General features: G+C 40.8%; 1 protein-coding gene and 1 long non-coding RNA gene across 2 annotated transcripts; one reads left to right on the forward strand and one right to left on the reverse strand.

Moving 5' to 3' along the window:
- Positions 1-40,875: 40,875 nt before the first annotated feature.
- On the reverse strand, positions 40,876-48,400 carry LOC112570914. Its single transcript, XR_003100718.1, has 10 exons — positions 46,953-48,400; positions 44,346-44,544; positions 44,114-44,235; positions 43,934-43,996; positions 43,471-43,769; positions 42,563-42,601; positions 42,219-42,441; positions 41,600-41,759; positions 41,293-41,427; positions 40,876-40,962 (listed from the first exon to the last, which is right to left on the reverse strand). It is a non-coding gene; the product is annotated as an uncharacterized LOC112570914 (long non-coding RNA).
- Positions 48,401-49,276: 876 nt separating this feature from the next.
- LOC112570325 (endoplasmic reticulum membrane-associated RNA degradation protein-like) lies at positions 49,277-59,698 on the forward strand. Its single transcript, XM_025248710.1, is given in 19 exon segments — positions 49,277-49,938; positions 51,310-51,458; positions 51,763-51,870; positions 52,231-52,320; positions 53,105-53,202; positions 53,587-53,730; positions 54,062-54,119; positions 54,306-54,602; positions 55,205-55,228; positions 55,458-55,610; positions 55,867-55,872; positions 55,874-56,023; positions 56,672-56,752; positions 57,066-57,136; positions 57,267-57,407; positions 57,744-57,813; positions 58,290-58,480; positions 58,603-58,716; positions 59,028-59,698. Coding segments are annotated over 19 exon segments (2,247 nt in total). The 5' UTR covers positions 49,277-49,790; the 3' UTR covers positions 59,182-59,698.
- The last annotated feature ends 3,944 nt before the right edge of the window (positions 59,699-63,642 follow it).

Genomic DNA, 63,642 nt, shown 5'->3' on the forward strand with positions numbered 1-63,642 from the left:
TCTGCTCAGGCTCTGCTATGATGATGCTCAGGCTATGCTGAGGCTGTGCTATGGTAATGCTCAGGTTATTCTCAGGGTATGCTCATGCTGTGCTCAGGCTATGCTCAGGCTGTGCTATGATGATGCTCAGGCTGTGCCCGGGCTATATTTCTATGTGATGCTCAGGCTATCCTCAGGCTGTGCTATGATATGGGCTATGCTCAGGCTGGCTGTGCTATGGGTGCTGCTGTCTATGGTGAGTCTATGCTCAGGCTGTGCTATGGTTATGCTCAAGCTATGCTCAGGCTGTGCTATGGTGATGCTCAGGCTGTGCTATGGTGATGCTCAGTCTATGCTCAGTCTGTGCTATGGTAATGCTCAGGCTATACTCACGCTGCGCTATGGTGATGCTCAGGCTATGCTCAGGCTGTGCTATGGTTATGCTCAGGCTATGCTGAGGCTGTGCTATGGTGATGCTCAGGCTACGCTCAGGCTTGTGCAAGGTGATGCTCAGGCTATGCCAGGCTGTGCTATTGGTGATGCTGAGGCTATGCCAAGGCTGTGCTCAGGCTATGCTATGATGATGATCAGGCTATGCTCAGGCTGTGCTATGGTGATGCTCAGACTATGCTCAGGCTGTGCTCAGGCTGTGCTTAGGTGATGCTCAGGGTATGTCAAGGCTGTGCTATGGTGATGCTCAGGCTATGCTCAGGCTGTGCCATGGTGATGCTCAGGCTATGCTGAGGCTGTGCTATGGTGATGCTAGGGTTATGCTCAGTCTGTGCTATGGTGATGCTCAGGCTGTGCTATGGTGATGCTCAGGCTATGCTCAGGCTATACTCAGGCTATGCTCAGGGTATGCTCAGGCTATTCTCAGGCTGTGCTATGATGATGCTCAGGCTATGCTCAGGCTATGCTTAGGCTTTGCTCAGGCTGTGCTTAGGCTATGCTCAGGCTGTGCTATGGTGATGCTCAGGCTATGCTTAGGCTGTGCTATGGTAATGCTCAGGCTATGCTCAGGCTATGCTATGATAATGCTCAGGCTATACTCAGTATGTGCTATGGTGATGCTCAGGCTATGCTCAGCCTGTGCTATGGTGATGCTCAGGCTATGCTCAGGCTATGCTTAGGCTATGCTCAGGCTTTGCAATAGTGATGCTCAGGCTATGCTCAGACTGTGCTATGCTGATGCTCAGGCTATGCTCAGGCTGTGCTATGTCGATGCTCAGGCTATGCTCAGGTTATGCTAAGGTGATGCTCAGACTATGCCAAGGCTGTGCTCAGGCTATGCTATAGCTATGCTATGATGATCCTCAGGCTGTGATCAGGCTGTGCTCAGGCTGTTTTATGGTAATGCTCAGGCTATGCTCAGGCTATGCTAAGGTGATGCTCAGGCTATGCTCAGGCTATGCTAAGGTGATGCTCAGGCTATGCTTTGGAGATGCTCAGGCTATGCTCAGGCTATGCTAAGGTGATGCTCAGGCTATGCCAAGGCTGTGCTCAGGCTATGCTATGGCTATGCTATGATGATCCTCAGGCTGTGCTCCAAGCTTGCTCAGACTGTTTTATGGTGATGCTGCAGGCTATGCTAGCCTGTGCAATAGTGATGCTCAGGCTGGAATAAGTTGTGAGCAGGCTTGCTCACGCTATGCTATTATTGAGCTCAGGCTAGGCTCAGGCTATGATGATGCCAGCTTTTGCTCTGTCTGTGCTATGGTGATGCTCCGGCTATGCCCAGGCTGTGCTCAGGCTGTGCTATGATGATGCATTCTAACTATGCTCAGGCTGTGCTATGGTGATGCTCAGGCTATGCTCAGGCTGTGCTATGGTGATGCTTAGGCTATGCTGAGGCTGTGTTATGGTGATGCTGAGGCTGTGATATGGTGATGCTTAGGCTATGCTCAGGGTATGCTCAGGCTATGCTCAGGGTATGCTCAGGCTATACTCAGGCTATGCTCAGGGTATGCTCAGGCTATGCTCAGGCTATACTCAGGCTATGCTCAGGGTATGCTCAGGCTATTCTCAGGCTGTGCTGTGATGATGTTCAGGCTGTGCTCAGTCTGTGCTATGGTGATGCTCAGGCTATGCTCAGATTGTGCTATGGTGAAGCTCAGGCTATGCTCAGGCTGTGCTATGGTGATGCTCAGGCTGTGCTATGTTGATGATCAGGCTTTGCTCTGTCTGTGCTATGGTGATGCTCAGGCTATGCTCAGGCTTTGCTAAGGTGATGCTCAGGCTATGCCAAGGCTGTTCTCAGGCTATGCTATGGCTATGCTATGATGATCCTCAGGCTGTGCTCAGGCTGTGCTCAGGCTGTGCTCAGGCTGTTTAATGATGATGCTCCGGCTATGCTCAGGCTTGCTATTGGTGATGCTCAGGCTATGCTCAGGCTGTACTATGGTGATGCTTAGGCTATGCTGAGGCTGCTTTATGGTGATGCTGAGGCTATGCTGAGCTGTGCTATGGTATGCTAGCTGCAATGGTTATGCTCAGGCTGTTATGGTGATGCTCAGGCTGTGCTATGATGATGCTCAGGCTATGCTGAGGCTGTGCTATGGTGATGCTCAGGCTATGCTCAGGCTGTGCTATGGTGATGCTTAGGCTATGCTGAGGCTGTGTTATGGTGATGCTGAGGCTATGCTGAGGCTGTGCTATGGTGATGCTAGGGTTATGCTCAGGCTGTGCTATGGTGATGCTCAGGCTGTGCTATGGTGATGCTCAGGCTATGCTCAGGCTGTGCAATAGTGATGCTCAGGCTGGGCAATAGTGATGCACAGGCTATGCTCACGCTATGCTATATTGAGGCTCAGGCTAGGCTCAGGCTATGATGATGCTCAGGCTTTGCTCTGTCTGTGCTATGGTGATGCTCAGGCTTTGCTATGTCTGTGCTATGGTGATGCTCAGGCTATACTCAGGCTATGCTCAGGCTATGCTCAGGCTGTGCTATGATGATGCTCATTCTATGCTCAGGCTGTGCTATGGTTATGCTCAGGCTATGCCCAGGCTGTGCTCAGGCTGTGCTATGATGATGCTCATTCTATGCTCAGGCTGTGCTATGGTGATGCTCAGGCTATGCTCAGGCTGTGCTCAGGCTGTGCTTATGTGATGATCAGGGTTTATCAAGGCTGTGCTATGATGATGCTCAGGCTATGCTCAGGCTGTGCTATGGTGATGCTTAGGCTATGCTGAGGCTGTGTTATGGTGATGCTGAGGCTGTGCTATGGTGATGCTAAGGTTATGCTCAGGCTGTGCTATGGTGATGCTCAGGCTGTGCTATGGTGATGCTCAGGCTATGCTCAGGGTATGCTCAGGCTATGCTCAGGGTATGCTCAGGCTATACTCAGGCTATGCTCAGGGTATGCTCAGGCTATGCTCAGGCTATACTCAGGCTATGCTCAGGGTATGCTCAGTCTATTCTCAGGCTGTGCTATGATGATGATCAGCGTATGCTCAGGCTATGCTTAGGCATTGCTCAGGCTGTGCTTAGGCTATGCTCAGGCTGTGCTATGATAATGCTCAGGCTGTGCTCAGTCTGTGCTATGGTGATGCTCAGGCTATGCTTAGGCTATGCTCAGTCAGTGCTATGGTGATGCTCAGGCTATGCTCAGGCTGTGCTATGGTGAAGCTCAGGCTATGCTGAGGCTGTGCTATGGTGATGCTCAGGCTATGCTCAGGCTATGCTAAGGTGATGCTCAGGCTATGCCAAGGCTGTGCTCAGGCTTTGCTATGGCTATGCTATGATGATCCTCAGGCTGTGCTCAGGCTGTGCTCAGGCTGTTTTATGGTGATGCTCAGGCTATGCTCAGGCTGTGCTATGGTGATGCGCAGGCTATGCTCAGGCTATGCTTAGGCTTTGCTCAGGCTGTGCAATAGTGATGCTCAGGCTATGCTCAGGCTATGCTATATTGAGGCTCAGGCTAGTCTCAGGCTGTGCTATGATGATGCTCAGGCTATGCTCTGGTTTTGCTATGGTGATGCGCAGGCTATACTCAGGCTATGCTCCGGCTGTGCTCAGGCTATTCTCTGGCTTTGCTATGGTGATGCTCAGGCTATAGTCAGGCTGTGCTATGGTTATGCTCAGGCTATGCTCAGGCTGTGCTATGGTGATCCTAAGGCTATGCTCAGGATGTGCTCTGGTTGTGCTCAGGCTATGCTCAGGCCGTGCTATGGTGATTCTCCGGCTATGCTCAGGCTGTGCCATTGTAATCCTCAGGCTATGCTCAGGCTATGCTGAGGCTGTGCTATGGTGATGCTCAGGCTATGCTAAGGCTATGCTAATGTGATGCGCAGGCTATGCCAATGCTGTTCTCAGGCTATGCTATGGCTATGCTATGATGATGCTCAGGCTCTGCTCATGCTGTGCTATGGTGATGCGCAGGCTATGCTCAGGCTATGCTTAGGCTTTGCTCAGGCTGTGCAATAGTAATGCTCAGGCTATGCTATATTGAGGCTCAGGCTAAGCTAAGGCTGTGCTCAGGCTATGCTCAGGATGTGCTATGGTGATGCTCCGGCTATGCTCAGGCTGTGCTATGATGATGCTCAGGTTATGCTGAGGCTGTGCTATGGTGATGCTCAGGCTATGCTCAGTCTGTGCTATGGTAATGTTCAGGCTTTACTCACGCTGCGCTATGGTTATGCTCAGGCTGTGCTATGGTGATCCTAAGGCTGTGCTATGGTGATGCTCAGGCTGTGCTATGGTGATGCTCAGGCTATGCTCAGGCTGTGCTATGGTGATGCTTAGGCTATGCTCAGGTTGCGCTATAGTGATGCTAAGGCTATGCTCAGGGAATGCTCACGCTTTGCTTAGGCTGTGCTATGATGATGCTCAGGCTGTGCTCAGTCTGTCCTATGGTGATGCTGAGGCTATGCTCAGGCTGTGCTATGGCAATGCTCAGGCTATGCTTAGGCTATGCTCAGGCTGTGCTATGATAATGCTCAGGCTATGCTCAGTCTGTGCTATGGTGATGCTCAGGATGTGCTATGGTGATGCTCAGGCTATGCTCAGTCTGTGATGCTAAGGCTTTGCTTTGTCTGTGCTATGGTGATGCTCAGGCTGTGCTCAGGCTATGCTTAGGCTATGATCAGGCTATGCTCAGGCTATGGTTAGGCTATGCTCAGGCTTTGCAATAGTGATGTTCAGGCTACGCTCAGACTTTGCTATGGTAATGCTCAGGCTATGCTCAGGCTGTGCTATGGTGATGCTCAGGCTATGCTAAGGTGACGCTGAGGCTATGCTCAGGCTGTGCTATGGTGATGCGCATGCTATGATCAGGCTATGCTTAGGCTTTGCTCAAGCTTTGCAATAGTGATGCTCAGGCTATGCTCAGGCTATGCTATATTGATGCTCAGGCTAGGCTCAGGCTGTGCTATGATGATGCTCAGGCTATGCTCAGGCTGTGCTAAGGTGATGCTAAGGCTATGCCAAGGCTGTGCTATTGTGATGCTCAGGCTATGCCAAGGCTGTGCTCAGGCAATGCTATGATGATGATCAGGCTATGCTCAGGCTGTGCTATGGTGATGCTCCGGCTATGCCCAGGCTGTGCTCAGGCTGTGCTATGATGATGCTCAGGCTATGCTCAGGCTGTGCTATGGTGATGCTTAGGCTATGCTCAGGCTATGCTCATGCTGTGCCCAGGCTATGCTCAGGCTGTGCTATGGTGATGCTCAGGCTATGCTCAGGCTGTGCTTAGGTGATGCTCAGGCTATGCCAAGGCTGTGCTATGGTGATGCTCAGGCTATGCTCAGGCTGTGCTATGGTGATGCTCAGGCTATGCTCAGGCTGTGCTATGTTGATGCCCAGGCTGTGCTCAGGCTGTGCTATGGTGATGCTTAGGCTATGCTGAGGCTGTGCTATGGTGATGCTAAGGCTATGCTCAGGCTGTGCTCAGGCTATTCTCAGGCTGTGCTATGATGATGTTCAGGCTGTGCTATGATGAAGCTCAGTCTATGCTCAGGCTATGCACAGGCTTTGCTCAGGCTGTGCTATGCTGATGCTCAGGCTATGCTCAGGCTGTGCTCAAACTGTGCTATGGTGATGCACATGCTATGCTAAGGCTGTGCTCAGACTATGCTCCAGCTATGCTATGATAATGCTTAGACAATGCTTAGTCTTTGCTATGGTTATGCTCAGGCTATGCTTAGGCTATTCACATTCTATGCTCAGGATGTGCTACGATGATGCTGAGGCTGTGCTCAGGCTGTGCTATTATGATGCTCTGGCTATGCTTAGGCTATGCTCAGGCTGTGCTATGGTGCTGCTTAGGCTATGCTCAGGCTATGCTCAGGCTGTCATATTGTGATGCTCAGGCTTTGCTCCAGCTGTGCTATGGTGATACTCAGGCTATGCTCAGGCTGTCATATTGTAATGCTCAGGCTATGCTCAGGCTGTCATATTGTGATGCTCAGGCTTTGCTCCAGCTGTGCTATGGTGATGCTCAGGCTATGCTCAGGCTGTCATATTGTGATGCTCAGGCTTTGCTCCAGCTGTGCTATGGTGATACTCAGGCTATGCTCAGGCTGTCATATTGTAATGCTCAGGCTATGCTCAGGCTGTCATATTGTGATGCTCAGGCTTTGCTCCAGCTGTGCTATGGTGAGCTCAGGCTATGCTCAGGCAATGCTCAGGCTCTGCACAGGCTGTGCTATGGTGCTGCTTAGGCTATGCTCAGGCTATGCTCAGGCTGTCTATTGTGATGCTCAGGCTATGCTCAGGCTGTCATATTGTGATGCTCAGGATTTGCTCCAGCTGTGCTATGGTGATACTCAGGCTATGCTCAGGCTGTCATATTGTAATGCTCAGGCTATGCTCAGGCTGTGCTATCGTGATGCTCATGCTATGCTCAGGCTGTGCTATTGTGATGCGCAGGCTATGCTTAGGCTTTGCTCAGGCTTTGCAATAGTGATGCTCAGGCTATGCTCAGGCTATGCTATATTGATGCTCAGGCTAGGCTCAGGCTGTGCTATGATGATGCTCAGGCTATGCTCAGGCTGTGCTAAGATGATGCTCAGGCTATTCCAAGGCTGTGCTATTGTGATGCTCAGGCTATGCCAAGGGTGTGCTCCGGCTATGCTCAATCTATGCTATGATGGTCCTCATGCTATGCTCATGCTGTGCTCAGGCTGTTTTATGGTGATGCTCATGCTATGCTCAGGCTGTGCTCAGGCTCTGCTCAGGCTATGCTCAGACTGTGCTATTGTGATGCTCAGGCTATGCTCAGGCTGTGCTTTTGTGATGCTCAGGCTATGCTCAGGGTATGCTCAGGCTATGCTCAGGGTATGCTCAGGCTATACTCAGGCTATGCTCAGGGTATGCTCAAGCTATGCTATGGCTATGCTCAGGCTATACTCAGGCTATGCTCAGGGTATGCTCAGGCTATTCTCAGGCTGTGCTATGATGATGTTCAGGCTGTGCTATGATGATGCTCAGGCTATACTCAGGCTATGCTTAGGCTTTGCTCAGGCTGTGCTTAGGCTATGCTCAGGCTGTGCTATGATAATGCTCAGGCTGTGCTCAGTCTGTGCTATGGTGATGCTCAGCATATGCTGAGGCTGTGCTATGGTAATGCTCAGGCTATGCTATGGTTATGATCAGGCTTTGCTATGGTTATGCTCAGGCTGTGCTATAGTGATGTTCAGGCTATGCTCAGCCTCTGCTATGGTGAAGCTCAGGCTATGCTCAGGCTGTGCTATGGTGATGCTCAGACTATGCTATGGTTATGATCAGGCTTTGCTATGGTTATGCTCAGGCTATGCTCAGGCTGTGCTATGGTTATGATCAGGCTTTGCTCTGTCTGTGCTATGGTGATGCTCAGGCTATGATAAGGCTGTGCTCAGGCTATGCTATGGCTATGCTATGATGATCCTCAGGCTGTGCTCAGGCTGTGCTCAGGCTGTTTTATGGTGATGCTCAGGCTATGCTCAGGCTGTGCTATGGTGATGCGCAGGCTATGCTCAGGCTATGCTTAGGCTTTGCTCAGGCTGTGCAATAGTGATGCTCAGGCTATGCTCAGGCTATGCTATATTGAGGCTCAGGCTAGGCTCAGGCTGTGCTATGATGATGCTCAGGCTATGCTCTGGCTGTGCTATGGTGATGCTCAGGCTATACTCAGGCTATGCTCCGGCTGTGCTTAGGCTATTCTCTGGCTGTGCTATGGTGATGCTCAGGCTATAGTCAGGCTGTGCTATGGTTATGCTCAGGCTATGCTCAGGCTGTGCTATGGTGATCCTCAGGCTATGCTCAGGATGTGCTCTGGTTGTGCTCAGGCTATGCTCAGGCTGTGCTATGGTGATGCTTCGGCTATGCTCAGGCTGTGCCATTGTAATCCTCAGGCTATGCTCAGGCTATGCTCAGGCTGTGCTATGATGATGCTCAGGCTATGCTGAGGCTGTGCTATGGTGATGCTCAGGCTATGCCAAGGCTGTGCTCAGGCTATGCTATGGCTATGCTATGATGATCCTCAGGCTGTGCTCAGGCTGTGCTCAGGCTTTTTTATGGTGATTGCTCAGGCTATGCTCAGGCTGTGCTATGGTGTATGCGCAGGCTATGCTTCAGGCTTATGCTTAGGCTTTGCTCAGGCTGTGCAATAGTGATGCTCAGGCTATGCTCAGGCTATGCTATATTGAGGCTTAGGCTAGGCTCAGGCTGTGCTATGATGATGCTCAGGCTATGCTCTGGCTTTGCTATGGTGATGCTCAGGCTTTGCTCTGTCTGTGCTATGGTGATGCTCAGGCTATACTCAGGCTATGCTCCGGCTGTGCTCAGGCTATTCTCTGGTTGTGCTATGGTGATGCTCAGGCTATAGTCAGGCTGTGATATGGTTATGCTCAGGCTATGCTAAGTCTGTGCTATGGTATTGGTCAGGCTTTACTCACGCTACGCTATGGTTATGCTCAGGCTGTGCTATGGTGATGCTCAGGCTGTGCTATGGTGATGCTCAGGCTATGCTCAGGTTGCGCTATAGTGATGCTCAGGCTGTGCTATGTTGTTGATTTCAGTTTTCTTTCTCTTTCTTTCGAGGATCTTCTTCTGTTTTTCTGGTGTGATCCATTCTTTCTGTTTTGGTTTCCTTCTTCCAAGGACTTCATCGCATGCTGTATTGAAAGACTCTCTGATGTTGTTCCACTGGGTCTCGATATTTGGGGGTGTCTCTTCGTCAAGTAGTTCTTGGAGTGCTTGAAATCTGTTGTGGACTGCTGTCTTGTATTCTTCTTTCACCTTGGGGTCTTTCAGGTAGTTCACGTTGTATCTTGCTTTTCTTCTTTCGTGGTCTGTCCAGTTCTTCTTCAGCTTTAGTTTAAGCTTTGCTGTCACAAGGTGGTGGTCGGACGCCACATCTGCTCCTCTCTTGACCCTGACATCCATCAACGATCTTTCTGAAACTTTTTTGCGATGCAATATGTGGTCTATTTGGTTCTCTGTCACATGGTCTGGTGAAACCATGTTGCTCGGTGGATCTTCTTGTGTGGGAACACGCTTCCACCAATCACGTAGTTTGTTCATGGCACAGATGTCAGCAAACAGCTCCCCGTTGTCGTTCATGTCTCCTAGACCGTGCTTCCCCATCACTTTTCGTATCCTGTATTGTCTGCTCCAATCTTAGCATTGAAGTCTCCCATGAGGATATTGATGTCTCTGTCACTCAGTCTGTTCAGGATGCTCTGCAATTCGTCGTAGAAGTGCTCCTTGGCGTCTTTCACTGCTGTCGTTGGGCATAGCACAAGATCACATTCATTTTCTTTAGTCTCTTCTTCTTTGTAGAGAAGGACGCTGTGATGAATCGGGACCTCTTGCCTCCAGCCAATCAGCGCCTTCTGTGCTTCCTTCTCCAGCATGAACGCTACGCCCTCTGTGTGTGGTGCGCCGTCTTCCTCATGCCCCGAGAAGAGGATCAGCTCGCCTGTTGCCAATCGCTGTTGTCCTGACTGCGTCCACTAGTTTCACAAAGTCCGAGGAGTGACAGTTTGTAGTCTCGCATTTCTGCTGCTATCTGGGCTGCTTTCCTGCCTCGAACATAGTTCGCACGTTCCACGTGCCCATGGAAAGTGTTTTCCTGGTCGATAGAAGGGTGGTCGGTGTTGTAGCTTCCGAAGATCGCTTTTCGCCGCAACACGTCATACTCCTCTAGGTGAAGGCCTTCCTCTTCCAGGACTGTTGGCCATTTGTTTTGCTGTTGTCGATGTTTTTGTAGCAAGGGTTTGTTTTACGGGGTGGGGGTGCTAGCCCCACGCCCAACCCTCCTCCTTTTTCAGCCGGGCTTGGGACCGTCCTTGGCGGAGGCAAGAGGTGCTTTCATAAAGCTTGGAAGGGTCTGGAACTCCGGGAGCATAGGCTACACGACAAAGATCCGTCTCTTCAACTCCAACGTCAAGTCAGTCCTACTATACGGAGCAGAAACGTGGAGGACGACCAAGGGCACAACGAAGAAGATCCAAACGTTTGTGAACCAGTGCCTGCGCAGAATCCTCAGAATTCACTGGCCAGAGAAAATAAGCAACACCGACCTGTGGCAGAGAACGAAACAGCAGCCCATAGAGGAAGAAATTCTGCGGAGAAGATGGGGTTGGCTAGGACACACCCTAAGGAAACCAGCATCCAACGTCACAAGACAGTCGATGACGTGGAACCCCCAGGGAAAGCGAAAGCGAGGAAGGCCGAGAAACACCTGGAGACGGGACCTCGCCGCCGACACCAAGCTCACCGGATTTGGATGGGGGCAGCTGGTGATGGTAGCCCAGGACAGGAGGCGTTGGAGGGCTGTCGTCGATGGCCTATGCTCCAGGAGGGGCGAAGGGCTTTAGTAGTAGTAGTACAAATATTTAAGAAGTACAGCAACATTACTATTTGATATCCCAACATGAAAGTAACCGAAATTAATTATGTTCACATATCTACATAAACTAAATGGATAAAAAAAATGTAGAATTCAACTGGGGCAAATGTAAATCTGAGGCTGGGTTGCATGTGAGGTCCTAAGTAGGACTTAACATCAAGACCAAACATTTTGGCTTAATTTCCAAAAAACCTCTGTTTACTATGTGCGTGTGATAGCGTGAGAACATGAGTCTCGTCACCAGGTCTAAAGTGGCAAGTTCACTGTTCACAATAAAAAAGCGAGGCCTGACTTGCAGTAAGAACGTTAATTTTAAGATATTTTCCAGAAGTTACATCCAATCAGCCCTATTTGTGGGTTTTTTCTGTTTTTGGGTTTTGTTTGTGTTTTGTTGTTTTTTTGTTGTCCAGGGTGTGCGACTAGAGATTTGTGGAATTCAGAGGTTCTGAAATCCTTGTGAGCTTGCGTGAACGCTTATTGGCTGTGCTTGTAAAAGTTCTTACATTAATTGTTAATTGACGGTCAATTCTAAAAGTTTAAAAAAAGTATTAAACAGTGCAAACAAAATTTATCTTTATTCATCTCCGAGCAATACTGCTTCATTGGCTGAATGACCGTTTTTATATATCGTTGTTGTTAAGGGCTTGGCACTAAAAATGGCTGAAATTTATGGGTACTGTTCTCAGTAATAATAAAGCTTTTAGCAGTCAAATAATCTTGGACATGAACATTTTGGAGTGAGTGGACTGCTAAATCCGTTCGAATGTTCATGTCCATTGTTACTTGTGTAAGATCGCAATATAGCTGCATGTCCGTAAGATCTTTGTTTTTTTCGTCTAATAAAATTTTATTTTAACAGCAAAAATATTTTTCTGAACACTGTAAACATTTTACAGGAGATCAGCATGAAACATTGATAAAAATTTATTTGGTAATATTTTCATTTCTGTCTTTTCCACAGTTTTAAGATTGCAGCTGATTATAGTGACAGTTGCTTCAGTTTTTTAAGTTGACGTGGTTAAAAAAATCATCGTTGAAGTAAAAAGATGTGTAGTGAAAATGCATGAGTCTAGCGATGTAGATGAAAACCAACTTAGTTCCACGGTGCTAGACAGCAAAGAACTTTGAATTTCATCTGAACAACTCACTAATCGTTTTACGTATGTGTTCATGTATGTGGGTATGTTTATATAATATAAGTATATATATATTAATACTTATTTATGTGAGTATGCATGGATATTAAGTTCATGCGTTTTTCATAAAATTTGTAGAGCGTTCCATTCAACGATCCATTATCGGATGTTGCAAAAAGATGCGAGGCCTGCTTCAAGGGTAATTTCTCCCCAGAGGGTCCAGCATTAACCAGGTAAATGGTTGCCTAGTTACTCTGAGCGGTGACAGCTTGATAGGTAAATGTTCAGATATCTCCTTTATTTTCACACGAATATCTTGTGTATTGTATCATAAGATAAGGAATATGACCGTCACAGGAGATAAAGGAGAAACAGAAACCTAGATGTACTTAGATGCATCAGGAAAAATAAATATCCGTGTGTCAACACCAAAGGAGTACAAAGTTGTCATGCACTGCTGCTTCTATTATTTTAAAAATACAAACGAGATAAGCAATTTGGTCAAAGGGAAGTAAACGTCAAGAGAACGTGAACTGCTGGTCACATGTTCTTGTCTCCCTTTAAATTCGCAAAATCGCATTATTCAGCTATAAACTGTCTCGCAACTAAGAGGACAGCGCAAGAAAACTCAACTAGTGATAAGACACGTGACAGCTTTCATCTGGGGACAAGTTATTTTTTATTTTTTACAAAACACCACATTTTTATCTAAATTAACCAACATACTTTACACTGTGCTTATGTTTCATGCTCATCACGATCGAAGGCTCTGATACGCAAAAAAATGTGGCCTAATACATTCTCCTTATAATACTATTAAACGAAAGAAAGAAAATAAATTATTAAAGAGAAAAGCACATAAGTAATTTTTACAAAGCACTAAAGTATTGTTTCTATGTTTATTCCATTCTCGAAGTTTTGGTATTGGTTAATGATTCATATTCTTAACTTTTCTCTCTTTCTTTTTCTCAGTGCCTCTCTCGCGTGCTGTTCATACGAACGGTATTGTTTTCTGCACAACAATAACACAGGAAACCATGAAAATTCCTGAAAAAAAATACATTGTGAATGCCCCACATCGTCAAGACAACGACCTAACAACACTGCTTCTAAAGTGTGTTATCTGTTTTCATCCCTCACTACCTTGCAGATGAAGTTCTCAACAAACAGCTTGTCTCTGGCCGATGAATAGGAACCACCTTGATATTAATGGATGCTCAAGTACCCTGCACAGCCCAGCTTCTTTGTCAGAAGTGAAGAAGAGTGACTGGTGTTCAAGCCACCAGACATTACAATAGGCTGGCACAAGAGAAGAAGCTTGTCCTTTGAGGGAAATATGCCAGACATGGTCTGCTGCTCACGATAACGAAGCTCAGTCTGCAAGAAATATCCACATGTCATTTTTCCCTTCTTCGTGATCTTATCAGCAGTTTGTGACCTTTCTTGAAATGAATATGCATCCACTGTTCTGGGTTGTTCTGCTAATTTCTTATGTCTCTGAAATTTCGACATTGACCCAGCGGCCAAGTGAAAGAGAAGACGCGATGGGGACATACTTTCTCATGAACAGATATCAGTGTGAACGACTTTGTTGGTACCGGAAACTGTGTAAGACCTACTCCTACACCTACAACAGGACACTGGCCACTGATTGTAACTGTGTTCTACACGCTGAAAATGTTACCATAACAACAAGAGATGTTTCCACAGGGTGGATTGAAAGGGAAGCTTTATGGGATGTCACAGTGTGTACTGTTGTTATACTTTAGTCTTATTTTGTATTACTTTTTTAAAAAAGCAGAATTGCCATAATATGCTAGCATCCGTATGCAAACATCTCAAAGAAATTTCACTTTTTGAAGAACAATCTTTGTAATACATTTTGAATAACTTCTTACTTATGCAAAGATTCTTTCAGTAATGGTTTCTGTCAGTATTCTATTATACAGCTGCTTATTTTGGTTTATCAAAGATTTTTATTAAAAAAAACAACAACTGTACAATGACAACATTTGTCTTAACAGCTCCAAGATAACAGCTGTGGCACCCGCCCTTGTAGTGATACCCAGGTGTGTGTGCCCACGTTTGACTCGCCCTTCTACAAGTGCCTGCCCTTTGCTGCAGGTAAATTTACAAAACTTGTTACATTTGTATTTCGAATAATTTAACTAATGTATTCTTGGACAAGTCATGTCTACTTTTATAATGTTACTCCTACATTTATGAACATTTCTGGACAACTTTGTTCTCCAAGCTTCAGTAGATGTGACAATCAAATAAAACAGTGAGCATTCGCTGGCAAGGCGTCGTCAGGTGTCGACAGTCGGTCTGGTGCCAGGTGAAAAGTTGCCAAGGTGGATGGTTTACGGCGAACCGTTGATTTAATATAAACAATAGTGTTAGCATTTAGGCAGTTTGGGACTTACCCTCCACCTTCACGTTTAGTGATGTGCATACGGTCACTGGCCGCTAAATAGCTTATTTTTGTAAGCTTCTTACAATAAATTACAATAAAGGTTTTTAATTGGCGAATTCTTAAGACAGGTTATATGATACTGCGGCTGGAAAGTTTGGGTTTTTAGCCTAATATCTTCCAGCTACCACATAATTTCTGATATTATTTGGTACCAGAATGCCAAGCGCCCTCTCGGGATGACGGCGTCTACAGTGATGTGACACTACTACAGGGTCAAAGGACAAACTTCACGTGCAACTCGTCTCTGGTATGGGCTCCACGTCACGCCGACAAGACGGTCACGTGTCAAGTCACCGGCAAGTACAGCGAGCTGAAAGGGACGTGTAAAAACGCCACCTACTACTATCCGGTAAAGACAATATTCTTTTTTTGTCAACCTTCTACACGCTACATCATAAAAAGAAATAGTCGTAGCTAAACCAGACTGTAGTGTGTTGATCTGTAAACAAAATAAAGTAACAAGCATGGAGGTAAGCAGGTCGGAATTGTTTGATTCTTGTGTACATAACGATAAGGATTTTCTAACCGCGATTTCTCACGTTTTCAGAAACCAGCTTCAGGTGTTATAAATGGGATGATCAAACTTTACAGAGAAGGATGGGATTTCTACCCTAGTATTTGTGATGACATTTTACTGAGTATTGATGACAACTTAATAACGCATTCATCGTTCTACTGAATACGACTGCATTAATGTGTGTGTCTGTGTGGTGTGTGTGTCTGTGTGGTGTGTGTGTTTGTGTGTGTGTGTGTGATGTTTTGTTGTTTGTTATAAAGAGTGTTCCATTCAACAAGCCGCTGCCAGATGTGGTCATGGCAGAATGGGAGGCCTGCATCAAGGGCAATTTTAGTGGTAGAGAAAGGTTAGTATGCTCCAGCAGTGCACTTCAGAAACATAAACATAAACATAATCATACTTGGTTTATAAGATTCTCTTAGAATGCCCGCCAAGAGAAAATTACAATAGTCAGTTCTTCAGTTGGAGTTTTAGTTGCATCAGTAGTCACATAAGGACGAATTGTACTAACCTGACGACGTTCAAGGTGAGCAGTTCTGCAGACATGAATAATATGATGATGATGAAAAGTAAAACTCTGATCGAGAATCACACTTAAACATCGGATCGAAATTGGTAAAGGAAAAGTTAAGATGCTTATGGACAAAGACCGAAGGGAGATGGGTGACTCAGAAAACTACCTCAATTCTAACCAGTCAATGCATGATTGATTTTTACCAAACTTGAATTAAGAATTTACAACTTTCGAAAAATACACTCGTTGACTGGCCATTGCCTCGTCAGATTTTAGTCGTCAGTAGATAAAACTAAGATAAATGCATGATTTTCACCAAAATTTTAATTACAACATATTGTTGCAACAGATAGTGCCATAACTTACCAACAATTCTCTTTCACTCTATATAATGTCAGCTTTAATAGCTTTAGTATTTAAAGAATTGTTGTATAAGATCTTTAAAGTACTGATTAAGATAATACTGGTTCACCTCCCTGAAAGCAGGGCAGGTTTTCTAAAAAGGTTTACACAATGTTATATCATAATCAGGGAATCAAGCTCACCTGGGCTAGCATAATCCTAATGGTTTTCTACAAATATGGTTTTGACTTTGTATGGGAGTCGCAGGGTGTAGGAAATGCTGATGTTTTTTGAAAGAATTTAAACAAATATTGATAGATTGTTACCAGCAGGAATGGAGTGAGAGGATAACTAGTAATCACCCCTTTTGCCCTTATCGGTTTTTTAAAAGCAGTGTCTCCTGGTTTCCCTATTTGCAGAATCTATATCACATAGGGCGGAGAACTCCCCTAGGCAGATAAAGACTAAGTAAGTGTTTGTCACCTTTAGTGCCAAAAATTAAGTATATAACAGACCCAAGCATTAGTCACACTTGTCTTTCCTGTAAAAATTTGGAAAAAAATGAACTACAATTTTATTGTTTTTTCCACAAAATACTAGATTACGGGAATAATTTATCCCTCCCAAAGTTTGGCGCTACCCATCCCTTTCCCATTCTTTAATATTCATGTCAGATAACCACCACAGCACCACAAGTTGTCGAGCAAGCCATATATACAGTGCAATTAATCTGAGTTGCTCCTTCAGCTAATTGTAGAATTATATTTTATAGCAAAATTAATGTTTAACTAATCCCAATTCATTGTCAGACATCCTACTAAGCATGTAGTAAAGACATTACTATATATATATATTTGACCATATACTTGTATGAGTACTGATGTGCTTTACACTAGATACAGCCAGAGGTATTGTAAATTCATGCTTCACCAAAGGTATATATTTACAAGAGCTTAAATAAATAAGAATATCAACTAATTACAATTTATTATATTTTATATTGTATTTATTATATTTAATTGGAACTAAGATGCCAACTGTGCTAATTAACAAATCTACGTAAATATGGTTTTTTTTTTCCTATGATCACCCACTTCAGTTATGGACCTTGGCCTACACTGAATAAATAAAGTCAATAAAGTCAAGTTCCATAAAAAAACATGTACCATCTTCTTAGGAAAGGTACAAAAAAATCACACAAAGACTATTTTCATCAGAAAGGTTTAAAAGACCTCAAAATAATCTCAAAACCCATTTCAGATATTCCTTCTAACAGATTCAAGCTTTATCTTTGCAGTGAGATACACACATACTTGAATACAGTCAGTGATAGCCATGATAGATTTACCGAACTAAAGAAAACATTCAAAGGAATTGATGTATAGAGGTAAAATAATATCAGAACGCAGATGGTCGCAAAGATTATTGCATCTTTTATTTTCTGTTAAGTCCTCCGTGTGAGAAGCACGTCGAGCTGCTACAACCGAGAATTTCGTTTCGTTTCACCAAATGTTACTCTCTCCTAATTACACTGAGTCTGTCTTTACAGAATGACCTTCAACTTTCACGACAGACAGGATTCGTGTGATTCCGGTGGCTTTGGGAATGTTTACCTTTTACTTGATTTCCGTTACGACTATACAGTAAAACAACAAGTATTATGCTACACCGCTCTGAATAAGTGTTACTGGTCCAGTTGTGGTGCAATAGGAAATCTTCCTCTACGCCCCAACGACTACTTTGAAATTACTCTGAGAATCTTGTTCAACAACACAATGCAGGTAAGTATTCACTATCTCTCTATGAATGAGTGGGTGGCTGAGTGTTCAGATTGATTGTGTCGGTTGTTTGGTTGGTGTACGTTACTGTGAAGCATGTTTACTGATGATATAGTTGTGTATTAGTTTAATATCATTACCACTGGCTACAAATAAAAACAGCTATGCAGAACAAATATGGGCAACTTTGTAAACAATTCGAGAGATAAAGCGAGAGAGAGAGATAGAGAGAACGAAAGATGAGTCGGAGAGAAGAAGGAAGGGAGAGGAGGTGGAAGAGTGATTGACATGTTCAGTTCACTAAAAACTTCGTGTCGTGTAGTATTTTCACTGTTTCCTTACTCTGCCACAGCGCATAAATAAAATTCACTCACATAAAACTAAAAATGGAAAGTGTGTAATAAAATCATAGCCTAAGCAGCAAATGTCAGAAATCACCTTTGTGGCGAGGTTAAATAAAACTATCTTCTAACAGTTTTCCAGTGTTTCTAAAAAGTGGTCAAAACATTTTCCTGTAAACGTTACTATAACATTTGACATATTCGTTGGTAAACATAAAACTAATGTTTTTGAATGCAACTGTTATGTTGTGTGTGTGTGTGTGAATGTAAGAAGAAGTGAACAAGAACATCGCACGACATGAATGCACACTGTACACTTGGTCAACACTCGTTACGCCTCGAGCTTTCTCAACGTCAGTGAACTTTAGCTTTGTGTAGGAGATCCATGAAACATTTTATGTCAAACGCCTGGAATCTTGGCTCTTTTTCTGTGAGCTATATCTACGTGTCTCAACCGTACAGCGATAATTATACATCAGGATCCAAAATTATTACTTTCCTAAGCACGTTAAAAATGTCACATTTTCAGGCTCAAGTTTTGAGGTGTTTTGTATTACACATAGGTGGACTTTGCTTTTTTTCAAATCAATATATTAAATAGTTTGATCCACCATGATTACTGTAAAAATACCGAGTTCTGAGCTACCAAAAAAAAAAAAATTATTTAAGGCCTTCAATCTGCTTTTACGCTTTTGCACAAACACAAGACTTAAAACTGCAGAACATGTATTTAACATGAAAACAAATCTTAAAGGGAAAATGAAATCGTCAGAAAAGAGTAAGAGACTGTGTCGAAGACAAGTAGGTCACTGCTCAGCAATTTCATCGGTCACCTTATGTATGCGTCTGGTGTTTCGCAGATTATCTACACAAACCTCACAACCCAACAATTCGACCTGGTGTCAAACAACATCATCTTGACAAACGCCACGTACTTGGAGATTAACCATGATGTCAGTCTTTCCTACGTGAACCTCGGCAGAGGATGTGACAAACAAAGCAGCCAATGGGAAGCTGGTACATTGAAACAACTGTGAAAGCTATCTCCGAATTTTCTGTATCGGTAGTTGTTAGAGATTGACACACGGTGTACTTAATATACTTTCTTTCTGTGTGTTCCGTTTGTAATACGATTTCTCTTCAAAACACGTTTCTTGAGTTGTGTTTACTCACTGTTTTTCAATATCACAACTACTTTTTCTAGACTTCTGCATTTGCCATTTAAAAAAATGTTTTCACGGTCCACGTATCCAAAGGTCAAGAGTCATCACTAGTAACAGACGTGATCGTACAATTAATGTCATCGAACATCTGCTAAAAGCTTATGATGTCTGTGTATGTTTCACATATTACTCTCAGAAGATTATATTGTTTATGTTAAATATTATGTAGTCTAATAAAGATTTGTTCTCGTGTTATTTCCGTCTTAGTACTTGGATAGTTGTGCTTGATGAAAATGGATATGCGTACGTGTGTGCGTGGACACAATAGCGCGCGCACTTACTGTCATGGACACCGGCTCTCTCTCTCTCTCTCGAGCAACACACACACACGACGTCCGTACTTGTTCTTTCACACACAAAACAACGATTGTCTGAGGCTGTCCACATGATGTTAATAGGTTGCTGAATGGCTCAGGATTTCACAAACTTCAAGACACATATACATAAATAATAATCCGCCTCAACACAATATTCTATCGGCGAAAGTTATCGGTGCATACAATGTTTACAATCCGAAGCCTTCTCTGATCAATTACACTTAAATAATGATGGTGCGTGTACGCCAAGACTCACTCTTAGCCTTTTGCGAAGTGATCCGCTGTTATTCTCGGCCAGTCGTAACAAAGAATGTGAATAAACCGGAAGCTATGTCGTTTAATGCCTCGTTTTAGTAGTTAATCTGAAATGTGAATAAACCGGAAGCTTATTGGTATGGAGCCTCGTTCTAGCAGTTAAGTGAAAAAAAAAATGGTCTGCCAGCTGTCCAGGGGATATAAGTTTGTGGATGATTGAAATAAGAGACTGATGCTGAGGAGGCGAAGGCGGCACTATCACGGTCTCCCCACGTAGGGCACAGTTGACAGCCGGGTACTTCTGACACTACGTGGGCCTACTATCTAGACATTGGTGTGTGGACGTTGGGCAGGGAGGACGGTGGAAAGGGTGGGACCAACGTTAGGTCGCATCCAGTGAGTCAGTGACCCTCGACCCCAGCGATGTAGAGGAGCAGAAAAACGTTTGCTCTTTCCTTACAGATGATTGTTACATTGCTACATGTGTGACGTAGTCAGGCCGCTCACTAACACTTTAAAGAATAACATAACTGTCCCCTGACCAAAAAGATTCGCTGTTCAAGTAGATGTTGCCCTGACATTCCTCAAGAAAAATCAAACTTGGGGTCCAGTGTTTTCACCAAAAAAACAAAAAAAAACAACCTTGGAACTATTGGTTGCCAAGAGAAATCCACTCTGTACAGAGCCACAGTATCAAAATCATAACAGTAAGGGGCAGACAACCAAACCAACCTCCTCCTCCAGATCGAATGTGAGGCTGAAAGATCGGTAACTCGTCACGTACAGGTACGATACGATTACTTCTCCTTTCGCTGTGGCTGTTACAAAAAGAAATGCGAGGGCCAGGATTGATGAAAAATGGTTGTTTGAATAATAAACAGAAAATTTCTATGTATTTTTCAGATGTTAAATCATTATTAACGATTTCTTTAAATAGTTACACTGAAACTGGACACTAGACACGAAAAATGAATTGTTTACCAACATTGTTCAAACGAAGCTACCCTAGAGACCCTTTCATCAGTATCTAGCAGGTTTTAAACACAATAGCAAAGAAGCGATTTATCTGAAAGGGGAATTAATCACCAAGGACATTCAGAGACACTGATCTCCCTCCAGTCCGCCTGCTGAATTTTACTTCACAAGCGAGTCTGTCAAGTATTCTCAGTAAGGTCATGATCAAATCACAAAATGTATAGGATGCTAGGTATACACATTCTGGTCAGATAAAGTGAAACAATGCATCAGTGGCAGCACATTGTTTTTCTACACAAATCATAGAACACTCATGTCCTTAGAGTTTGTGGAGTTGAGTTGCTCTCTGATTTATCCCCGTGTTACCCCCATGTCCTTCACCAGCACGCGCACTGGATCTTTTCATCCCTCGCCATGTTGGATAAGAATAAAACATTTTCGGATCGAAGTCGCTCGCGATTGGCCGGTGATCATTTGAACTGTGAGTCTCGGTTACTTTAATAAAATTCACCTGCACAGTTGAGAGTCAGCGTCGAAGAAGACAGGTCGGATAGCCTCACCCGCTAAGCGAATCGACATTTGTTTTGTTTACCTTGATATTTCTGCGATCTTACACTGTGACTTCTCTGTCAACAAAAACTTGTCTTACGACCAGCTACATAAAATGAAGATGTCTTGGATATTCCTTGCTGCTCTTGTTTCTCACCTTGCTGTGAGGTGTACGTCAGTACAGTCGCCCAGTCAAAGAGAAGATGCCATGGGAAAGTATTTTGTAATGAGCAGGTATCAGTGTCAGCTACTTTGCTGGTACCGGAAGCTGTGCAAGACCTACTCTTACATGTACGACAGCGTGCAAGCCCTTGATGGTAATTGTGTTCTGCACGCTGCCAATATCACCACAACTACAACCAACATGGTGCCGACAGGCTGGATTGAACGAGAAGCGACATCCAACCCCACAGTATGTACTACCTCTAGAATTATTTTAAATTTAATTAAATATAGGTCGCAGTTTTGTACATGATTCATTCCCATTAAAATATCTAGTAATCTTTCAATCGTTTGGATACTTGATGTGATATATTCTTGAAGCAAACCAAATCTCACGTAACTTTCTATCATTTGTATATCTGTATGAGTAAATTAAAGTTTACGAAAAAAGTTGTAATTAAATGGCAGAATATTTCTTACCAACAGACCCAAAGTACTACTTGTCGTAGCCGCCCTTGCGAAGACACGGAGATGTGTTTTCCCACCTACACGTCACCTTTTTACACCTGCCATCCCGTTGTTGCAGGTAAATATGACTGTGTTCAGTTGTCTGAACCTTTTCCTGTGAAACTGGTAGGAATATACAATTTTAGGTTCTTATAAAGCTGTCTTCAGATGAAGACTGTAATTCTTTGTAGTATTCACTCCCATGAGTTAGTTCACCCGAGTGTTTCATACAAAGGTGAATAACTGTTTGTTGACTTGTCTTGGACACAGTGTTCAGTAGTTGGAGGCCTTCCCGCTGTTGCCCTGTACACCCCTCCTCAGTGCTACGTCATTGTTCCTGGGTCAAGTTTTCTATTGGTTTCTTTGAACAAATTCTCGTCCATCTACAACTTGACTATTAAAATAGTTTCATTCTAGAATGCCAAGCCCCTTTACAAACGGACGGTGTCTACAGCAATGTGACACTACTCCAGGGTCAAAGGACAAACTTCACGTGCAACTCGTCTCTACTGTGGGCTCCACGTCACTCCGACAAGACGGTCACGTGTCAAGTCACCGGCAAGTACAAGCGACTGAAAGGAACGTGCAAAAACGCCACCTACTACTCTCCAGTAAAGATTTTTTTCTACCTTCTACACGCTACATCAGTGATGCCCAACCTTTCTCGGCCTGCGGGCCATCTCCATTTCCGACACGCGTTTCACGGGCCGCTTCACCGCAAAAATCAAGAATGAAATCCATCGAAAGATTGAGAGACGCCCCTACGTAGAGATAAATACTTCTTCTTCCCTTTTTTTCGTTTTTTTTTTTTTAAATATTATTTTCGGTTTTTTTATTCTTAACATGCTGATTTCCTGCACTGTGGGCAGAAGCTTCGCGGGCCGGACGGCACCGCGTCGCGCCCGGATATGGCCCGCGGGCCGTAGGTTGGGCATCCCTGCGCTACATCATAAAAAGAATAGTCGTAGCTAAAGCAAACACTAGCGTGTTGCTGATATGGAAGCAAAAATAAACAAACAAAGTATCGAGGTAAGCAAGTCGGACTTGTTTGATTCTCGTGGAAATAACGATAAGTATTTTCTAACCGCGATCTTTCACGCTTTCCGAAACCAACTGAAGGTGTTATTAATTAAAACAGATGATCAGAATTCACACAGAAACATGGGATTTCTACCATAATATTGTTGCTGACATTACTGAGTATTGATGAGAACTTAAAACTTCATTGACTGTTCTACTGAATACGACTGCACTAATCTGTGTGTGTGTGCGTGTGTGTCGTTTTGTTGTTTGTTATATAGAGTGTTCCATTCAACAAGCCGCTGCCAGATGTGGTCATGGGAGGATGGGAGGCCTGCTTCAAAGGCATTTTTATTGGCAGTGAAAGGTTAGTATCCACAATTTACAGAGATTTATTCTGTCATAAAAGGTCAACGTAGCATTTATTATTATGTTTACAATATGCAGGAGATAGATAAACGATGAATGAGTAGAAAATTTGACAGGACTATGTAACATCATTACATTATGACAGGGCTTCTGCTGAGGCTAAACTCTTTGGGGTCCCAAGGATCCCTTCGTCAGATTTTTAAGGGGTCCCTGTTCTTCGCCCAAATTTGAATGTGACCCCATTGACGAAAATTGAAGGGGTCCTCCGAACTTTTAATGCGTACTGTACGCAATTTTTTGCATAAGCAGAAGCCCTGTCATTATGGTTTCTTGCAAATGACAATGACGAAAGACAAACCATATTAATAAACACAAACTATTTGTTATTTATGTAAATATTATATAAATAATATACTCCAGCGGTGCACGTAGTAACATAAACATACACGTGCATAACATGGTTTATAAGATTCTCTTAGAATGCCCGCTAAAAGAGAATTACAATAGTGAGTCCTCGAGTTGGAGTTTCAGTTGCATCAGTAGTCACATGATGACGAATTGTACTAACCGGAAGACGTTCAATGTGAGAAATTCTGCAGACATGAATAATATAACGATGACGATGATGACGATGATGACGATAATGACGACGCGACGACGACGACGACGACGACGACGATGACGATGAATAATTTAAAATTTACAATTTCCGAAAAATACACTCGTTGACTGAACATTGCCTCGTCAGATTTTAGTCGTCAGTAATTACAACTGTGATAAAATCATGCTTTTCACCAAAATATATTTTTTAAAACTTACAACATATTGTTGCAACAGACTAATGATAGTGCTTTAAATGAACAACAATTCTCTGTCCCTCTATATAATGTCAGCTTTAATAGCATTAGTCACAATTGTCCTTTCTGTAAAAATGTTGAAAAAACTGAATTGCACTTTTATTGTGTTGTCCACAACTTACTAGATTACGGGAATAATTATCCCTCCAAAGTTTGGCGCTACCCATCCATTTCCCATTCTTTAATATTCATGTGACATAACCACCACAGTATTACAAGTTGTCGAGCAAGCTATATATATATACAGTGCAATTAATCTGAGAAACTCCATCAGCTAATTGTAGAATTATATTTCACAGGAAGATTAATGTTTAACTAATCTTAATTCATTGTCAGACATCTTACTAAGCACGCAGTAAGGACATTACTATATACTTATATGTGTCTATCTAACCATATACTTGTATGAGTACTGATGTGTTTTACACTAGATACAACCAGAGGCATTATATGTTTATGCTTCACCAAAGGTATATATTTGCAAGATCTTAAATAAATAAGGATATCAGCTAGATTACAATTTATTATATTTTATATTGCATTTATTATGTTTAATTGGAACTAAGATGCCAACTGTGCTAGTCTATGTAAATATGTTTTGTTCTATGTTCACCCTCTTCAGTTATGGACCATGTCTTACACTGAATAAATAAAGTCAATAAAGTCAAGTTTCATAAAAAATATGTACCATTCTTCTTAGGAAAGATATAAAATAATCAAAACTCTTTTTATAAGAAATGTTTAAAAGACCTCAAAATAATCTCAAAACCCATTTCAGATATTCCTTCTAACAGATTAAAGCTTTATCTTTGCAGCGAGATACAAACATACTTTGAATACAGGTAGTGTTGGCCATGATACATTTACCGAACTAAAGAACATATTAAAAGGAATACTGTGTAAAGGTAAAACTAATATCAGAACGCAGATGGTCGCAAAAATTATTGCATCTTTTATTTTCTTTTAAGTTCTCCGCGTGAGACGGATGTCAAGCTGCTACAACCGAGATTTCGTTTAGTTTCACAAAATCTTACTCTCTCCTAATTACACTGTGTCTTCTCTTTACAGAATGAGCTTCAACTTTCACGCCAGGCAGGATGCTTCGTGTGATTCCAGTCCTGCTGGTGGGGGAAACATTTATCTTCAACTTGATTTCCGTTACGACTTTTATTATGTAAAACAAAAAGTATGTTACTACACCGCTCTGAATACGTGTTTCTGGTCCTCTGGTGGTGAAATAGGAAATCTTACTCTACACCCCGTAACGACTACTTTGAAATGACTCTGAGAATCTTGTTCAACAACACAATGCAGGTAAGTATTCACCTCAGTATGTTGAGTGAGTGTGTGTTCAGATGGATTGTGTCAGTTGTTTGGTTGTGAAGCATGTGAAGCATGTTTACTGATGATTTAGTTGTGTATCAGTTTAATGACATTACCACTGGCTACAAATGAAAAACAACTCTGCAGGACAACTTTGTAGACAATTCGAGAGATAAACGAGAGAGAAAGAGATAGAGAGAGCAAAAGGTAAGAAGAAAAAAGCGAAAGGAGGTGAAAGAGTGAGTGACGTGTCCCCTTCACTTGTAACTTCGTGTCGTGTTGTATTTTACACTGCTACAGAGAAGAAATAAAACTCACTCACATAAAACTAAAAATTGAAAGTTGGTAATGAAATTATAGCCTAAGCAGCAAATGTCACAAATCCACCTTTGTGGCGAGTTTAAATAAAACTATCTTCTAACAACTTTCCAGTGTTTCTAAAACATCAGTACATTTTCCTGTAAACTTTACTATAATATGTGATAGTTTATTTGTTGGTAAACATAGAACTAATGAGCTTGAATGCAACTGTTATGTTGTGTGTGTGAATATAAGAAGTAGGGGAACAAAAATGCACACTGTACACTTGGTCAAGACTCGATATGTCTCGAGCTTTTCTCAACGTCAGTGAACTTTAGCTTTCTGTAGGAGATCCATGAAACATTTTATGTCAAACGCCTGGATGGATCCGTCGCTCTTTTTCTGTGAACTATATCTACGTTTCTCAACCGTACAGTGATAATCATACATCAGGATCCAAAATTATTACTTTCCTAAGCCTAGTAAAAATGTCACATTTTCAGGCTCAAGTTTATGAGGTGTTTTGCCTTATTTATGTGTCTGGTGTTTCACAGATTATCTACAAAAATCACACAACCCAACAACTCGACCTGGTGTCAAACAACATCAACTTGACAAACGCCACGTACTTAGAGATTCTACGTGATGTCAGTCTTTCCTACGTCAACCTCGGCAGAGGATGTGACTAGCTCTACATAGACAGCAACCAATGGGAAGCTGGTGTATGGAAACAACTGTGAAAGCTGTCTACAAATTCTCTGTATTGGTAGTTGTTAGAGATTGATACAAGGTGTACTAGATTATACTTTCTTCTTGTGTGTTTCTTTTGTAATACGATTTCTCTTCAAAACACGTTTCTGGAGTTGTGTTTACTCACTGTTTTTCAATATCACCACTTCTTTATCAAGACTTTTGTAGTTGCAGTTTAAAAAAATGTTTTTCACGGTCCACGTATCCAAGAGTCATTCAGTCGTCTGTAACAGACTATCGTACAAATAATGTCATCGAACATCTGCTAAAAGCTCATGATGACTGTGTATGTTTCACATATTACACTCAGTAGATTACATTCTCTTTATTAAAATTCTAAAGTCTAATAAAGATTTGTTCTCGTGTTATTTCCGTATTAGTACTTGGACTATTGTGCTTAATGAAAATGAATATGGGTGCGTTTGTGTGTGTGACCATACACAACAGCGCCCCACACACACACAAACAGGTATTTACATGCCCGCTCACGCTAGCGCATTATAAGGGGCATTATACTAGGATTTAAAAAGTAAACTTTAATAATAAAGCATAGAAATTTGCATGAATAATTTCAAATGGTTAGATTTATGTAGATAGAAAGAGGAGCTAATCCTGTGAATGTTTGCTGTTCGCATGACATCTGTCTAACACTCATATACAGCTTGTCGTCTGTCTATGTCTCTGTCTCTCTCTAATTTTTACCCACACCCAGCAATAAGCAGAAACACACGGACAGTATTCAGTTCTGCTGGTAGCAACTGTAGCTAAATGAAACAGATGTGGCTTGGTCTGTGATCAACATAATAAGTAAGAAATGTGTAGACTTATTAGACACGTGTGTGTGTGTCCGTGTGCGTTTATTACTGTTTCTATCGTTTTAAAGCCGAAAATGAAAGTCGTCAGCACTGCAAAAGAAAACCAAAGGAAAGTAGTGAGTAGGTTGATGGTTTTATACATATATATATAGAGAGAGATGTTTTTGTAATAAAATGTCCATGGCGCGTAGAACAGTGCAGAGGAAGGTCTTATTATTATTAAAGTTCCCGTGCGTCTCGCGCTGTCTGAGTGAATGATACTCTAGTCAACCTAAAAAGTACACGGGCTCTAAAACAATGTGCGCATTATTTATTTTCTTAAAATTTCCCTTGCGTTCCGTGTATTTCGCGCGATTTTCACCCTGGTGTTAGGAGGTCAAAGATATATAAATAATGTATAAAACGCAGTGCGCAGCTTAGTCCTGGTGAGATAGCCAGATAGCTAGATGAGCTCCTGTCATGGTGCGACAACACAAGACACTCTGATTAGAGAAAGGACGAACAACTGAAGTGTGAGAGCCATCAGAGCGTGTCCAAGACGACCAACGGGCTGACCAGACGTTCCGGTGCCGCGCTGTGAGGAGCGTGTGAGGGATGCCGGGCTGTGACTGTAGACACAACAACACACCAACCACAGGCTTGGTGACAAGCGACAGAGGGAGGGGAAGGGGAGGGGAATCGGTGTTTTACACAGAGCCAGCAGCTAAGGATATCATGGGAAGGCAGTAAGTCTTGTAAGCAGATGCCACATGTACAGAAAGAACAGAAGGCCCGAGACAAGAATCGAACCCAGGACAGCCAAGTTTTAGACAAGTGAAACAGACAAAGTCATTTAAATACAATTTTTTCACGGATGTGTCAGTGTCAACGACTTTTCTGGTACCACGTAACTCTCAGAACCTGCTCTTACAGCTTAGAACAGTCAGTTCCGGTTGTCTTTTTTCTGTATTTTTTTAACGAATGTCTTAGGTGTAAACAATCAAAGCAATACACTAGGAGACTCACGTTTGAAGATACACTGTAACAGTATGCTATTTCCAGGCGTGCAGGATGCGGGAGAGATTGAATGAAATAGTGGACTGTTGCTGAGGAGGCGAAGGCGGCACACTTGACAGCCGGGTCTTTCTGACACTACGTGGGCCTACCATCTAGACATTGGTGTGTGGAGGCTGGGCAGGGAGGACGGTGGAGAAAAGAGTGGGACCAACGTTAGATCGCATCCAGGGAGTGAGTGACCTCCGACCTCAGCGATGTAGAGAAGCAGAAAATCGTTTGCTCTTTTCTTACAGACGATTGTTACATTGCTACATGTGTGACGTAGTCAGGCCGCTCACTAACACTTTAAAGCCCACCCGGCAGCTTTCTTAACCGTGTGTTTGTTGTAGTCGTGTGTAACAATGTCACACGCTTGAAAAAGCTTTTCATGATGCTGATGATCTAGCTTCACATCCCTTACATACTGTCCGGGCACTGTAAGGCTCTTGTTTGATCCTTGTTTTGGCTTTTCCATTCTCTTCAAATTGGATTGATATCTCGCAGTACCTTCAGTCAAGGCTGTGGCTGTTACTGGATCCATCGCTAACACTGCGCACCAACACACACCTTTATTTCTAATAGTGTTATTGTTAACAATTGTGTTATTGTCTAAACAAAACTATTGTTTTTCGGCTGTCCTGGATGACCTATTTTAATTTTCTGGATGAAGAACTGTTCAGTGTACCTCAGCTTCCATTGTCTTCCTTTCATCATGGCTGGTCAGCGCAGAGTGTCATCTATCTTGGCCGCAATGCTTCGCGTTACAAGTACACAAATTCAATTAAATTTAAGAGGACAACATGAAATACCCTTTAAACGTTATACGTGACTTGAGAGTGATGTCCCTTTGCTTATACTGTATAAGGAAGGGAAATACACTTTGCAACTTTTCCACTTCGCCGGTTGATCTTCGTCACTTGGTGTCTACCATTGATACATGTATCTGTTATGTTAATTGAGTAGTTCCTGGAATAATATGTGTCTGTGCCACTTTCCTTTTTGCCGGGTTTTGCGAACTCTGGGGAACGAGCACGTCGAGATGGTCAGAGGTTTCAATGGCCGCTGCGTCGGCTGATCACACTCTCGATACCTCTACCAAATCACGTCGACATTTATCGCGTGCACTCACACTAAATTGCTAATTGCACTTTAAATTGATTCAAGCCCCTCAGCACGCATAAGCCCAATAAGCAACTCAGGGCAATTTCGTGTATTAAAGAAAGTTATTAATTATCGAGAGTATTCAAACATTTACAGAAAAGTAATACAATTTCAAAATATAAAAATATGGTCGTTCTCTAGGTGTCCCGTATTTATCTATCCCTAGTCCAGATATCGTGAGCCACTAAATATCTAATATTAACACTAATTACTACACACCGCACTCTCACTTGTCTAGCCACTTATCTCGTCACACCAAAAGCCTCTTGTCACGTGGAGGGCCCTCCTCTGTTCGACGTCCTACAATCCCTTTGGGTCACTCTGTCGATCGCAGCGGCTTTCTTTCTCCAGCGCAGAGGCTCTGCACTGTCCTGTGTCAACCACGTGGCTTTCTCGTGGCGTCCTTTCTTTCTTTCCGCAGAGGCTATGGTCCTGCCGTGGGTTACCATGGATTCTCTCGTCCCTCTAGGTCGAAGCTTTGTCCCAACTGCAGCACCTAACAACGACCGACGCTTATTCACCAGCTTCAGCCTCTACTGGTTTTGATCAAACAGCTGTTGGTAATGAAGCAATATACACTCTGCTGTAGAGCGGTCAGACGCACTTCTTGAGTTAATTGTGCTGAAGCCGTGACAATTCCCAGACAGAGTTTACAGCGGAGAACCTGGACAGCTTTGAGTAGACCTCGGTACAGTTGTCGACGAGCGTAACACTACATCTTCCTCGTGCTACATCAGCAAGTAAATTAAATAGTTATAAACTGTTTACTTAAAATAATAAAAGCAAAAATGTAAATTTTTGTTAGGACGAAGTTTGTGTTTCCTTCCCTTTTGATGCCAGTTTCTTGTAATCTTTTTCTTTGACCACGTATGTATTGACGACAATGTAATGGGTGGTCTGGTGGCCAACTATTAGCTCCTGTCGCTGATACATTGAGGACTGGCTGTTCTTGGTTCAGCTTTAGACTACACCAAGACCTTTATTTTTCTACATACGGCACCGGCTCACAAAGCTAGCTAATGTGATATAGCTTTAGCTGCTGGCTTTTTCTGTATATCTAGTAAGAATTATGGAATCTGGCAGATAAGTTTAAATTGTTGCGTTGTCCATCACAATGCATGCAATTTACAGCTAAAAATGCATAAACATACGACTTGTAAATGCGTCTTCCATGTCCACACCACATACATAACATGTTTGCTTTGTACCTACGGCTGCTGTTCCCCGGCGCGAGGTTAGATTGCGTCGCGTGCACCTGGACACCAAGACCCGCTTGCTTTGCCACAAACGAAACTTCATTGGCTAATGATCAGTCCAATCAGGTGTTTTCCTGATTTTAAAAAAAAAACTCAGCCTCGTTCATCACAGAACAGGTTCCAGACGAGCTAACTGTAAATTTTACAAGCAGTCGAGCAGCATCACCGTTTTGAAATGAAGACTTTCTGACAATTTTTATTGCGACTCTCGTTTGTCTTGTCGCTGAAATGTCATCGCTGCAGCCAGGTCAGAGAGAGAACGTGATGGGGAAGTATTCCTTCATAAACAGATATCAGTGTGAACGACTTTGTTGGTACCGGAAACTGTGTAAGACCTACACTTACATCTACAACAGGACCCTGGCCACTGATGGTAACTGTGTTCTACACGCTGAAAATGTTACCATAACAACAAAGAGATGTTTCCACAGGGTGGATTGAAAGGGCAGCTTTTTGGGATGTCACAGTGTGTACTGTTGTTATGCTTTAGTCTTATGTTGTATTACTTTTTAAGAATCTGCATTGTCATAATATGCTAGCATCCAGTGGTGGACTGACCAGTCGAGCATTTGGGCAGTGCCCGGTTGGCCTATTTGTTTCTATAGAACTATAGAATAAATAATGTCCGGGCTACTATATAATAAATAATATAATAAAAAATGCTCTGTAAATAATGCCCGGGCCGCTTTAAAGCTCCAGTCCACCCCTGCTAGCATCCGTATGCAAACATCTCAAAGAAATTTGACTATTTGAAGAACAATTTATGAAATACTATCCGAATAACTTCTTGCTGCAGTAAAAAAGAATTTTCTGATATACTTGTCTATTTCGGAGAAATGATGTCCGTATTCTTATGAAAAGATTCTTTCAGTAATGGTTTATATCAGCATTCTATTAGACAGCTGCTTATTTTGGTTTATCAATGATTTGTAAAAAAGACTGTACGATGACATTTGTCTTAACAGCTCCAAGATAACGGGTGTGGCACCCGCCCATGTAGTGATACCCAGGTGTGTGTGCCCACGTTTGACTCGCCCTTCTACAAGTGCCTGGCCTTTGCTGCAGGTAAATTTACAAAACTTGTTACATTTGTATTTCGAACAATTTAACTAATGTATTCTTGGACAAAAGAGCGGCCCGGTGGCGCAACGGTTAGCGCTGTTAGCGCCTGTCACCAGTACAGTGAAGGTTGGCTGCCCTGAGTCAATTCTCTGCACGTGGCATCTGTTTACAGGGCTGGCCGCCCTCCGCCAAGGACGGTCCAAGCCCGGCTGAAAAAGGAGGAGGTTTGGGCGTGGGGCCAGCACCCCGTAAAACAAATCCTTGCTACATCGACAACAGTTAAGACTGTAGTCGATGGCCTAGCCTAAAAAAAAAAAAATTCTTGGACAAGTGATGTATACTTTTAAAATGTTACTCCTACATTTATAAACATTTCTGTTCAATTTTGTTGTCAAATCTTTGGTAGATGTGACAATCAAATAAAACAGTGAGCATTCATTGGCAAGGGTCGTCAGGTGTCGACAGCCGGTCTGGTGCCAGGTGCTCAGTGGCAAGCTGGATTGTTTATTGCCAAGCATTGAATTAATCTAAACATTAATGCTAGCATTTAGACATTTTGGGACTAACCCTTCACCTTCACGTTTAGTAATGTGCACACAGTCACTGGCCGCTAAATATTTCTTAAACTTCTTACAATAAATTACAGTTACAATAAATGTTTTTAATTGGCAACTTTATTGACATATTATATGATACTGCGGCTTGAACGTTTGGGTGTTCTGAAACTATTTAATACCAGAATGCCAAGCGCCCTCACGAGATGACGGTGTCTACAGTGATGTGACACTAGTCCAGGGTCAAAGGACAAAACTTCACGTGCAACTCGTCTCTGGTATGGGCTCCACGTCACGCAGACAAGACGGTCACGTGTCAAGTCACCGGCACGTACAGCGGACTGAAGGGGACGTGTAAAAACGCCACCTACTACTCACCGGTGAAGATAACATAAATATATATTTTTTAATTTCGTCGACATCCTACACGTACATCATAAGAATAGTATTCACTGGAGAAGAGATTTCACCAAAACAAAATAATGGTATTTCGCTGACCTGGAAGCAAAATAAACGATTATGGCATGCAAGTGAAAAGGTCGTTGATTCTTTTGGAAATAACGATAAGGAATTTCTCAACTTCATCTCTCACTCTTTCCGAAAACATCTGCAGGTGTTATTTACAGGGATGATCAAGATCCACGGAGAAGCATGTCATTTCTACCATTATAATCACACACTCAGTGTGTGTGTGTGCTTTATAGTTCACGATAGCTGTACAGTAGAGATATTAAACAAACTATTACAAGAGGAAGGGTAAGAAGCAAGAGTGGAAGTCGTGAATCGCTGCCCATGGACCGACACACTTGCGAAGGTAGGACATCATCGTGAAGCCGGGCGCCTGTAGCCCGAGTTGAGGATGCTTCACCAAGGGACTCCCTGTACAGCTACACTGACATGCTCACTTCATGCATGTCTCATCAATGTCTGGCTGTCCATAATAAATATCTGACTAGTTATGATGACCGGGAATATCTGACCATCCATGAGGACCTGGAAACAGCTTCTAAAAAGGTCACGCAGAGAGTACTCTCAGACAAATTGACATAAAGTCAACCATAAAACCAAGCTTCAGTAGTATTCTATTTTAAAGTCACAAAAACTTTTAAAATTAATATTTGAAATTGGTTGGATTATCACTTAATGCCTTTTGTTGCCGTAAGTCTATGTCAGCAAAATGATTGAAATATTTTTTTCATCCTACGCTAGCTTCCAAGTGCAAGTTATTTTGATTAAAGCTCTTTACAATTCATGATAAAAGTCCAAACATTTGTCTTTTAAGAGATACAAAAATTGAGTGTACCTACATTACCTGTATATTAGTATTTTGACGAACAGAATTTAAACTATTATGATTTAGGAGACCTAAGTAAGCTTCTTGCAGTAACAGTAAGTTGTGGCTAACGGGACGCTGATTTATTGATTAAGAAAATATGTCACCATGGTTTCGAGGCACAGGCTCACAAAACCCTGTATATAAACAAACAATACTTAGGCTGTTTTTCCCATGTTCGAGGTAACACTGTTTGTCTATTATAAGAGTGTTCCATTCAACAAGCCGCTGCCAGATGTGGTTGCTGATGGATGGGAGGCCTGCATCAAGGGCAATTTTACTCGCACCGGTTCTTATCTGGAGAGGTTAGTATCCACCATATTTAGCAATGATTTAAATGTTTACAGTATGCAGTGGTTAAGGCAAATAGGGCAAAAGAGAAATACTGGCCATATGGCCAAAATCTTTTTTTAGTAACATTTGTGAATATGATGACAATAGCTTTCCTCCAGTGTACGTGTCTTCTATTGCACCTAGAAACATAAATATGTTCTCACAAAACATGATGCACTCGTAAGACAAACTATTTGTTCGTGATGTGCAAACCTATGAACATCATAGTTCTCTCCTGGGTCAGCAAGAGGTTAAGACCTTATTTCCTGTCATTGCAAAGATAGTTCACCCGCTGATTGTCCACCGCTCATTAGCTTTTGCTCAAGCTTTCGCACCGGATACACAATTTAGCAATGCCAATTCTTAAAACTGCAGTCAGTGCAAGCGTTTTGTTTTTAATTTATAACCCCTTGCTCTAACAGATTTATGATAGTGCCCTTAATAATCAACATAAAATTACCTTTCTTTTTACGTTTCAGTTAAAAGGTTGACCGTTCCTTCCAGCATACAAGGATAGACTAAAAAAAGACATGACATAGTTACACAGATGCACTTTTATTAGTACAAGAAATAGTTTTCAAAATGATGGAGAAACTCTGGTAATATGTTTGAAATGTACCTTTGGTGCATTAAGAAATACACATTTGTACTACCTTTAGATGTAGCGGTAATAAAGCAGATGAGGTCAACAAAATATGAAAAATATGTATTATAAGTAAGCCTATGTCAGGATTCACTGGTCACGAAGCTTTGAGTATTTGAATAAGTTTTGAGAAGTATGATGAATTGCTACAACACAGACACACGATTAGTTTTCATCAAAGGTCATGCTCTTCGACTAATTACACTTCGTCATGCTTTTACAGGATGAGCCTCAGCTTTCATGATGGACAGAATGGTTCGTGTGATTACACTTTCACCAGTGGAGGGAACATTTACCTTCATCTTGATTTCCGTTACGAATTTAGTGGGCAAACAACGACAAGTCGTGTGGTTCAGAGCTCTGAGTTACTGTGCCTGGTCTAGTGGTCATGTCATAGGAGATCTTCCACTCAAGTCCAACAGCTACTTTGAAATTACTCTGAGGATATTGAACAACACAATGGAGGTAAACTACTAGACCGAAGAGCAAAATTTTGAGGAAAAATGTTGGTATATTTCCTTTAGGTCCTTTGAAAAAGTGGATTTGGTAATTAATCTGTGCACTGTATAGCAATTTCGTATATTAACTTTCCTTTTAAAAATACTGCATTAAGTAAAACATTAATGACTTTAGATACCTTTACCTGTAGAATTTAGCCATGTACATGTATACAACACTTGTAAAAAAAGACTTCTTATCTCTGAATAACGGAAATTTCTTGTCCATCTCCTTCCCATTGCACGTGCGCTTAGCAATTAATCAAATCACAAAGAGAACGATGAAACCTTCAGAAAACAGTAAGGAGGTAAGTAAAACAGAAGTAGGTTACTGGACCTGTATATCAATTTCTCATTGATGTCATCTGTCTCTGGTGTTTATTCAGATTATCTACAAGAATATCACAACCCAACAACTTGACCTGGCGGCCAACAACGTGAGTGTGACCGGCGCCACCTACCTGGAGATAATACGTGACGTCAAACTGTTTTACGTGGATCTCGGCAAAGGCTGTGACTAACGTGGTGGTCTTATTTCAGACAGGTCCAGCTTCTTATTGACAGACTCTTCAGAAGTTCAATGACAAGAACTAGGAGACAACTGAAAATGTCCATTTGCTTAAGTTGTAGCTGGTGTTCGTATAGCAGTGTCTTTTAGCAGGACTTGTCTTGATCAGAATATGCACATCCTTAAAAGATATTTTTTGTCTGAACAGATAATTTTATTTGTGATTTACTGTGAAAAACCATGTACTTAACTGTTGTTAATTGGTACCATTTATGTTAATAATTACTCTCTCCTTTTTATTCTCTTTCTCCTATTCCTAATATTTCATTGTTTCCTTTCTTTCCTCTTTGCTTTTTCTCTACTTAAAAATGTAAAATCCTGTCATCTATTGAATGTGTGTTGTAAACAATAGTGTCACAAACCTTCTGTCTAATCTTTGTTTTGTTTGAATGAGAACAGAAAACATGGGCGGATGGTGAGTATTTTCAATGCACAACGCACCTCTCGAAGGTTGTTATGTCAATAGTTTGTTAGAGCACCAAGCCTTTGTTATGATCGTTACTTTTGTCATATCGTGTTTGTGTATCGTACATACACAGACTTCGTACAGATGTACTAGTCTAATTTGGTGATTGTTATGTTCATGTGCAAACCAGCTCATGAGCTGTATGTGTGTGTGCTTCTAATATTAATCGTTGTTGACTACAATATTTTGTGTGGTGAGCACAGAACTGCTCTTGAAGACAATAAAGATTTCTATTTGTTAGTATAAGTCTTTGAACTTCGTTGTGTTGGAAAGGAATATGCGCGTGTACACATACACATACATATAATCTTATTCTAACACAATGATGATAAGTGGATAGCGAATACTGTTCAAATCCATAGAAAACAAACAATCCTGTGTTAACATCACGTGGACTTACTCATAAGATTAACATTTAGTTGCCAATGTACGCTTTAGAAATTGCCATGATATAGCCTTAGTTGCTGGCATAGCATAAAACACCAATAAACAAACAAACGCTTTAGAAAGAAAATGCTCATTTCAGAAAAAAAGTATGGAAGTGGGTATCCATAGTCACGGCACACACAGAGAATCTCTGGGACCCGTCTATTGTCAGAGAGCTCGTGACTCCATCCGCTAAAGAAAACAAACAAACCAACAGGAAAGCACGACAGGAAAGCGCCCGAAGTCATTTCAAGCTAAGTGCGACATGTCGTCAAGGCAACGGACCACAATCACTGCCGGCTGCTTCCTAATGTTTATATCTGCTTTCAACACCTCCTTGGAGACAAAGTTCTTAACAAACATTGTGTCCCTAGCCAGAGAATAGAAGCTGCTTCACTCAATGGTCAATGGTGAAAGGATGTCCACACCGCAGTTGCTTTGTCAGAAGTGGATGCAATGGACTGGTGCAGAAGCCAGTAAATATCACAACAGCTTGTTGTTAGGCGATGAGAAAAGCTGTCAGTTGTGGTTTTGTGGTGTAAAGTGGACGTGCTCAGTCCGATTTCCATGGTCCGATCAGCTGCAAGATTAGCAACACACTTCCCCTGATGTTGCGATGATTGTACTCACAATCTGCCACGTTTAACATCAGATCATTAAACTCCATTGAAATGGAGACACATCGACCATCTTGGGCTGCTGCTGTTGTTGTTATTGTTTATCAAGTCATTGAAATGTCTGCGTCAATCCGGTGGCCAGGTGAAAGAGAAGATGCGATGGGGACATACTTTCTCATGAACAGATATCAGTGTGAACGACTTTGTTGGTACCGGAAACTGTGTAAGACCTACACTTACATCTACAGCAGGACCCTGGCCACTGATGGTAACTGTGTTCTACACGCTGAAAATGTTACCATAACAACAAGCGGGGTGTCCACAGCCTGGATTGAAAGAGAAGCTTTCTGGGATGAATCAGTATGTGGCTTTTTCTCACTTTCCTGTTACTGTGGTGTTATTTTTCCTGTTTTAAGAATCTGTTTCAGTATACTAGGTACCGAGGTACAATTTGGGTTGTACCTCCGAATTCATTGTAATAATTCCTTATAATGGAATAAACGAGTTGCTTATTAGTTACTCTATGGGTTTGGGTGTAAGAATATAGAATGTCAACATTTTTGTAAACAGATACAAGCAAACGGTTGCCGCAATCGCACGTGCAACGAAACTGAGGTGTGTGTGTCTACCTTCTACACGTGTCTTGCTTATGCTGCAGGTATCTATCAACATTTAGCCTTTTATGGTATTTTTAGCTACATCCTCGTCGTTTTTTTTTTAAGTAATATGGAAATGTGAGTTTAGCAATTGAACAGTATCTTACTTCTGGAGCTTTCCTTTTTATTTATTTTTTTTTTTTTTTTGGAACAGTATGCTAAGCACCCGCTCGAGACGATGGTGTCTACGGAGATGTCACATTAGTCCAGGGTCAAAGGACAAACTTCACGTGCAACTCGTCTCTGATATGGGCTCCACGTCACGCCGACAAGACGGTCACGTGTCAAGTCACCGGCAAGTACAGTGAGCTGAAAGGGACGTGTAAAAACGCCACCTACTACTCACCGGTAAATAATGGTTATACTTTCTTGCACGTGTTACTTCACCCCGAGAAAGTGGATGTCTCTAACAGCTCACTCTCTCAGGTGTGAAATGATCACGGGACGACCTTTGCCTTATGTATAGCGATGTCAACACTTTGTGTGACCTGTCGAAGCAAAGCAGTGACCTTTGGTTGGATACCTGTGCGAAGATTACCGTGTGTTTCACTGTGGAGATTCCAAGAGAGTTTTGCACCGCGCTATATAACATGGCTGACTAGTAATATATTATTACATGTATATATTAGCCAGATAGCATTTTTGCAGAGCAGATACACGCACTTCCTCCCAATTTTTTTAAATTTTAACAGGTTTGTATTTTTTTCTTTGGAAATAGTTCTTAAAAATCCGCTTTTATGCAACGAGTTTAAAAAACTTAATCATTAAATTAACATATATATATACAAATTTCAAGCCCCAAAAAATAAATTGCTTAGTAGAATATACGTAGCAGGGATATAAATTATCAATTATTTAAGTATTTAAATTGATGCTGACAGTTTCTCACAGCTGATGATGTCAGAAAAGTACTTTAGTGAGTGAGCGATTGAAATTATGCAAGTTGTCCCGCTAGCTTTAAAAATTCAATATTGTTTGTTTGCATTTCAAAGAGCATTCCATTCAACAAGCCATTGCCTGATGTCGTCGGAGAAGGATGGGAGGCCTGCTTCAAGGGTAACTTCTCAGGGCTGGCAAGGTGAAGTTAACGAAAAATATAGTTATAAGAAACTAGCATACATGTACTAATAATATGAAAGGGAATAATACAAACATTTAATTTTAAATATCATATCCTTTCAAACTAGAGTTTCTTTCTGATACTGCTAAAACGGTTTTGCAGCAAAGCCTTTCTCGTTATTAGTAAAGTATTTTGAACAGAAAAGTTGGTTTTGAGAAATACGTGAAATCCAAAAACAATGGAAAGTACAGTGAGCGCTGTATATGGCTGAGTTTTATATGGCAATGCGCACATTTTCGACCCTTACTTAAAAAAATATACAGCCGTTATCCAAGGAAAAAAGGAAGAAGACGTTTCTTTTTACTCTGATATTAGAATTAACATTTTAACTGACGAGCTATCTTTTTTTTTTTTGTACATACGCAGAATGAATTTCAACTTCATAGACAATTGGAGAGGCTCCTGTGACCGAGGAATCAAAGCGACCGTTTATCTTTCATTTGACTTCAGCCGAGAGTTCAAAGGAAGGGTCAATACCACTTCCTGGACCAGCGCTGTATGGAACCAAACTGCATCTTTATGTTCATGGACACTCATCAAGCCTATCGGACCTTTTCTTCTAGATCGTGGTCCGTATTTTGAAATGACTCTCAGGGTCTTGGACACCAACGTAATGGAGGTAAGCAGTTGTGATTGTCGTTTTGATACACATATCTACGTCTATATTATCTATCATATACATAATTATGTGTATATGACATTTAGATATGCATCTCACCTATCTACATTTTTAACTGATATTAATTTCTTTATAACATTTCTCTTCTTTTGCAGATTGTCTTTAAAAATTCCACGCCTCTGCGACTGGACCTCAAATCCAATGGCATCAATGTAACAGGAGCCACCTACATGGAGGTCCTGCGGGACGTCAGTCTTCTCTACGTGGATCTGGGTAGAGGCTGTGAATAGTTACAAACGTGTAGTCAAGTGTCTAGGAGGGGAAAGTCCATCCTTCACACTGGAGTAAGCTGTCAAGATTGCAGCAAAGAGGACACAAAGAGCAAGAACCGATTTATTCTTTATTACTCCTCGAGGAGCATAGTGCTGCATGAACGGCATTAACAAACTTAAATAATTATGGATCGTGGAATCCACCTGCAACCAGGTGGGATTTCCTGCACGATAGGAAAGAGAGAAGACTATATGTTTTTCACAGATTGATGTAGAAGCCTGTGAATTTCTAGAATTTTGCAGGGTAAACAGACAGGATTTGGAAGCGGTCTAGTCAAACCCCTTTTTTAGGCCGCATCCAGACCTTCAAAGCTCTGCTTGCCTCATCCATTCTTACAAGCCTTACCACCACTAGAACACAGACTGGCACACCATGCAGAAAACATTCAACAGCTTTTCGAAATCTCATCGCTTCTGCACCTTCAACTGCATGCATGCTCTTACACTCGATAAATACGTACAACTAGTAGGCAAGAGATACGATTAAACAATTTAATTACAGCAAAAGGTGTGTGGTAAAATAGTTTAAATTATTTACAACATAAGAGTTGTTTTTGAACAAATTATGTACAACAAAAATTAAACAATTTATTTACATAAAAATTATTTTCTTTTGGCGCATTCATTTATTAACAAAAACACAAAGGTGTAAAGAATTGCTCCTTATTACAAAACTCAGCAGTGTAGCGGTTACGTTTTTTATGAAAAACTTTTATTTTATGAATGTCAACAAACATTACAGAACTAAACACTGAATGACCGCTTTTCGCCCATCCAGAACAGGTACACCAGAAAAGTGAAAGGTCAATCACTTAGAAACCAGAACGGAATAATAATTATTTACAGCATGAAAGTTATTTTTGAACAAATTATTTACAACAAGAATAAAATATTTACAAGATCATTTAAAAAATAAGATATAAAAAATCAACCCATGAGTGATGGACTTTCTGTGGAAGAAATAAAAAAATACAATATATTTACCAATATCTATGTAGAAGAACCTCCCACACTTAGAACAAATCTTATAGCTTCCATAAATCTACAAATTGCTAGTGAGACTACAACAAGTTGAATGAAAGTCGAACGAAAGATGTTATGATGAGTATGTTATTTAAGTATGTACGGAGTTTTAGATACTGTATGAAAGTAGCCAATTAACCCTTAATACAAAAGATAAAGTAAATAGTCCTGTTGAATAAAATCCAACAAAGAATAAAAAACTGCTCATGTTAATAATTTAAAACTGACAAGCTCATTGTATTAGCAATTTTACTCACCTCTAGATAGCGCTGAACTTGGAGTCCGAATCCGAATCCTCCTTCCATCTCTGTCTCTTGCATTCCCAAACCATCTTCGGGCAATACAATCCAATTCTGTTTCCGATGTAGCGGGATACATTTTACGGACTGCGGCTGTGCACAGAAGGAAATTGTAAGGTAGACTGAAATACTATCGTACACAATAATACACGTGTGAATGTAGAGAAAATAATACTTACATGCACTATTTTTAACAGTTTATAACTTTGTCCTTTACACACACAGATTGACGTAGACCTCAAAGGTCAATAACAAAACTACCCACCAATCAATATACTTCTCAGCTGAAGTGCCTGGAAGCTTTTCTTCCCTTTGGCTCCACTAAAGTTGTATTTGAGAGCCAGGGGTGGAGAAAACATCCGTTTCAAAATTCTCCGTGCGAGAGAGGTGACGTTGTCTCCTCCGATGCACGAGAGGTGAGTAATCTGTAAAAAAAAAAAGTATGTTGTTTCCAACATCTAGAAACCTACACTACAAATGCAAAATGAATTAACTCACTGGATTTTGTCTGAATCCTACTCCACTGATGTGTGACCAATGGCTGCATGATGACTATAGCTACGATCCAGACCCAGTCTCTAAAATAAACCCTTGGGGACTTTATGAAAATAATGACATTAAGAGATTCAAACCAACAAGTTAATTAAGAGTCTAATCAAAGTTCTTCTTTATGAAAGTAGAAAAATAGTGGACATAATAGACATAAAATTGCACTAATGATCCTTGTCGAGAGAATTAATCTGTCAGCCGATGCTACATCCTGTCAGTTTGGTAAATGGTCTATCAAGACAGTATAGCAACACGTGATTTAATATATCAGTTAATGCTAAAGGTAAAATTTACAAAGGGTGTCTATTACTAACACATTATATTACATGACATACCAGTTTTGCTCGAAATTCCTTCTGCGTCAGCTGCTCCTCCAGCCTGATTATTCCCTGTTCACTGGTTACTGGCAGGGATAAGCCCTCAGGAATGGCTGCTGTACCCTTCATCTCATCCCCCACATTTTGAAGAAGCATGCTGATCTGATTCACTTTGTGAACCACATTCTGTAGTATTTCACCCTGTCTTCAATTTTGCTGCTAAGTTTGTTCAACAAAGAATCTGAAATCAAAATATTATTAGGAGAAATTAACAGAATGGTTAGATGGATACGCATGTAGACCATTAAAACCACAAGCCTGTTAATTATGAAATGAACCAGGGAGACAGAAAATAAACTTACCGGTAGAATTACTTGAGCCAGGGCCAAAGTAAGTGTGATCTGCAATTAAAGAGTGTTATAATTAGTTCTTTCTGTAAATGAAGTAAAATCAAATGAAATTTGAGAAGACACTTGTTTTGATATAATAAAATGTTTGAATAGTATGCCGTGTTCCTTCCACATTATGCACCTTGACGAACTCCCGTTTTTATTTTATAGATTTTGTTATTTTATAAGTTTCCATTTTATGAAATAAATACAAGAAGCTTTTTCTAGGCCCCGTTTTAAAATAGCATCTATCCTATAGAATGTTTTAATTTCGGAAGCTCATGGTTTATAATGCATAAAAAATAATTGTGAAACCTTAACTTTTAAAAAAAAGTTCGACTAGTCACGTGGTTTTCGTTTTTCATAAAGACGCATTGTATCTATTTTTATAAGTGTGTGGTTTCTTTTTATATTGCATAAATATGTTAATCTATGGAAAAAATTTATAACAGCAGCGGATGATTCGGTCTACACGGGACTATGGAAATACATATGGTGACATGTGTTAATAATTATCCATGATGTATCATGAGAAACAAAGGGAATACTAGTAGTCGGCCTTAAGTCGGTGATAACTTCTGAAAAATATCTCGGATGTACTGATCATGGTATTGAATGGATGGACATGCATGATTTGTTATTCATTAGTCCGAAGTTTATATTTTAATTGATGTGTTGTTCAACATATATCTTCACAATCACTTTCTTCAGTGGGCAATGCAAGGCACTTGAATACGAAAGACATTATACAATATAAATTGTACATATCACAACAAAATAAAATACGGTATTAATACATTAGTTATAAAAATTTGACATGTTTCTAAAGTTTAGCGTATACAAGTTAATTCACACAGGAAAAGATGTGGCAGGAACTGTACCTTCACAGTGATGTGGGTCTAACAAATCATCAAATGTCTGCATGTTGGTTGATGATGTTCCAGGCCGTGGCCGCATGCACGATGATGGTCTTGATGACCGTGGCCGCGCGCGTAGAGGTTGAGGAGTGTATGACATATGTGTATATTGTACATGTTGAGGTAGCATGCCGAAAGATTGAGCTTGAGGCGTTGGCTGCGAGTTCCAAAGTTGAGAAGCAGCCCTCGGCTTCATGATCATTGGTTGTGGAGTGAATTCCAATAATGGAAGACCCTGAGAACGGCCATTCTTGTCCGCACAACTAAAAAGGCATCAAATATTAAACAACACTAGTTAGTGCTAGCTAAATATTTCAAACCTAATAGCTTAGCAATTTTTTGTTTGTTAATTTGTATAACCAAATATAAAGTATGCCTAAAATCCACAAATGCCAATTTGCCACTATTATGACAGTTTTTAAGATACCTTCTCTTGGTTTGCTGAGCAGAGAACCTTTCTTCGTCATCTGATTCAGATGAAGACATGCACCTACAACATGAACACACAAAAAAAATTGCAGTTTTCTTTACATGTTTCTACTTTGCATGACAAAAAATATCACAAATAACAGAATAATTGTAAAAAATGCAAAGAAGTTAGCCAAACCTTTTTTTGTGTATCACACGTTTTCGCCTGAGTCCGTGATGGCCGCCTCCTGAAGTGCTACCATTTATCTGAAATTGCCTGTAGCAGTGATTTTAGTTTTTCCGCTGCCTTCGGATACTCATCTATGAACAGATTAGAACACGTGCATAACATCTAAGTGTCTTCTAGAACGCAGAATAGTGACAATAGCTCGTTCACCAATCACCGCAGTAAATATGCCTCGTTATCTTACCGGTCTCATATTTTATTCCTTTAAAAGAATAAAGACCCCAAGTCTTCCGGGGGACCAAGCAGTCTATAACTGCACGCTGGGGATCGCCTTGGTCGGGCCAGTAGCACTGTCCTGTCTCCATCTGAATCCACTCGCTGGGAACAATGCTGGTTTCGAGCCCCTGGTCGTCTTCGAAGTCGACAATTGCAAACTTCTTCATCTAAAACCAATTCAAAAGATTTTATATTAAACATTTTTATATCGACAATGTAGTATATAGGCACAGATCACAGTGTGTTAAAACCAAACCTTAATTAGCTTTAATCGTGAGCCTATTCAAGTGAAAGTACGATATCTGAAGTTTTATGCGAGAAACGTACTACATGTACCCGCATATTTCCCTTGAAGATACCGCTTCCAAACCCGCCGGTTTCCCACGAGGGACCCAGACCTCAGCCCGGATGCTGATTTTTATGTCCTCCGTAAACATCTTAGTGAAGGTAAAAACTTCGGCAGCCTTCGGAAGCGTGACGTCAGCGACGTTGACAGTCGGAGCCGAGCGAAACCTTGATATGGCGCTCAGCTGACCAACGCTTAACAAACTAAGGCTGCATAATGTTAATGGTGACTTGCTAAATATTTTAGGCCTAATACTGATGACAGCTAAAATAAATCATGGTCTGAAACAACCGAGACATTCTAAAACTACGAATTCAGCTTAAACAGCCTTATAAGCAGTGCCTCTATGTTGTAGTGTTACACGTCCGCGCGAAGACTGAACCCGCGTGACCCTGCTACACACTTGTCGGGAAATAAAGGATGGGGGTGCGACACGATCACGTTTCAACCCTTTCCTGCGAAGTCGAGTGCGACAGCATAGAAGGAAAAAGCTACACACACGAGTCATTATCGCCGCCCACAGGTCATGCCCTCGCCAGTTAAGGATCAATTACACGTCTCCCGCCTGTTGGCCTCACTTCCCTTACGGGGCCCGAGACCTGCCGGCGTGTCTTGCAGGCGGGATATTCTCGTAATGACTAGGAATTGTTCGTATTGAGGAAAGCGACAAATACACACCAAAATTAAAATATCCTCTTTCAAATACAATAATTATTATGACTATACTAATGCAAGGTTAATCAATTGTCAATCTAAACTACATTTCGATATTAATGTATCATAGTAGAGATTAGGTTAGAGTCCATCAATAACACTTTACACTTATATGGTTTAGCTTGGCAAGCAATGGGTCTCAATGAAAGTCTTGACAGAAAATTGATCTTGTTAGAAAAATATCAAAACTAAAAACAACAACAAAACCCCAAGGTTCGAACGCAATACATCTAGACTTAGAGCTAGGCAAACCGCGCCGGGTGCAACCATTACACTACAGAGACATTCCTCATACGGGTGTCTCGCGTGTAACCACTACACTACAGAGACATTGTTTATAATGGTGTCTAAGCTAACCCACTTAATGGTTTTTCATTGTCTCGGTTTGTTTTGCCCTTCGCGGAAACCTTTACGAAAATAAAAATCAGCAGCCCAGATGGAGGCCGTAAGGGGCACATGATTTCTTGCAGGCTGAGATGGTTATAAACTGTTTAAATTATTTACAGGACAAGACAGGGACATAAAAAAAATTGAGCGTACACAAGTGGAGGGCAAAGGTCAGCTACAGTTAACGGCCGGTTACAAGTTAAACATTACACACACAGCAGTACATTGAGTACAATATCTTCTTGTTCCTAATCACCCCCAGTGGAGCATAGGGCCGCAACTACACCACACCATCGGACCCGGTCCTGTGCGTCCCTTTCCAGTTTGGACAATATATATTATAAAAAAAAATTGTTATAACAGTTGTTTTATGACATCATTCACTCAAGTTTATTCAGACTCATTTCAGAGATCGGGGTATGAAATAACCCTGCAAGTCTGTGCGAAAAGAACCAGTCTAACCCTGTGTACCCACCACACGTGGGGAAAACAGCGAGGGAAGACTGTGTGCGACAAGATCACGTTTCAACGGGCCAGCGGGCTTGCAGAGTAACGGCCAGACATGCGGGTCATGATTAGCTCGGGCGGGTCATGACCCGTGTCAAATTCCGCCATATTAGGATCGCATGGCGTGTTCGTCTCTCTTGCCTTGCTACAGTGCATTCCTTGCAGAGGTCAGTTAGGACCGGGGTTTTTGTTCTTAAAAAGCGTTATACCGTTAATCTGTATAAACAGTGTTAACTTGTAAATGTAGGAGAATACGTGTATAAATAAGCGTTCAAACAATAATTGCACTCCGGTTAAATTGCTTATATTGCTCAATTTGTATACGAATGATTAAACAGAAATGTGCCTGAAAATAATTCTCATTAAAAATTAATTATTAAATACACAAAAGTTATTATATGACACTTTAACAAAAAGACAAACTGATATAGGGAATCCCATATGTGGAGCACATGTAAAAGTGGGCCTAAGTTGTAAGCGGAAGTACCATGTGCGAGGTCAAAGGACAGCTACAGTTACACAAATGGAGTACACTATTTATAGACCATCATAAATTATTTATGACTATCCACTGTTATATCAGTTGTTGTATGCAATCTTTCACTAAACTTTCAGACTTACTTCAGAGATCGGCTGTGTCGAGACAGACAGTACAACGCTCTCTGTGTGCGGGTAAGAGCGGAAAGAACCAGTCTAGCCTGTGTTTGTGTAGCGGTTACACGAGGGGAAGCTGCGGGGGGAGTGTGTGCGACAGGATCACGCTTCAACAGCCCAGCGAATCCCAGCGCGGCAGCGGGTCGGCGGAGTAAAAGTCCAACATACGGGTCATGATCGGCGCGCGCAGCCCTGCGCACTGTAACGCGGGCGCACACGGGCGTTCACTCTCGCCAGACTGTCACTGCACCCGGTTCTGTAGCGAGTCGGCACGATGGCAGGGACTCAGTGTAGCTCGCTTCCAAGCTCCGTTGATCGCTACACATGAGTATTTTTAGTCCCCCGCGGGGCCCAAGGCATAAGGTATATGTCGGGCCCTCGACGCCACGATTTTAATCAAAAGCGCAGGGCCCCTGGCGACTTTCAAAACACGGGGCCCTACGCAGATCCCTCGTCTGCCCTGATCCTAAGTGTGTCTAGGTGTCTAGTAGCAGGTAAACCATAAACGCACTTGTCCTTATTCGATGTACATGCATTCGAGGCTAGGTGTCGGAAGGGGGACTCCAACAACCGTTACCGAAGGTGGCACCATTGTACGATCGGACGAAGAGCGACGATGCACCTTGCAATAAGACATCGGCTGGCAGGTCATTATCATTCCTACCAGTCTCCTTTTGTTCTTCGCCCAGGCAACACCAAGGAGATAATGTAGCTCTACATCCACCATCCGTCCCCTAAAGCCACCTCTGACTCGTTCTTATCGTGCACTAGTTTAGTCAAGGAAGCTGTCCCATGTGGTGCTGTAAATAATTTTGTTGTAGCTGCGACATTTGTTTTTTCAATAATCGCATGCTTATATTTTAATGTGTTTTAATGACCTCCGTGTAACGTATATTAGTTTCACGATGAATAAGGGAGGAGGAAAAGGTTGTAGATGTTATGACATAAGTGTTAACTTAAGATTGTCTGTTTTCACTAAATGAGAGGGACTAGCAGCTCAAATATGTTACATATTTTTATTTTTATGTCGTCACAAAACTCCCATATTTTGATCTTCAATTAAATTACTTCCTCAGTTTTAGAAGACAAAGCAAATAATGTTTTAAAGACTAATTAGCCAGTAGCTGTGAGTGCAGTTTTGCTAAAGAAGAAGTGAATTAAAAATAGGAAGGGACTTTCGATTGGTGCTGCGTGCTTGCCTCGCTTTTTATGTAAGTTGAATAAAAGATATTTAATGTGTTCTGTTGTTCGTAGCAGCAAGCACTTAAAAAATTGCAATGAGCGTATCAACGACACTCGATGAAGACTTGCTTATGCCTTAATTTCTTCAATTCTTCCTCTTCAGCCTTTAACATACATGTAAAAGCATAAAGCACTTACATATAGCACATTTCCTTGCTTTTTTTCTGTGGAACAGAGTACTGCAAATTTGATTCTTTCTTCATTTATAACCACTCAAGTGAAGTGTAAACAACTCTATGTTCATGTAGTGATGTAAATCCTAGTGCACTTTTCCTAATGTTTGCAGTCTATATTACATGTACATTACTGAATGAAATGTAGACATTCACAATCGAATGGTAAGCATATGATGCACTGGAAAAATAGTTTACGATTACAATTACATGGGGCATAGATAGGTCATCTGCTCTCTGCGACCCTGGTTCCAGCAGCTTGTGCCAGAAAAGCTAGTGCAGTAAAAGTGTCACATAAAAGTTGGGGCCCTGTAATCTGAGGCAACATGCTCTATAAATGAAGACTGTTGGTGGCAGGGCTCTTAAAGATTGAGAAGTTCATTTGAGCATACTTTTTTACAGATTTGATCAGATCTCACAGATGGCAGATTTTTATCAAATGAAGTGTCATACAACAACAGAGCCATAAAGTAAGTCAAGCTGCACAGTAAGTAAAATTATATTTTTCTGGTTTTTCCTTTCAACTATTAATGTAAAAATTATTTTTTCAAATTTATTATTTAAAAACCCCACCTCTTACACACACAGAGATAAATAAAGGCAACAAGTTTCAGTGTGTGAGAAAAAGTTTGCATGGGTATGTATGTTAAGTGTGAAGATAATACACATATATATATCATTTAAAGAAACATGAAAGTACACAATGTGCAATAAAATTACCTTTATACTCAACTAATAGAATAGATACTGCATGCCTACTGAACTGTCAATGAACTGCAAATGTTTTTTAAAATCTACATTTTGGGAACTGGATATGGAATGGTGGGATTTCATGTACTTTGGCAGCAGATGGCCACTTTATCAGTTGATACACTACTGCTGTGTACCATGACTTGGGCTATTTAGCTGTGCCATTTTGCATTTTCTTTTGCATGATTTCTCCTTAAATGTTAACTCGATCAAAACACAAAGACCTATAATATTCTAAAGAGACACAGAAAACTAGAAAGCACCAAAAACATAAAGCACGTAGCATAACTTATATTGTAGTCTTCATCGTCAGGATCTTCTAAGTTCAACACACAGCGATCCCATACCTATGACAGGGGTTACGTTCAATAATCAGATATCGTGAAAGTGCCCAGGATTGCGCATTGACAAGCGCTATCGTTGACGCCTACCTAGTGCCAGCTTCCGCTTTCTTATCCAAAAGCATCCTTTTTAATGCATCCTAAATGGCAACCAAGGCAGGTGACCCCTCCAACGTATCTGTTGAATCTTCCAATCTAAACTACTCCACATTTGCTTTTGTGCTCGTTTAGAATGTCCATTGACAAGGGACAGCACTCGTAAGCCCAAACTAACAAGGGAAAGAACTGTAGGTCGAAGCATGGAGTTACTAGAAGTACACGACACAGCGCTGTCAGAATCTGTGCGGCGTTTGCTTTGCATTCGAGGGATTGTTCATACCCAGGATGAGTTAGCTATGTCATCTGACAATATTCTGAACTTTGAATATATCGCTGGACTGCTTCCAAGTAAGCGAGGGTTCAAAGTTTCAGTGACAGTGAAAGCGTCAACTCTGTGAAGTCTAGCTGTTGGCGACAAGCACACACAAGCTGACACAGTTTACATTGAGTTGACAGTACAAATGTGATTAATAATATCCAAAAGGCATTAAACGAATTTTTTTTTTTAGTTTTAATGATATTGTCTTAAATTAACTCAGGAACAAATTTGAAATAGGTGGCTGTGGGGTTAGCATCCACGCTCCATTCCACCAAAACTCCGCGCGAAGCGTCCGTTTAGTTACATGACTTTACAAGTCACTGTCTTCATTTTAAACGATGTGGTAAGGGGAAAACTAAAATATTTCTATCACCCTGTATATTAAAGGCAGCTCATTAATGGCACATACCTGCATGTCCCACTTTTCTTTGTTCAATCTGCTCGGCTTCACTCCCCTTTTGTTAACAGTAATACTCTATTCAACCACACAATGAAATCAGCTACACTTACCGGGAGCAACTGTCGTTTGTATGTTGAGATCAATATAAGGCGAATCTATGCAAGTGAATTTATCTTTCTTTCCTCTGCTCACAATGCGATACACAGCATTCAAGATTTCCATAATTTTTGACCATTTAGTCCCTTTTCACACAAATTACATGTGCGACTGCTTTTAATCAGTGAGCACGCACATATAAACTCCAAAAGAACTTCAAAATGTTTCATAACAACAATAACACTGGTCAACAAATGTTTACAAAAGTCATGTTATTGAAGTAAAATTTGTCATTGTTTTTTTTGTGTGCTCAACATGAATATGACAATCAAATGCAAAACCTCCTCAAGTAATTATTGTGTACATCACTAAATGCATATTAAATTAACCTATGGTTAAAACCTGTAAAAAAATTAAGTCATAGACTAATAATTTCAGTGTTGATCAGTGTAATAAATGCATATGCATATGGTTTGTAGCTCTTTCATCCAAAATAAATCCCTCCATAGGACAACCATATAAAAAATTCATTTTTTTTCCTTCACCAAACCACCAACTGTTCTAAAACAGTAGATGACATTGTTATTCTGCCCCTACAAAATAAGGCTACGTAATAAAACCCACCATTAGACAGGAAACATCCCATGACCTTTGCATTATAAACATCATATTCCTAACTCAAAATATCATAATTGAGCCTAAACTCAAATTGAAAACAAGGTAGTAACAAATAAGGACTGGTAGGAGGTATTATTAGTTTAGTTAGTTTAGCACTTGTTACTCCTTGAGGAACATATATAGGGCCACAACAAAGGAGGTACTATTATGACAGTTACAAATAATACAAGGCAGCATGTTTGTAGACTAATGCTTTTCACATTTATACTTTTTTGTACATGTTCAGGTGATGATGGTACACCAGGTTACTATGAACAAGCCATCACTTCTCTTGCATCAGTCTTTACTCGCTCCCAGCATGTGATAAATCATAGTGCAGCTTGCAGCCTAATGACTAGCATTCAACCATTCCTCATGTGGACAGGAAATGAGAAGGTATAAGGAGATTTTTCATTCTTAACTATTTACTGATTGCATCATCATAAACTGTGTCTTTTTAGCAGACGAACAAGAAATGCAGAACTGTAAAGACGTTACTTTTATAAGGTAAACATACAACAGTTAGTTTTGAGAACACCAAGATTGTTACCATACTATTTTAAGGTAGTGTGGAGTACTTGGGACACTAAATACACTAGTACCAAACGATTTATTTCAAAACCTGTTTTAGAATAAGAATTTGATTAATCTACATGCATTCTTCATTGGCACTGTAATGTCTTGCCTCTTTAACTTGCAGATGTTTTTGGATTGCCTTATTTTTCTGAAGAGGAGTCAGAATGCTCCTTGTTACAACCATTTGGTCCTTCTGCTTATAACAGCAGGTCTTGAAAGAGGACTTGGAAATGTACAGCAGCAGTTTTATATCTTATACTACAAAAGACATTGTTTTCTTTTGTTATCCCAGTCTAACTTTATCTCCTTGTTATTTGTGCATATGCACACATATGGAATAATGCATAAGCATGTATATTTGCAAACTATTTAGTGAGAGAGTGAACAAGAAAAAAGTAGTAAGACTAAAGACTTCAGAAAGCTTTTAATAATTTAGATTTGCATTTTCTTTACATTTCATTTATACTTTAAAGGTTTTTTTAAAATTCTGAAACATTTTATTAGCTTTAATGGTTTTGTTTTTGACTTTTCGTGACTGCTGTGGATGCATTCACAGAGTATTGAATAACTTTGCTTTTTGTTTGTTTTTCAGTTGTACCTTACAAAGGGGACCCAGTGCCCATCAATGCTGAAAGATTTACTGGCAACTAAGGAGCTTAAGGAGATTCTTGGAGATAATGTGGTAAACTAATAACTCAGTTTGAATAGCATGCATGCTTTGTTCCTTCAGATAAATAACTGCTTTCATCTCCATTGTTTTTTACAATAAGTTGATTAATTTGATAAATGACTTGAAATGAAAAATCTTTGAAAGAGCTTGAACTGTGTGTGAGGTAAAGGTTGTCCCTTGTCCTTTTGGCTTTGGAAAGTGATGTGCTACAGCCCTCATTTATGTCTGGATCAACTTTTTTAAGGGTGGTGCCTGTCTCTTATCTCTTGTTGCATTGCCTTCCCCAACACTTAAAAGTCAGATACCCATTTCACAGCTTGCTTAACTGAGGGAAGCATGCTGTCATACCATGACTATGACTGCAGAAGATTTAAAGAGATCTTCAGTTGATGTCTGATACATCAAGCAATTTGGGTGAACCTTAGGAAGAAGCGCACTCCGTCTGGTATATGTTCAGACCAATATCTGCCTTCCTCAAGTCAGTATTCTCCTAGGTCCCAGTTCACCTTGAAATCAAGATTCTCATCAAGTAATATCTGGCGAATTGGGGGCTAATGATGGCACAAAGCTCAGTCAGGCTTGTAAACTGTAACAAGGATTATTCTCTACATCTACCATTATGAAAAAGAAGAAAGTGATATTTTAAAGTTTGCTTTGTTTACTAAATTGTTTTTGGTTTTCAAAATTTTAATTTCATTATATGTGTACAATCACTTGAATGTTACTAGCATAAATTTCAAAGATGTCTTTTTTGTTACCAAAGTCATTTTTGTCTTTGTGTCTTTGTTCTAAAAAGATGCAGATCCTTCGTGTGTTGATTGGCCCACCAACATCACTGAACCTCAGAAATTTAGCATGGCATGGGTTCCTGGGAGACTCAGAGCTACCACATAGGTTTTTGTTTTTGTTCTTTTATCTATAGTATTTTAAATAAAATTGATTTTATACTTCATTACTCTTTGACTTACTCTTATTAAAACATCTTCTTCAGTCTTAATTTTGTTTTAGCTAATCATATTTTCATCTATTATCAGAATTAAAGTTTTTTAGATGAACCTTATGGCACAATACAGTTATGCATGTTTTTATTCAAAACGAGCAGGAAATAACCGGTATGCTTCTTGAAACTTCTTCTTTTCTTTTTATGTTCTGTGTGCATTACATTTGTTACTTAAGAATGCTAACAATTGTCAATATTTATAGCTGCAATTTCCATTAGTAAAAAAGCTTCTTAAAAGCAACATTTAAGTGTTTTTTATGTTGATGTTATATTTGCAGGTACTGTTGCTTTCTGCTGCTTCTATCTTCTAGCATTGGTTGTCTGTTGACATCAAAGAATAATGTATGTGACATGCATCACATTCAATATCGTCCTTTTATTTCCTGGTGTAAATGCTATGCAAGAAAAAATGTTAATGCAGGGTAAGCTTTTTCAAAGGATATTTTCATTATTTTTGTCTTTGTGTTTTTTTCCATTTAATTATTTTTATTTATTTAGAATACCTGACCTCCATAGTAGATTAATAAAAATGTATAATTACATTTAATCTTTCATTTGTTGACTTAAGTTTACAAACCTGTAATTGATCTTCTCATGATATAATTACTTTCAAGGCAGCTATACAGTTTTTTTAATGGCACTTTTCTTGATTTAGGTTATATCTCATTTGTTTTGGGTTTTTTTTTCAAGAGACTGCATTTTCTGAAGGAGTCCTTGAAGATATTCAGCAGGCCATTTTGTCATCAAAATTAGTTCAGTCACAGACTATAGGCCAGTGGGAGTTAGCCATTCATCTCTATATGGAAGGCAGGTATTAAAACCATCTAGATTTTGTATTTAAAAGCAGTTTATAGATGATAACAAGTAAGCCATTTCTTAATTACCGTATTTGTTTCAAGTTTCAAGCCACAGCCAGAGAAATATTAACTCTAAGAATTAGGGAGGGTTTTTCTTTCATAAGATTTGCCTTCACTACCTGTAGTAACTATCATTTCAGGAGTGGTTTTTTTTTTTTTGCCTTCATTACTCTATCCACTCCTACTTTTTTTTCATTGCTTTTGATGCAGATCACATTAAAACATTTTTCTTTAAATTTTCTGCTAAAAAATTATACCTTATCTGCAAAAAGGTTAATTTTTTTATTCTGAAACATTATTTTGTTAATGAAATGTTTGGCCATGCTCTTCATAGGTATGGCTATAGCCTTGCACTGCTTCTGCCGCTTTTGGAACATTGCTGCAGGAAAATATTTGCCACTGTAAATGGTTGTCCAGAAAGAGTTTTGACAGCAGAGGTGTGACATCATTTTTTTTTTAATGTACAATTTTTAACCAGTCTCCTTGAACATGCCACTTTTCAAGGGACCACAGTGAAAGCAAGAAAGCATTGAATAATTTTTGTTTTTAGTGGCAGCTTTATTGTTATTTTTTTTATTGGCGTTCTTAACTCACAACACCATTACATCACTGGAAGCTAGCATAATGAATGAATACACAGCAATGCACAGCATTCAATAGTTTTAGCTAAATAGCAGAGGTGTTGCCAAGGTCTACCATCTGCTGGACTGCTTTTTCTGTTCTTTGGTTTCTCTGGATCTTGAATTTCAAGGTTTTTTGTGATTTTATTGTCGGCTTTGGGATCCACCACTCCACTTGTGTCACGCTTATTCAGTTCAGTAGCTGACAAGTGTGACACTAATATGGCAAAATAGTGAAACACTTGTTCAAATAATATGTTGTGCACTTCACCTGTGCATGGTAAGGAGAAAATATATAGCTGCTTGCATTTTTCTCTCATCCATATGTTCAGAGGGAAAGAAAGTTAATTCTGTTTAATGAGATGCCTTGTGTAAATCACATTCAAAGATGATGATTGTACTTTTTTTTTTTTTGTCAGTCAACCTCTGCTGTACACAACCTTCACTGAGGTAATATTTTACTCTTCTCTTACTCTGTCCACATTTTTATCTGTCTTTTTTTAAATTTCTGTCATTATTACATTATGTTTGCTTTTTTTAAAAGTCAGGTACCTTATTGCTTTGATCCTCACTTTAATGTACATGTTAATTGATAAAGATTCCTCTTTTTTAAAATGTTTCAAAATTTTATAACATGAGGGAAGTATGATTGAAATGGATACTCTATGATAGAGGGAAATTTTAAGGAACATCTCTCTGTTGTCAGTGATGAGTACAAAGTTTGTCTGTCATACAGAATTAAAATTTGTTATGCAGATGCTTGATCAAGTTTTGTCAGATGGTAGTGAGAACCAGCTTCCAACCTTTTTAGGGTCACCTTGCATGGTGAGTCACTCTTTCAACTTTCTTTTTACCTCTTCCCTTCACTTATCTACATATTTCCCATTTTTCTGCCTCCCTTTCACATTCTATTTCTCATGCACACATGTAGACATATGTAAGCATACATAAAAACTTTATTGTGAATGGAAACATTCAATATAAAGGATTCGAAAAGTAAGTGTAAAAAAATATTTAGTCTAATTTTAAAATATTTTCAAAATATTTTCAAAATATTTTCAAAAATATTTTTGACTTGCAGGATTTCGCTGCTGGATCTTTTGTCATACCCAGAAGGGCCCCGCGTGAGAGATCGCCTCAGCCATGGGGAAGTAGATTTCCAGACTGTTGGCCATTTTATGGTGGACCCATTCATATACCTTGCTATATTTTTGGCTGATAAAACAGCAGCACATATGGTATGTTGTCAATATTAAACAAAACTTTAAGTTAAATAATTGTATTAGCAAAATAATATAACAACTTTGATCTTTCCCAGCTGAATGCAGCCTAACAATCTCTAATTTGTAATCGTATTGGAACAAGGATGTCAGATATACATTTTCAAAATGTTGTTAGACAGCATAACACTTAATGTTTAATACTTGGATCATCTATTCTGGCATAAAAAAAATGCACTACATATGACACAAACCACATGCTGATGAATGTTATATATATAACCTAAACCCTCACGTGTATCAATTATCAAGAAAAATAGTTACACTGTGCAAAATGTACTTTTGACTTTTGTCAGTCTGTTTAACAGTCATATGCATAAAAAAATGTTCATTTTAGACATGATCAACTGCTGCGAATGAAACTTTGTAGCCCTTCTTTAATCATGACATCAGACAACTAAGATAATGTACCTCTTTCTGCATCCTAAACATGTTAGCAATTTGTGTGATAGGAGAACAAAATTTTCAGCATATTTTACTTGTCTAATACACTTGTTATACATATTTATTTGGTTGTAATATTGTGATATAACTGTATATCATTTAGACTTAAATTAGGCCACTGTTGTTAAAGGTGTAAATTGTGCTGATTTCCTTTAAATTTAGACGCCATCTCTGAGACAAATGGCTGAGAGAGTGAATACATACAAATCTCATTTTCATCCCATTGCTGTCTTAAAGCAAAAGGTAAAAGGCACCTTTATATCGTAAGTGAAAATTAAGGCTACATATATTCTTACACTTTGAATGCATATATATATGTTTGTGTGTATATCAGTGGCGTAGGAACCAAGAGGTAAGGGGGCAGCCGCCCCCTCACAAAAAGATACTGAGGTTTGCCCCCAAGGCAAAGCATCTTTCTATTCCACTGTGTATGTGAATGAAAAAATGTATGCAATAGCTGTCGATATTTATATAAAATAAATGAACATATGAGAAATTGTTTCATTGAGAATTTATAAGAGATTTAATGACTAAATATTTGTTATTTATATTTTAGATAAACAGTCTTCTGTCAATTCTTGATGGGACTGAGAGCCTTGTTTTCCTCACCCCTGACTTGGAAGATTTGTGAGTATGATCAAAGACTGTAGTTTAGAAAGATGCATCATAGGGCACAGTCCCCTATATAAAAAGTGAAGATTTGTAGTGATATTTAGGTTACTAAAAGAGTTGAGCTAAACGCATTTTCTTTGTTCAGAAGCCAATCACAGGACCACAGTATATCGCATCAGGAGAACCTCTTGTTAAAATCAACACAAAGGGCGGTCTCTAGGCTCTGGCAGCATGAAAAGTGGACTCAAGGTGTTAATGGATTTCAGCTGGAACATTTTCTCTCTGGGTTAGTTATACGTATTTGTCTTCAGTTTTGCAACTCAAAAACAAATATTTTCCATCAGCTCTTTAACTCTAACCTTTCACTCCACTGGGAACTGGTCACACTGGAAGTTATTATTATAACCATTTAACAAGTATGTTTTATTTTCGACAGGCATTTTAATCAGGTTTCAGATTGTTTTATTACATTTTTATTTTATCTCACTACTTGTTTTATTTGTTTTACTGGCAAGCCAGATTTGATCATTAGAAAGAATTTTGTTTCTGGACATTTCATTGCTGTTTCTTTTAAATTTTGCCATCACATTTTAAATGTACTTTTTTTTCTTATTTTAACTAGGTTCAAACTGAATGTTGAACCTTTGCACAATTGTTCAGGACAACATTTTGTCACGTCATTACGTTGGCAGGTATGTTGTTTACAAGTGGAATGCATGACATGTGTACCTACATCAAGATGATGATGGAGACAGAGATGGTAAAGAAGAGGCTGGGATGGTGATTGGTTAAGGCTCTCTGTGACATCTACTACTTTCTACAACAGTTTTATTATTTTATTGGGAGAAATCAGAATGCTTGAATGAATATGATGATTTAAAACTATGTATTTTATAAGAATATTATCACAACTCTCACTGCTCTTTACCTTTCCTTCTTTTATTATCCTGGAAATGGCATATTTTGACAAAAATAGACATTATATTTTAAGAAAAAGATGATATAGAGTATATCAATAATAATAATAATAATAATAATGTGCTTTTCTTAAAAACAAAATCATCAGGTTTCACGGTAAAAGTGTCAGTTGTTGACTACGCAAAATACTTCTAATTCGAATGTTAGTTTAACTTTTATACTGCAGTCTGCAGTCTTAACGATGTTACAGGGTGAAACAATGTCAGATGCACCAGGCCAGATGCGAGAACAGGAGTATGTAGGACTGTTGATAAGAATTACAGATGAGTGCTGTACAGTGGTTCATCAGGTGCAGCAGATGCTTCAGCAGCGACAGAAGCAATTCTTTGACAAGCAGTTACGATCTCGACAGAGGGACAACCTTCAGAAGCTACTGTTAAGGTATGTGCGTGTGAACGCGTGTACGTACGTGTGATAGCATCCCTGTCTATCTCTAGTAACACCTACATCAAAATCCCAGCGACTTATCTTCAGTTCACCAACATCTTGTTTCTTGGTGACAGCGTCCCCTGCCTTCAAGTCTTGTGCACACTCACAACAGCGGCGGTGTGCTGGCATCTGGCTCTTCTCCACAACTTCTCCTCCTTAATGCCAGACACAAGGAAATTGCTGCAAAGGTTAGTCCTGCCTTTGGCATCGAGGCCGTAGGTTTCCTTTGCTCTTTAAAATAAAAGTGGTTGCAGTTTTGTATGAACGCTTGCAGATCGTACAGGTTGTGTAGTACATGTGCCTAGTATGTCGGCCTCATTAAAGACCTGCAGATAGTTCACTATCAGTGCACATTTCCTTGATACATAGGACAGTAATCCTCGGTTAAAGGAAGCAAAATCAATCAACTAATTAAATAAAATATTACTGCAACAAATTAAAACAACTAATTGTTCAGATGAAGTGTAAAGGCTTCAAGTGGCTGGCCTTCTTGTTACAGACACCTAAAGCTGTGTCTTCAACACTGCGAGAACCTCCGCTCAGACACAGCACCCGACAAGAACAAGTGGACGGAGGGAGTCGAGCAGATGGTCAGATTCCTTCCAAAGTTGGAAGAGTTTGTCAGCAAGTGGCCCGAGTTGACTCACGTGTGATATTTGCCGCCCAGAGGGCTTAAAAAAGGGGCAAACTTCAATTTTTATGCATTAAGACAATTACAGTGAGGTGGTCAGCAAGTCTGCTTTCTCCTGTTCCTGTCTCGTGTGTTTGCATGTGCGCAGCACACTCTCGGAGATCGCCGAGTCGCTTATCGAATGAAGAGTAAGCCGTCTGCTGGCGGACGGCAAGCATGAGGACTTGGTGACGAGGTCCACAGAACCACGCTCACCCTTTGTTGCAATTTGCTAAGCTGCTGGTTTTTTTTTTCTTTTGGTGGGGATTGAGGGGTGAGGATGTAGGGAGTCTAAACAAGTGAGACTGGTGTGTTTGGGCTGACTCGCCACAGAAACTGGAGAGCCAGACGTTAAAAAAGAAAGCCATAGTTGTTCGTTAGAATGTTTCAAATAGCTTGTTTGCTTTGGCTCCTGAAATACCTCGGGTCGTTTTATATTATCGGGCTCAAAAAGCAGGTACTTTTTGAAGCGATTTCCGAATAAAAGCTGTGATAATCTTGAAGCGTCGTTGGAATTTATTTGATTTATTAAGTAGTTACACTTCGTTATAAGTGCCAAAGGTCCCACGAAACAGCAACATGACAATATGTCCAGTTTGTTTTGTTTTGCATTAGGGTTCAGGGTTCTGTTAATCAGTAAGCTAACGACTCCTTTGATACCTACCCGTGATACTATCGGTGGATACTGTCCAGTTTTGAGCCTCTCCAAACCTTATCATATCGTCCCATCCCCATACTTCCTAATTTTTCTTTTAAAGGAATATCATTTTCTTCGGCTTTTGTTGTACTTCGTTTCATTATTCCGCAGCCACCTTCCACCTTGTGGTGGCTGACGTACTACGGTGAATACCACTGGACATCAGTTCACGACAAGCGACTCGTTTTTCACGAGGAGCAATAACCAGGCCTCCTTCTGCTCTGTTTATTTCTTACTTCGTCGATACTTTTGTTCCATCTATACGAAACCCTTCTTACTCTGTCTTCTTTTCGATACCGGGCGAGGGAAAGGCTTGGAAGTGTTTTATTCTCGCCCTTTGACCTGCTTCTGTTCAGGTAGGATAGGTTTTGCTCTACGTCATCTGTGATCTGTGAACTCCGGCTAATTAGCGAAGGCCCAGGAAGATAACACATATCAAAAAAAAAATGTTCAGATGCACGATGGATACTCGGCGTTTACCTACAGGCTGGAAGGTTGGTGTTCAGAGATAAAAGCTGGTTAGTGTTTTTTACACAGGGTGGATGGTCAGATTTTAGACGGTCGTTGTTCACTCAGGATGGAGGGTATGTTCAGACATGGGCTCCATGGTCAATGTTCATTTTCAAGTTAAATAGTCGGTGTTCAGACACAGGCCTTGTGGTTTACTCCTACAGGAACAGAATGTCGTACGTAGTGTGGCCAAGGTGCAGAGCATTCTGTCTGCGCTTAGAAAAGTAATTTCCAGCATTGTTTGAAAATTAGTTCATGCAGGTAAAGCATATGTGGTATGTTTGCACGCCTGTTCCATCAAGTCATGCCGTTAATTTAATTAATAAAATTATCATAACCTTTAATACGTGTTATAGTGCCGCCAGATAAGTGGATAATCAGAATAACATGAAAACCCAATCACCTGCCGACATACAAGCATAAGATAGAGATAAACCACACTTTCCTACCTCGGTTTCCAAGGCAACAGTCCAACTAGACATATTAGGATGCCGAGGCAACGTGACACGGAAATTCGAGACCTTTGGCAATGTGAGACAAATGACACCGAGACCCCGAACTGCTCTACTTGTCAGTCGTCTGGCAGTGCCAGACGACTGACAGGAAGCAGAAATATCAGAATGCCAGTAGCATGCGATCTGCAACAGATGGTTTAGGTGGCGTCTGCTGTCCCATTTAATTCTTCTATCCTTCCTTCCCCACCCCCTCCTTCTTGTAATTTCAGTTGGTATTTGTCTTGAAAGATCTTTTACCTGTATCCTTTCACCTCTCTCTGCTTGATCGGCGAAGAGTTATAGACGCGATTATAGAGGATGCGGCAAAGAGAGATACGATAATATATAGCCCTTTAAAATATATATATGTATAAAAATAATATAAAGAACATGTGTCAAGCTCACAATTTTAAAAATGAACGAAAGCAGCAGAGCATTATAAAGAGTAAATTACATCAGAGGTCTTTGAAGACAGACTATTCTAATTGTAAATCGGGCATGTTCATGTCATCGACTATATGGAATAAACGAAGAAATGAACGCATTCTCTCGAAATAGTAAATAAATTTGCTGTTTGAACCTAACGACAGGTGCGATGATCTGTTGCTGTCGTCAGGTGACAGTTGTCCGGAGACTGCAGTGGACAGCGCGATCTCGATTATCAGTCTAACGGCCAGAACGCCTGACTTGCCAAGCTAACTATTGTCTGTCAGCTTAGTCTTCTTCTTGTTTTTCCCACAAGCTTTCGTGCCATGGGAGGGCAACCAGTGCAGGTTTGACCGAAGAATCCTCGAGACAACATGCCGACCATTTGCTTTCCCAGAACACCCCCTCCCTACAGTCACCCACTACCCTTGCCCCCACACTTTCTGCCGCGTCTTCTCCTCCCTCCTTTGACACATTTTTCGCCAAGAAATCCAAAGACTGGAAACCTCCCATTCCCGACAACATCCCCCTTTTTCCCCTGACCCTCCATACTGCCAGTAAGAGGCACGTACCTCCATCCCTTCCCTCGATACCCCCGGACAAGATGGTCTCCCTTTGCGTCGTTTCGCTTTTAAGTGGGGGTCACCGAGTTTAAAGAACCAGTGCCGTAAGCTGGTGTGATTGCTCAGAACATGGTATTGCGCATGCGTAAACGAAAACAGTTGTTCATTACATGCTCTGGGTGAAAAAAAAAAAAGTACGGGAGGAGCAGACTGAGTTCTGTCAATGAAAACTGCGCTGTAGTTAAACGGGCATCGAGTTATTCGAAGGCTAAGTTCAAGTGGGTGGATTTGGGTTGTAAGATACACAAGTAGTTTGCAAGACACTTCTACCCAACAATGGACAGAAAAACTCTTCTCTTCGCGAGATTCAAGCCTCTGAATGTCGCAGCTGTCACCTGGGTTTTTAAAAGAGGTCATGACCTCATTTCTTGTGACGTCACAAAGTAGGCTCGTTAAGCTGGCCAACGGAATTAAGCTTTTGCCTTAAAACGTATCAATCCATCAAAGAAATACATAAAAATTCACAACGCATTTTGTAACAATATCAGCACGATCAGGAGGTTTTTCCCCAATAATTTCCTATATAACTCCCATCAGGGTTTAATTTTAAAATCTGTGTAACTCAAAATAAATTAGGTTTGGTTGTTGTGTATAGTGTTAATTCTAGAAAACGAAAAGCTTTTTCTTAGATTGGGACGACTTCTTGAGAACAGAGAAGACAAAGTTTTAGAAGAGGTCGGTGATGACTCAGCTCATGACCGAGTCATCCTAACTGGGTCAGCCGTCTGGAGTCAGGGTTAGGACGAATCCACCGGACACCGCGTGGACAGATTGTTTATCCGTCTGGGAGATATCAATATATAGATATAAAACCAACTGTGAATACAGTTATCAACGTATATGAATGAATATCATTACAGAAAGCTCTTTGGCGATGCATCAAACAGTCGAGCATATATGTAGTAAAGTAGACAACAGACGGGAGGAATTTTCCAGTCGTGTTAGGCTTGGCGATGTGCACAGATTTAAAAGCGGCAGACTTGTGATTTTTTTTAAGATGAAATCAATCACCTTCACACACCTACGATCATCAAAACATTTGTACAAACAACGATAAAATATCAAATGCTACGTTTTAGTATTGGCTGTAACAACAAGATAGCAAAGATGGAAGATTTTGAATGATTTTAAATACCAGAGGGGGTTTGTGTGCCAAAGATTTAATTAATTAATTTATTCTTTAATTTATCCATTGCTTTATTTCTCGACAAAGAGGAAACGGTAATGTCGGCTCTTGACAAAGTAAGGCAAGTATTCAAATTATTCTCCTCTCAGGTCAGCTTGTGTTGAATGTATTTCCGGTGCTTGGCAAGCTACGTACCGCTTTGTGTACGCTGTCGGGATTTGTTGTTTCTTGTTTTCATTGGTGGTGGTGGTAGTGGTGGTGGTGGTGGGGATGGTTGCGGTGATCTGGTGGTGGTAGCAGTGGGGATGGGGATGCTGCAATGGTCTTTGCGCATGCTGCTTAACGTCTTTGACAGCGCTAGCCGCGTGCCTTTGGCGGCTTACCGTTCCCTCTCAGCAAATCGCGCGATCCTCTCGCGTTCAGCGCACCCCTTCCCCCCACCCCAACACACACACACCAATCCTTGCCCCCGCCCACTCCTCGTGCGTTGTTCGTCCCCGCAGGGAGAACGGATGTGGCGTTTGTTCAGGTGAACGTCGCGAAGCATGTGAACAACTTGCGTGGTCAA

This window comes from Pomacea canaliculata, linkage group LG8 (assembly GCF_003073045.1).
Source record: "Pomacea canaliculata isolate SZHN2017 linkage group LG8, ASM307304v1, whole genome shotgun sequence".
In the NCBI taxonomy this organism is placed as follows: Eukaryota; Metazoa; Mollusca; class Gastropoda; order Architaenioglossa; family Ampullariidae; genus Pomacea; species Pomacea canaliculata.